General features: G+C 40.0%; 2 protein-coding genes, 2 long non-coding RNA genes and 1 pseudogene across 7 annotated transcripts; 2 read left to right on the top strand and 3 right to left on the bottom strand.

Annotated features, from left to right (window-relative positions):
• The first annotated feature begins 4,276 nt into the window (after window positions 1-4,276).
• LOC146380139 (uncharacterized) lies at window positions 4,277-7,725 on the top strand. Of its 3 annotated transcripts, XM_084940362.1 has the most exons (3): window positions 4,277-4,375; window positions 5,447-6,043; window positions 6,897-7,725. In XM_084940362.1, the coding sequence occupies exons 1-3, from the start codon at window positions 4,358-4,360 to the stop codon at window positions 7,584-7,586; spliced, it is 1,305 nt and encodes a 434-aa protein (XP_084796488.1). In that variant the 5' UTR covers window positions 4,277-4,357; the 3' UTR covers window positions 7,587-7,725. The 3 variants fall into 3 exon arrangements, with proteins under 3 accessions (XP_084796488.1, XP_084796487.1, XP_084796486.1); XM_084940361.1 differs by lacking the exon at window positions 4,277-4,375 and having other exon boundaries at window positions 5,317-6,043; window positions 6,900-7,725; XM_084940360.1 differs by lacking the exon at window positions 4,277-4,375 and having other exon boundaries at window positions 5,317-6,043.
• A 6,074-nt stretch (window positions 7,726-13,799) lies between these two features.
• Window positions 13,800-15,481, bottom strand: LOC146380138 (uncharacterized). Its single transcript, XM_084939933.1, has 5 exons — window positions 15,406-15,481; window positions 14,737-14,850; window positions 14,366-14,434; window positions 14,081-14,283; window positions 13,800-13,998 (listed from the first exon to the last, which is right to left on the bottom strand). The coding sequence occupies exons 1-5, from the start codon at window positions 15,457-15,459 to the stop codon at window positions 13,800-13,802; spliced, it is 639 nt and encodes a 212-aa protein (XP_084796059.1). The 5' UTR covers window positions 15,460-15,481.
• Window positions 15,482-17,863: 2,382 nt separating this feature from the next.
• Window positions 17,864-26,896, bottom strand: LOC146380137 (TRPM8 channel-associated factor homolog; annotated as a pseudogene).
• A 2,712-nt stretch (window positions 26,897-29,608) lies between these two features.
• Window positions 29,609-32,406, top strand: LOC146380136 (uncharacterized). Its single transcript, XR_014801403.1, has 3 exons — window positions 29,609-29,681; window positions 30,752-31,347; window positions 32,211-32,406. It is a non-coding gene; the product is annotated as an uncharacterized LOC146380136 (long non-coding RNA).
• An 8,328-nt stretch (window positions 32,407-40,734) lies between these two features.
• On the bottom strand, window positions 40,735-50,181 carry LOC146380135 (uncharacterized). 2 transcript variants are annotated; one of them, XR_014801393.1, is made up of 4 exons: window positions 49,990-50,177; window positions 49,739-49,893; window positions 49,345-49,482; window positions 40,735-41,489 (listed from the first exon to the last, which is right to left on the bottom strand). It is a non-coding gene; the product is annotated as an uncharacterized LOC146380135 (long non-coding RNA). The 2 variants fall into 2 exon arrangements; XR_014801392.1 differs by lacking the exon at window positions 40,735-41,489 and having other exon boundaries at window positions 46,309-49,482; window positions 49,990-50,181.
• Between the last annotated feature and the right edge of the window lie 12,389 nt (window positions 50,182-62,570).

The raw sequence follows: 62,570 nt of genomic DNA, 5'->3' as shown, positions 1-62,570 counted from the left end.
TGATTGTACTTAATGAAATGTAATGTCAATAATTTAAAAGGAGAAGTTTTCTGTTTTTACTGACAGTCCACCTGTCTGTGATTCAGTTTCAGGGAGCGGTACACTCAGCACCTGGAGATGAACTTAATCAGAAATGGTTCAAATTATCAGGCCCACTATCCTCATGCTGTGGGTAACTTTGCACCTGGACCTCAATGGACGTAAAGAACTCTGTGCTTCACAACACAAGTTTTGAAGGAGCAAGTGGAGAGCCTTACCAAAAGCTAATGTTCATTTAATCATAAATGTTATTATAATTAGTTTTACTGTTCTTGTCTTCGTGTAACTCAAGTTAACAGAGTCTCAGATTTGATCTCTTTCAGTCAATTTAAGGAATGTGGTGAATTTTCGGCCCTTTAGGGTGCGAAGCTGCAATAACGGCCCCCAGGAGCCAGAGGCAGACACAGATGGATCCAGAAGAACCGGGCCATCCAGCACCTCCAAGAGTAACAAAGACCTGAGGCCACACATCTCAGCGACATCCACCCGTCCATCCCAGCAGGAGAAGCTCCAGATGGGGCTCCCACAGATGAAGATGAGAATCCCGCATGAGTTTGTCTGAAAAGTACTTTGTGCAGGGGTCTGGGTCTGTCTGAGAGGTTTCCCTCCTCCTCACTGAGTTTGTTTTGCTGCTCTTTCTGGGAAAAAATAAAAACGTCCCTTTGTCGTCTCTTTTTCTTTATAAACTGGTGGTGTTGCCACAGTAGAGTATCTCTCGGTTTGTGAGCTCATCTAAAGGTAACCACTGAGCAAACTTTAATGTGAGTTCAGTTAATCTTGAGTTTAGCTCCTGAATGAGGTCTTCTGCTGCTCTCCTCGGTGTCTGTTAACAGATTAATTTGAACACGTTGAGAGAAAAGTGAGAGAGTGTTTGGAGAAAAACACCAACTAATCATTAGCTCAACACGCTGGGAGAAGTTGAGTGTTTGCTCGCAGAAAGTTGGACAATAAACTTTATCTTCCAGCTGCTGTGGATGAACACATCAGTGGAATTCAATTGTTAATTAATCAATTGATTATATTCATATCTGTGATTCCCAAAGAGAATAAGGACATAACAGGATGTGGGGAATATAGACCAACGTGAAATTGAAAACTATTGTGCTGATGAAAAGAAGCATAACATTTGGTTAGTTTGGGGTCAAAACAAATGAAAGAAAAAAATATTTTCTCCCAAAAGTTTGTTGGAGAATTCTTATTGTAAAAAGTGACAGTTATACAAACTGTAAAGGAGAATTAATTGGATGAGATTTTTGGAAAGTTCTTATCAAATCAATTAGTTGCCTCCACAAAGCAGGTGCAGACTTATTGTTAAAGAGTTGAATGTGGTTCAAATGGCACCTGACCTAGAAATATGTAAGATCTAATGTTCATAGAGTTTATATAACACCACATGGGCTCGTCCGGGAGTTGAACCCGGGACCTCTCACACCTGAAGCGAGAATTATTCCCGTAGACCAAAATGCAACACGGGAGAAGAATGCATGAAAGATTGTGTTGAAAGCTGACTGAATGTCCTGCAGCTGTATGTGAGGCATTCAGGGAACACTGCTCATTTAGAAATCTGTTTCAAAAGTGTTACAAATGCACACAGTATGATCCACAAGTGCAAACTAAGATTTTAAAAAGTCTTCATCTTCAGTGAATGTTGTGTAACTTTGGAGGACTCACAAGCGTGCGCTTCAATCCGAACACAAAAACAAAACAATGTGACCACACGTAAAACTGTTTGACAAATTCCATAAAACATTCACGCTCCAGTGGATGCATCAGAAAGCAACTTGGAATTAGTATCTTGGCCAAGGATATGTGGCTTGCAGACTGGAGCAGCCAGGGATCAAACCACAAAGCTTCTGATCAGAAGGTGACTTGTGCTAAATCTTGAGCAACAGCCACACTGGGATGAGCCAGTTTAGACATCCAAGATAAAATGTCACATTGGTTAATTACAGAGTTAGGGATTGTTACATGGAAGACAAAAGAAATGTTCCTGTCTCGTGTGTCTTTGTTATTCAGAGATTTCATGGCTTCATGGTGCAGATGAATGACTTTTTGCACCAACCAGGCCGAGTTTATCTGCAAAGCAACACAAGTTATTGTGAGGTTCATCAATCAACCAGTAAAAGATTTAACCTCATTCAGTGGGAACAAGTATCTATCTATACTTCTCCTATGAAAAACCTTCTAAAGCTGTCTATAATTTTACCTCCAAAGTTCATCAGCAAACAGTTTGAATGCCTGTAATTATCAGGTTGTACTCAAACCCATTAATTAAACCTGAAAACTGTGCTGTGGCTCAATACCCAAGTACCCTCCTGGGAAATTATGGCTAATGTCACACTTGGATCTGATGATAGAGAAGTGAGTCAGTGTAACCTTTATTAAATCAGGAAAAACAACACATTCTTATATGCTGTGGCGGCCTGCAGAAAGCAAAACCTCTTAAAGAAATGGAGCTAATGGTAAGCTGAAGACATCTGATGTTTATGTTAATGAATAAAACACACTGAAACATTTTGTCGTAGTTTTTATTGTTTATTAAAATACTTTTAAATCTCTAGTTTTAGCTCACAAAGAGTGAGACTCAATTAGTTTTTTTCTTTCATGAGAAACAGTTTAAGCCATAAAAAAGGAATGATGACATTTAGGATATTAACCATCTAGTCCAGCAGGTGGCGGTAATGCACCTTAAAACTTTAACCGCCAAAGAAAAACCCAAAAGAAGAAGAAGAAGCCACACAGTTCCCGCTTGATTGCGTTTGTGTTTTAGTTTATTGTTCTGGCTCATCTAAAGAGAAGCACTAAGGTAACTTTGATGTGAGTTCAGTCAATCTTGAGTTTAGCTCCTGAGTGGAGTTTTCTGTTGCTCTCCTCGGTCTCTGTTGTCAGTTATTTGTGAACCCTGTGAAAGAAAAAGCCTCTACATCAAGTCAAGCTGCTATAAACTAATTTACAAGAAAATATCAACAAATGCTAATGAAACACAGAGAAGAAAACAGTGGTAATATTAGAAAAAATCTTTAAAATGAGCTAAGCTTCTATTATTTTTTGGTTTGTTACTAAGCGCTAGTTAGCATCTCTGTGGCACCTGCACAGTTTTTGAATGCAGCTAGCTAACCAAGCTAGCTAGCGCCACCCTTCATCCATTTAAGGTAACTTAAATTCCGACATGTTGGCATTAAAAGCGCTATAATAAAATACATTTATGAGAAATATAAAAATAAATGTATTCCAGGCTTAAACACAGCTGTCTTTGTCTTATCAGTGCAAAGTTGTGTCAGCCCACAGGGCATTTGACTGTAAAAACTGGCCTCATTGTGAGAGGCCTGTTATTAGAATCATTTCAAAGATTATTTGATATATACTGATCAGTATTCAGCGAGTGAGTCTGCTTAACTGTTAGCAAAATAATAATGATAGGCCAGAGATACCAGAGATGCATTTTTAAAACAAATACAGCCTCGGCCCCTAAGAGGGGATCTGTGCTCTAATTTTATCACATTTAAAAGTACTGCTGATTTTTTTAAGCTCCATAATTTTTTGGAGGGTGAGATAATTTTCATGTTTGCAAACAAAACTGAAATGGAGGAACAAAGATAAATAGAATAGAATACAATAGAATAGTTTTTTTTATTTTCATTGTACATATTTAACTAAATTCTGGGTGCTCCATACCAACTGTGCTTGGAAAACATTATAAATAGTAAGACAGCTAGAATAAATGACAGAGAGGAGGAGTAAATACAAAGAGGAGGAAGGCACACATTAGAGGACAGGTTTCAGAATGCTTGAAAAGTAGTGCAGTGGACTTGATCCATGTATAGAATCCAACTGTGAGTGGACTGAGTGATGAGGGTTATTCAGATCATGGCTCAGATTTCTACACCCACTCAGACAGGATAATCTTGTACGGCACACCTGATCATTTCTCACGGCACACGTATGTGCCACGGCACAGTGGTTTGGAAACACTGTACTAGTTTTTGCATCTCCATTGATTGTTTTGTGTTTGTTTTTGGCCAGGGCATTCTTTAAACAGGAATTGCTCTCCTGGTACTGGTGTGCCATACTGCTAAATTTGGTATCGGTGCTCAAACCTTTTGTTTTATTTCAACCAAGTTGCCCACCCAGGGAAGCTAGATATTTGTTCTTTGTGTTCTCAAATGAACATATGAGACACTTTGACTCTTCAGTGCAGTGTGGGGTCTAACAAAGATCTGTTTTGTGTCCCAGCTGATCAGCAGGAGGAGAAGAGTCTGACGGAGCAGCAGAGAAACAACAACTACTTGGACTCAGCTCAGCCACTGCAGAGAAAACAATGAGCTCAACACAGAAGGTGGCAGAAACTAGTGTCAAGAAATACTCCATTAAAAGCTGAAGTACCGATATATGTTTTATGCTAAACTAACTGAACCTTGTGCTATATTAATGTAATGTAATAATAATGTAATAATACAATGCAGTAAACAGTAAACTTACCTGCTTATCCTGCACTAACCTGCAGAGGATTTTTACAGCAGTCTTTAAATCACACTGTGAGACAAAATGCACATAAAGAGTTTTGTGTTTGCTGATGTTTGTTGAGCTGATAGAAACGCTGCATTTGACATTACCTGCCACATAAAAAATATTACTCCATTTTTTCTTTGTTGTCTTTGTATTGCTAGATGTTGAAATACCGCGACTGCACCTTATCAGCACCTGCAGTCGTTCAGGTTTTGTGCCAAAAAACATAAACACCGGCCCAATTTAACCCCTGACTAAAGCACACAGTTTTGCCTCTTTCATCTCTCATGATTAGTACATGATCATGATTGGATTTCACATGTTACTGTTTAGGCTCAAATCGATTTGATCTTTGATACCTGCAGTGATGAAATAACTCCCCTCAAATGCCTTAAACCAGAAGTAACAAGCCTGTTTTGAAAATGTAAGGAGTAGAAAAGTAGAGAGTAAAAGTAAAAAAAAAACCCTCAGGTTACAATCAGACTCTGATATCATCCTTCACTGAACCAAGCTAGTAACTGTTACATTTGATTCATTATCATTGAATAAATTAGACAATTACAGAAATATATAATAAGAATCAGTAAAAGGAAATATAAAAAAAGTACGGACCTGGTAAACATTTATTACTATTCTGAGTGTGTTAGCATTAATATTTGTGTACAAGCAGGAGGGATGGGCATGATTTTAGAGTGTTTACAGTCATTAATTATGTTTAACACCAGGTTGGATGTAATGTGTTACTACTACCAGTAGGTGGGGATAAGAGACCTTTAAGGTGTTTGGTGCCACACTCCACCTTCAGGTTTAAAACTAGTGTTAATGGAGGGAGTTTGAAGCTTCAGTTTGTTCAATGAATGCATTTCACTCACTGCCTCTGTTTGTATCTCTGTCACTGCAGGACCAACATGGACTGAGAAGTCAGCGCTCTCAGGAGGCCGACAAACCTCACAGAAGAAAGAGAGAGAAAAAATACACCTGTGACGAGTGTGGGAATGGTTTTACTTTGAAGTCTAAACTAAAACAACATCAGCTCATCCACACTGGAGAGAGACCGTTCCGCTGTGACTTGTGTGGAAAGTCCTTTCCCTGGAAGAAAGCCCTAAAAAGACACCAAGTCATCCACAGTGGAGTTAAAGCGTACAGCTGTGATCAGTGCGGCAGAGCTTTTACTCGAAGTAGCCACTTACAGAGTCATCTAGTTACCCACTCTGGAATTAAGGCATACAGCTGTGACATCTGTGGAAAAACCTTCAGCCAGCTACGGAGCCGAAATATACACCTACGCATTCACACCGGAGAAGATGTGTACTGGTGTGATCAGTGTGGCAAATACTTTACAACAGATGCACACTTACAATGCCACATGTTTACCCACACTGAGGAGAAACCTTATCAATGTGACCTGTGTGAGAAGACTTTTAAAACTCCACAGTACCTGAGACAACACCAACAGATCCACACCAGAAAGAGACTCTACAAGTGCAGTTACTGTGAGGTATGTATTTTTATTTTTATCTTGTAAGTTCAGTCTGACTGTTTGGAACAAGTCTGCTCATTAAATTGTGTTAGCATGTTAGCACTTCTACTGCACCGAAGAGTAGCTCTGAGCCATTATTCAAGTTTTAATTTCAGTTATAATTTTTTTCACACAATCATAAGAAAAACTAAAAGTTCTGAAAACTGATATGATGCTGTTATTGTATCTTCAGGCAGCTTCGTGGTATATCATGGTGTTATTATTTCTGTATAAATGGCCTTTGGTTTACACCAGCGTATTCCTCTGTCAGGTGTACATGGAATAATAATAATAAAACTTAAATTAAGTGCAAAGCCAAACCATTCAGTAATCTTCTCATATGGTTAACAAAGTTGTATCGTTACGTAATGTTTCGTAGTATTGTAGCTGTAGTATCATTGCTTTCATATAGCTTTAGTACTTTTAGTGTTAAAATACCCATTTAATGCTATAATTGCAGTGTCATTGGGGGTAATAGTGTTTTTTGTGTCCCAGTCAGCTGAGTGTTATAACTGCACAACTACAGTGTTATTAATGCAGTATTAAATTAGTATTATTGCAGTGTTACAGTAGTTTAGCACTATGTGGATACCCTAAAAACATCAGTGTTTTAGTACTTAAGTTTAAGTCAGATGTTACTATAATATTAAATAAGTATTACTGTAGTATTATGGTGGTAGTATTGTAGTTATTGTAGCCCAGTAAACTGAGTGTGTTAATTGAAACAATTAAAATATGATTGGACGTCTGCAGAGATGCTCTTTATTTCAGGCCACGTTCAGGATAAAAGTGTTGAAGGACTGACTTACACTGTCTTTGTGTCTTTGTTTAGAAGCAGAGCGACACAGATGGATCCACTTCTCAACCCTGTCATCGCTGTGGTGGTGGGAAAGACTTTCGTTGTGACATCTGTGGAAAAACTTTCAGTCAGCAAGCCGGCCTAAAAATACATCAACGTAAACACACTGGAGACAAACTGAAATACTGCAAAGAATGTGGGAGAAGCTTCCCCACATCAACTGAGTTAAAACAACACGAACTCTGTCACAGTGGTGTCAAAAAGCACCTCTGTGATCAGTGTGGGTCATCCTTCACCACTGCAAGTAACCTTAAAAAACACAAACGAGTCCACACAGGAGAGAAACCATACAAGTGCAGACACTGTGACAAAAGCGTCTCACGTTCAGATAATTGTAACGAGCATGAACGTACACACATGGAAGGAAACTACAGCTGTGAGCAGTGTGACAAGAGCTTCAAAAATCTCAGTTCATACTCTGCACACAAACGATCCCACGTTACTAATAAACTCTTTCACTGTTACCAATGTGCCAAAACATTCACTTCATTATCTGCTCTGTGCAAACATCAGCGTGATCACGCAGGGCTGAAATCGTTCCCATCACAGGATCAGAGTGAATCTGAAGAGAGAGAAACATCCTCTTCTGGTTTCAGGGCCCAACTTAAAACCCTTGAGATCAGGCTCCACAGAGTTCAGATAGACTCTGCTGTAAAGATCTAATGAGGCAGCTATGAATGAAAATGTTCCCGTAGTTCCATTTTAATCTTTGTAAACTGTTCTTCTGTAGTGTTTGTGTTCAGTGGTTACCTTTTTTTTCAGTGATTTCCGTTTTCTTTCTCAAAAGTTCAATGAAAAATCAGTTCCCTGTTCTTAAGTTTTTATTGAATTTATTTTGTTAAATAAAGTTAAATGAAGTTAAAAAATGTTAAATAAAGAAAAAGTTTAATGACAAAGATTTTGAGCCATGATGTCATTTCCTGTATTTCAGAGTAAAGACTGAAGTGACAAATGGAAACATAGTAAATTCTGATCAGGTCAAGAGGTCACACGAAAAGTGGTTATCAGGTTATTAAGTTATTAAGTCAACTCAGGGTTTCCAAATCTACCTATGATGTAGTTAGACTGGGTGTTGGTGTTGCAGCATATGACAAAACAATGAAATACTGTGTGATCGAGAGACCTTTGACCTTATCCTGCCAATACTCCTTGTAGGTGAGGATACTCCTTATTCTTTGTCAGTAAACAAACAAAAAAGGATGTTTGTCTTTTCTTTAGATCAGACACAACCTGCTTAAGTCTAATTACACTCACGTCAAAGTTAATACAAAAGCAATTCTTTGACGTATTAAAAGTCTAAAGCTTACATGTATCAAGTTTAGTCTTTAGAAAAAGTGACCTGTGAACAGCCTAGAGACACCAAATAAATGAGACCCAGTGTTAGATTTTTTTACTCTACACATCATCCCTGTGTTGTGTGACATTAGTACGCCATCTTCTTTACCTTAGCTTCCTCCTGCGTAAGTACAGAAGAACGGCATTTCAGAAGAGAGTCATCTTCAAGCTGTGCAACAATAAATTCCTCTCTAGAAGCGGGCAGTTTTATGTCTGCATTAGGAAGGGAAAACATCTTTCTAGACTCATCATTAAGCATAGCTTCTGGTCTAACACTATCGGGTGCTTCTTTCATAACGAGGAAAGAGTCAGACAAATCAAAGTCATTCTTCTTGGATTGAGATCTAGTTACCACACAAGCAGGAAAAATGTTAGCATATTCTTGCTGTTTAACTTCTAAGCGTGTTTCAGGCTTATCCAGCATCTCAGGCACAGGCATCACTTTTCCACCTGCTAAATCATTCCCGAGGATGAAATCAACCCCTTTTATGGGCAGCGAGGGGAGGACAGCGACCTTACCAACTCCACTAAAAACAGGAAGTGAGCATTGTGCAAAGGTGCAGACACAAAAGTCATTCCGATACCCTGGACCACAACACTTGACTGACAGGATGACTCAACAGACAAAGGCAAAATACCCTCTCGAATGATAGACTGCAAACCACCCGTGTCTCTCAGTATTGTTACAGACTGGTCGTCAACAGTATCACCTGTTAAAGAAACACAACCCTGTGTGATAAAAGGATCTATTTCACTCTGAGATGTTTGGGTTCTGGGAGGCGACACGTTTTTAATCAAACCCACGCCCTTGGGTTGGTGGTGTGTCTTATTTTTTAGTGCAAGGCAATCAGCAATGACATGACCTTTTTTGTGGCAATAGAAGCATTCATGTACCTCACGAGAAAGAAATGGTTGCTTAGCTCTGGCTTTAGGCTGACCACAATCAGTGGTCTGCCTTTTATAACTTAAATCGGATATTATTGTTGTAAACTGCCCTAGAGCTCCCTCTAGTGGCTGCTTTGTAATATGGGTTCGGTTACTTTGGGAAAGAAAAAAATGAGAACGTGAAGAAGAAATAAAAGATGGCGGAAAGTGATACCGTAATGTTATTGTTCTAAGCTGATACGGACCTTAAAATGTTGTTGCCTTGGACAAGATATGTCTGTAAGTATGAGTGTCGATAAAATAATTATTATCTTTTGTTTTGTGTAAAAATGGTACGATAATTTGTACATTTGAAAGTTTTATCTTGTTAGCTTGCAGTAAGAGTGTAACAAGCTAGTTTACAATGTTAGTTAGCTAATACAGTATTTTGTACTTTCAGTTTTACGATGGTCAAAGAGAAGGCAATGGTTAGAGGCCATTCTTCAATAAATCAGCGCAAAAAGGAAAATAAGTCTGGTTTTTGGAGCATCGTTATCTCGCTGTCTAGCTGGTGAAACTAAGAGACTCAGGGCGAGGACAGCATAGTAAAAAGACATTAGCGCAGCGGGCAAAACCACGAGGAGCTATTTTCAGCACATCAGTTATGAGTCTACGGTCAGGAAAGCAATATCAACTGGATCTTCCAGAAGAGGAAGAAACACCAGACCAAAGAGAAACAAAACAAGTGCACAATGCAGAGGATATGGAGAACAAGGATAATGCAAGCAACGCAGACACACAGGCGGAGTCTAGACGCTCGCGTACATCCAAGCGTTCATCCACAAGTTCTGCAGCACTTAAAGCACGAGCAAAAGCAGAGGCTGCACGTGCACAGCTGGCGTATTCAGAAAGAGAAGCAGCTATAATGAAACAAAAAACTGAACTTGAGGCTAATTTACATGTTTTGAGCTGTCAAAAGGCTGTTGCAGTTGCAGAAGCAGAGGTTGCAGTTTATGAAGAAGAGGAGGAGGGACTCTCAAAAAGTGAACTGCGCTATCCATTGGTGGGACCACCCGCCAGTCCAAAACAACGCACAGCAGAGTATGTACAAAAACACTCAGATATTTGCCTTGAAGGATTCAAATTAAAAGTAGATCCACTTGCCTGTCACAAAGCTGCACGTGAACAATGCGAAATGGCTATGAATGCAGATATAGACAATGACGGCTCACACAGTGCTCAAAAGGCTAATGTTAAAGTGGAACTCCAAACACAACAGAGAGAGAGACTGGATTCCCCCAAACCTTATCCGTACAACACTCTTCAAACATCAACAGAGACACAGGGTGTCCAGGATATTACAAGGTACCTGACACGGAGGGAAATGTTAAGTACTGGACTTTTGCAGTTTGATGACCGCCCAGAAAACTTCTGGGCGTGGAAGGCGTCATTTCAAAGTGCTATTAAAGACTTGCATGTTACAGCTCAAGAGGAGCTAGATTTAATGGTCAAATGGCTTGGAGTTGAGTCTGGTCACCAGGCCAAAAGAATCCGATCAGTCCATGTCTTTAATCCAGCTGCAGCTCTCAACCTTGTGTGGCAAAGACTCGAGGAATGTTATGGATCTCCAGAAGTGGTAGAAAATGCACTGTTAAAAAAAGATTGAACAGTTTCCCAAACTAAACAACAGAGACCACAAACAGTTAAGAGAGCTGGGTGACGTTCTGCAGGAAATAGAATGTGCAAAAGATGGAGGATACCTACCAGGCCTCTCATATTTGGACACAGCTCGCGGAGTCAACCCCATTGTGGAAAAGTTACCATATGGACTGCAGGAAAAATGGATTGCAACAGGAGCAAAGTACAAAGAAGAACATAAAGTTGTTTTCCCCCCTTTCAGTGTCAATTCAAAGTTTGTAAGACAACAAGCCAAAATAAGAAACGACCCAAGCTTTGTCATCACACCTCCTGCCGACACAAGCTTCAAGAAGGAGAAAAGCTTCAGAGGCAGTAACAGGCAAGTGATTAGTGTACACAAAACGGACATTCCTACAGACACTAGTTCACCTCAAAATAGTTACAGCAAGCCTATAGAAAGCCCTGATGTATTGGGCATACCTTGCCCAATACATAAGAAGCCTCACCCTCTTAAAAGGTGCAAGAGTTTTAGAGCAAAGCCCATAGATGAGCGCAAGTCATTTTTAAAAGAGAACAGAATCTGTTTTAAATGCTGTGGCTCTACTCAACATTTAGCAAGGGACTGCAGGGCTCAAATAAAATGCATGGACTGTGGTAGCGACAGGCATTTAGCAGTGCTACATCCAGGTCCACCCCCTGCTCCAGCTGAGAGCTCTGGAGCTGATAAAGATGATGGCGGTGGAGACACAGGATAGTGCAAATGCCTCAGTTGTTTCCAAATGCACAGAAGTCTGTGGTGATGCAGATAGCCCACATTCATGCTCAAAAATAAGTCCTGTGTTAGTCTATCCAGAAGGCGAAAAAGAACAGGCTAGAAAGATGTATGCAGTGCTTGATGAACAAAGTAACAAGTCACTAGCTAAGTCTCAGTTTTTTGAGCTCTTTAATATTAAGACACGCTCAGAGACTTACAAGTTCAGAACATGCTCAGGACTGTCAGATAATGTTGGCAGAACAGCAGTAAACTTCATGATTGAGTCAATGGATGGTAAAGTAAAGCTCCCACTCCCAAACCTGATTGAATGTGACATGATTCCAGACGACAGGAGAGAGATTCCCTCTCCACAAGTGGCCATTAAGTTCCCACACTTACAGAAGATAGCTGAAAAAGTACCTCCTGTAGAAGAACAAGTACCTATTCTGTTGCTTTTGGGAAGAGACATTATACAGGTACACAAAGTCAGAGAGAGAATCAATGGGCCACACAATACACCTTATGCGCAGCGTTTGGATTTAGGCTGGGTTATAGTTGGAGAAGCCTGCATGGGGAAGACGCATAAGCCCCCTAGTGTGAGTGTTCTCAAAACACATATTCTTCAGAATGGCCGTGCTTCTTACCTCTGCCCATGTCCTAACACGTTTCAAATCAAAGACCAGTTAAACACCACACCTAACCCCAAAAAGGACAGGGGAAACACAAACACCAATCAACTGGGAAAAACTGTTTTTGACAGGACAAAAGATGATGACAAACCAGCACTGTCAGTAGAGGACAAAGACTTCATTGACATCATGGAGAAGGAGGTGTATCAAAATGAATGTAACAGCTGGGTGGCGCCTTTGCCATTCCGCTCTCCAAGACCAGAGCTTCCGAGTAACAGAGAGCAAGCATTCAAGCGCCTCCAATCTCTCAGAAAGACATTGGACCGGAACCCTGAAATGAAAAGACAATATATCGAATTCATTCGAAACATGCTGGACAATGACCATGCAGAAGTCGCTTCACCTTTGGACTCAAACAAAGAACACTGGTACTTGCCATCCTTCGGTGTGTACCACCCACAAAAACCTAATCAGCTGAGAGTAGTCTTTGACTCAAGTGCAGAATTTGAAGGACAGTCCCTTAACAAAGTCTTATTGAGTGGACCCGACCTAAATAACACACTACTGGGTGTCCTTATGCGTTTTAGGAAAGAGCCTGTAGCATTTTCAGCTGATGTGCAACAAATGTTTTATTGTTTTGAAGTGAGAGAGGATCATAGCACCAAAGCAATATTAGTCCCCAAACTTACCTAGTCCACTTTACTCTCACCACAACCATCAAACAAAAGAAATACAGCAGAGGCGCTTTACACATGTGGCAAACAATTCGAAGGAGGGAAGAGAGCCACGCCCAGCCACAGGTAAGTCTCCTCATCAAGGTGTGCCCTCCGGGTTTGTCCAATCAGGGTCTCTCTCCTCTAATTAGTTGGAGATCCCCAAATTGACATCAGCCTGTAATCGCGTACCTAAGGGAATGGCAAACAAAAGGAGAGGGAAAGAAAACATGCAGCCTGCAGACACGTAACAAACATATTTGGAGAAGAAAGTCAAACTATGATATCTTGTGTTACTTCATCTTATAGTGATATCTTCATCTTAAGAATGGACAGGTGTCCGTTTGTCTGTCTGCAGCAAGAAGCTGAGAAAACCTGGGCAGAAACAAGATTTTGAAAAGACTAGAATGATTCTTCAAAACGTATGTATTTTTCCCCTAACTTCTTCATTTTTTTTGCATCACTTTCAACTTTTCAACAGAAAATACCTGCTGATGTTTTTATGAGATTGACCATAAGCACAGTTTTCATTGACTGCGATAGCCAACTGTGGTAACATTTTGGGAGTAATGTAAAGGCTGGATGCACAGATGAATTGAAAGGTGAGAAGCTTTACGAGAGCTCTTTCTGAGATAAGAAGAGAGAGAGATTGCTTTACTCTGGTTACATTTAGTTTTTTTTAATTTTTTGCAAGAACTTCTAGAAGAGGATGGAGGCTGTAGTAGGAGCAAGAGGAGTTTATCCGAGTGGGCAGACAGTATTACAGTGAATGCAAAGTGTGAAGGTGGAGCTGAGGGGTGGTGCCTCAGCAATTTGTGTCCTGCAGATGATTTTGTCACTAATGAATTCATTTAAAAGTTTTATTTACAGATTATTTAAAGCTTATTTACACAGACTCAGTAACTGTTCTCATTTCTTTCACTGTTTCTCCGAGCTGTTCAGCTCAGCACTCGGGTTCTTTCGTAGTATCCACATTAAATTCAGGAGGACACTCTTCAACTCCGTAACTCACGTCCACGTGAAGGCGGCCGTCTTCATCAGTAGACATAATCATTGTGGGACGGTTCAGTCTCTCCCATAGCTTCTTCTTTATGAGGCGTCCCAGCTCCAAACTGTATGGACGGAGCTGTCCGTTCTCGTCTCTGTGAGGAACGGAAGAAACAGCAAGTTTTAAGCCATTTTTTTTGTCGGGCGGGGGACAAAAGAGGTTTGATCCACACTGACCTCAGCATATCATCGACCACTTCATGGTACACCTGCTGGTACTCTTCTACTGAGCGGTTGTGGATCTGTAGAGGGCTGTCTGGCCGAGGTGCAACAGTAGAGGGTCGAAGATTGTGGGCTGTATTTGAGACCGGAGGCAGCTCAGCATCAGGGATGGTGGCTGATGGTCTTGTGAACGTGTCGTCTGCATCTGAGGTAGAGGCCTGAGGAGTGGAAGACATATAGCTATCATTTATTTGTTATCAATTTAGCACCACTGCAGAAAGTCTAGGACAGACAGACAACCTTGGTTTTCCTCCTTTTCTGGGGAAGGATGACTGCACTTGGAGAGCGCTGGCGTTTCACTTGAGTGTGCTGTAAGTGGAAACAAGCAGTAAGAAACAAGAACATCCTTAAGAACATCCTTTAACAATCCTACAAGAGACAAATTTCCATCAGATACATTGACCACTCTCACAGGAAATGACCCTCAAAAATTGCCAAATCTTAAGATGTAAGAAGAGATTTAAAACATGAGTAGCAACAGAGCACAGCTGCAAATAAAGATTTGATGGAAAGTAAACAAGTGTTGTAAATGAATCAAACAAGCAGAGTAGCATCATTTCTAATATATTCACGTATTTTATCGTTTAACATTTGAGAATCAGATGTGTAACCTGCTCATCCTTGAAACACTGACACGGTCTACAGGCTCCAGGCTTTCTCCTCCTCTCTGATAGCCGTGCAGAGACTCTCTTTGCTGTGAGGCTGTCTTGGACTTCAGCAGCACACTGCAAAATTTCATACACATCAGAAAAAAGCCTTTCTAACACAGCATATGTAATAATGTCAGTTTTAACAAATTTCCTGCAACTAAATTGGATTTTCTGGAAGACTGAACACCACAGTGTTTTCCTGCCACCTACAGTTTACATGCAAACAGCAGTTAAGTGAAACTTTAGCTAAATACATAATATCAAGTTATAGTATCTCAGATTCACTGGGTTGACTTGTTTAAAACAATAAGATCCAACTGATTGGAAAGGTTTAATTACAACAGATGCAGAAAAACATTTATGCATGCATTTGCATTTGTTTTGAATTAGACTAAGTTTAGGCAACTTTGAGTGCTACCGATTGTGCTACCGAATGCACGTCGATTCACACTCTCAGGTAAATTGTAAATAAAGTAAATTGAGTAAATTGACCTTGAAAAGACTTCATTGGTTATATATTTACAATAAATACTGTTTTGTTTTTTAAGATATGAGAAAATCTTAAATCTAAACTTTCAGGCCTACAAAAATCTCAGAGGTGAAACACACCGAAAACAAATCAAATCTCACATTTTCCATGATGGAAGTCGCTTTCTTCTGGCTCTGGGAATTTTTAGTCCTCATCAGGATGAAAATATTCTTCAATAAAACTGATAGTTTGCTAGAAATCGCTGTGTCAAAAGTGTCAAAAAGGATCTTGAGCATCAGAATGTTTGTTTAGGTTTAAATGATGAATAGACAGAAATGAGGCATCTGCAGGGGAACCATGGCAACTGTGGAACCCTGGGTATCCATGTAGTGCACAGCTGTTTTTTGTAAACAACTTGGTGTTTTGACACATCTCACTTGTGTGACTGTCTCTGACACAGTCTGACTGCATCCTCACTCACAGTGCCTGCTTTAACTGTGCTCTCAGTCTTTCTATGAAAAGCTGACTGTATTTGTGCATGCGCTTGTAGAGCCTTAAAACAACCAGCCCAACAGAGTGTGGATTAAATAAGAAGAAAGCAAAAAGATACAGCCATGCAGAAATTAAAGGCTCTTTCTGCACATTAGCACACATTTTGAAAATGGATTAAGTTTTAATAGAGTAGAAATCAACAACAAACACATCTACAAACATCACAAAACTCCTCATCACATCTGTTGCACATCAAAAGCTCCTAATTTAATCTAGTGTCGTAGATTAGGGAGCGTTACCTAGAGGTTCATGTCACTGTACAGCATGTTTACCTTTGACTGCTCCATAATTCAGACTCTTCATTTTGTGCACATGGCACAGCAGCGGTATCTTCATTCATGAGTATATTTAGATCTGGTGACAAAGCTGCATCTTAGTGATAATTTCCCCTAGGGATCAATAAAGTATTCTGATTCTGATGGTAATAACTGGCTGCGGTTTCTTCATATTAGACAGTTTTGCTGTTATACACAGATCAATAAAGAGAAAACATTTGGAGGTCAGCATTTTCAAGATGTGGCCAGCTCCACAAAGCTGATCTCAGCACCTGAGATCAGCTTTTTAAAGCACAACTGTTTTCGGGCCTCTTTATGTTTCAAAAGTGCGAAATGCACAGAGCTCCACCTCTATGTTGACTTTTGACTTACCGTCCAGATGTTTCAAAATCAGCATGTATAGACTTCTGTGTGTCACTTAAAGTTATTTTCTAAAATAGAGGATAAGTATCTAATGAATATGTAATGTGTTCTCTGTTCATGCGATTGCAAATCTAATTGATCAGCTGCAAACATATTTCATAATCAGGCAACCCTGTTGAGCTGCTGGTTCAAAGTACAGATCCATCCATTCTCTTCCATTTATCCTTTTCAGGGTCGCAGGGGGCTTGAGCCTATCCCAGCTGTCTGAGGGCAAGAGTCAGGGTACACCCTGGACAGGTCACCAGTCTGTCACAGGGCAAACACCATTTGCACACACATTCACACCTATGGGCAAGTTACCAATTAACTTAAACCCAATAACTGCATGTCTTTGGACTGTGGGAGGAAGCCACAGTCCCCAGAGAGAACCCATGCAAACACAGGGAGAACATGCAAACGTGCACACAGAAATAGCCTGGCCTGATGATGGAATTGAACTCAGGACCTTCTTGCTATGAGACTGAATTTCAATCATCGCTCCAATCATAGAATTGCTGGCTGGATGGATGGATGGATGGATGGATGATGGATGGATGGATGGATGTGGGTGGGGGCTCTCCTTACATTTAATGACAGAAGCCATTAACATGAGCAGCTGCAGCCAAACAGCAGTGTATGATGTAAAAGCATTACATAGCACTAACAGCACTAAACAGTTCACTGTAAAACAGAAAGCGTAACTTTGAGCTGACTTTATTACCCAGCAGTCCATGTAATGTTCTTAGATTCACTGCACAGAATCTGTGGTTCAGCCAAACGCAATCATTCAACAACAGAACAAATATAGGCATCAATTCTTGTATATTTTTTTAAGTTTAACTGCATTGATTCCATGCTATTAGACAAAACTTTTACTTAATTACGCAAACAATCAAGATTACTAGGATCATTATACTACTGTCATTTAGTCTATGTATCAGTTCTCAGTCAATGGGAAAACAACTAATCCAGTTCTATCTTATCCTGTTGGTATAATACAGACATGAAACTTTGACAGTGAATGGTTTACATATTAAGTGTCATGCATATGATGTAACATACTAAAGTGATACTTACTACAAAAACATGATTACTAGTTCCACTAAAAACCACACAAAAACACCATCATAACCACAAACCACCACCAGTGAGCGTACTAAATAATTACACAGGTTAATTTTGCTCTATGTGTAACAGACCAAAAAAACAAAGGAACCAAGTGGCTGGCGTAGTGTACAGAAACAACTGTACCGAGTATGGCCTGAGGTCAAAATGAGATTCCAAATACGGTTTATTGTTAACTAATGTGGTTAAAAAAAAAGACCAAAAAAGAACAGTTTCACTCATTAAAACTAACATTAATTTTCTGTAGTCTGCAGTGGCACTGGATTCATCTGTACTGAGTCATGGGGTGATCATTCCAGTAAGGCAGCTTGGACAGTTTCATTTTAGTGGCTGCTTCTATTGGCCAGCCCCAGGCCTTGAAGAAGCCAGTCAGGTTCATCTTCACAGTCTGAGAGAAAGTCTCAGCATACAGGTTCATCTTTGTGTTGTTGTCATCAGGGAAGTCACTCATGTGGTGATACACAGCAAACACCTTCTTAAAGGCATCCCAGCCAAACTTTTCCTGGAGCTACAGAGAAGGTAGATATGACAACAAGCCAAACTACTTTTATACAAAATTGTTGCTGTTTGTTATGTTGTTTGTTTGTTGGGAGTATTTGCCTCTTGACATCCACCAGTGACTGGTTTATTATTGTTCTAAGGGTCATGTCTACCCCTTGCTATGTAATTTTCTCCTGTATATGATGCAATTTGACTTGCTAAATTTAAAGTGTGACTGGATGAAATGGAGTTACAGACTTTCAGTCTTATTCATATCATGCATTTTCTTCACTGTGGACCAAGCAAAATTTCTCTATAACTCTCTCACCTGCAGATATGTTTCCAGGGCAACCCACAGCTTCCAGTCACTGAGTTTCCTTCCTCCCTTCATGTATTTCTCTACTCGACTCTTTCGCTTTTCTAAAGGCAACTCGTCATGAGCCTGCATTGAACAACAATTGGAAAAAGTGCTTGTGTTTTATGATCATGTCTGATAAAGTAAATAACAGATTTTCAATCTCAACACCAATTGATTTACTCTACCTGTGCTCTGTTGAGAACCAGCACTTCTTCATGCACATACACTGACCACAGGTTGCATGTACACTCTGTGGTGTGTGGTGGGAACTCCCAGCAGCTTCTCTGTTGGTTGTGTCCCAACTCATGGATGGGACCCCACAGTTCTTTACTTTTTTTTAACACCAACTAATTCAGCAGCTGAAGCATGGTGTGCCATGATAGGATAACCTGCATGCATCCAGCCTTAACCAAAGAATAGAAAGTTGGTCTACAATGGGATACTAGTACTTAAGATTACATAGCTTTGTAAGAGAACAGTGCAACATATCAAATATTACCATTCATCATTCTAAAAGTGTATATATGACAGAAACATTCATTTCCTGTTTAAGTTAGGATGGAAACTACAAATTGTTGTGATCTATAAATGTAAATGGTTGTCTGTATATGTGTCATGGACAGGGTTCATGTCATTGGGACTCTCCATAAGCAAAGAAAATAAGAAACAAGTAAATACAAAAGCTTTCAGCTGCTCTCTTTTTCACAAGGGGTCACCACAGCAGGAGACAGTGGGCAAGTATAAAACATGAAGCAAAATGCACTTACCGACAGAAATCTGCACATCTGTCACAAAGCGCTCCTTGCGGGGAAATTTGTGTGGTTTGGCAGCCAGATCTGCAATGGCCCTCATCATTTCATCCCAGAGAGCGGCCACCTTGTCGGGGCGCTCCAGATCCCGAATAGCATCTGATGGTACGGTGAGGACGATGTTTTCAAACTCCAACTCTACCCACGGTGAAGGAGCTGTGCGCAGCGTTAACCACTCAGCTGCAGTTGTTACACCTGAAAAGAGCAAAAGGGGAACAGACCCATAAAAATGCCTTGGATTATTAAACTTTGTGTACTGGTTTAGAAGAGGGGTAAAGCTGTTAAAAGGTTCTTTGTTTAGCTTTCTTTACTAGAAATATGTTGAGCTCAAGTCACCTGTATTGTCCAATGAAAACACTGTACCTTCGATCAGAATGAAAGTGATCCAATTCAACAAGTATAAGACTTATCAGATATCTTCCATTAAATCAACTGACACAAAGTGCACAAAGTACACAGCACTGTTATAAACCACAGACTCACCAGACTTGTAATATGGAGCAGTTACAGCTTTCTGGACTGTGACCCCCAAACCCTTCACTTGTGTGTTGGGTGGAGCCACCAGATAGATGAGTCCCCCCCCCACAGGTTGGACACAAGCATCATGTCTGATGTAACAGTAAACTGCTCATGAACACATGGTGGTCTCTTCAGCTCATCCTTGTCATGTAGCTCATCAGTTTGACAGCCTATCTGAATCTGTAGATAAAATGGAAAATTGTGTCATTGCCTAATACTTTTTAGCTACACATTACAAGATAAATAAAAGCATAACAGGCTGCAAAATTAGATTTTCAATTCAATTCAAATCAATTTTATTTGTATAGTGCCAAATCACAACAACAGTTGACTCATTGTGCTTTATATTTTAAGGTAAAAAACCTACAATAATACATACAGAGAATACCCCATCAATCAAATTTCCCCTTATGAGCAGCGCTTGGCAACAATGGGAAGGAAGAACTCCCTTTTAACAGGTAGAAACCTCTGCTAGTACCAAGGTCAGGGAGGGGCAGTCAATTATCGCAAACAGTGGGGGCGAGGGAAAGGAAAGGGACGCCTCAGTAAGATGAACTTGGCCCTAAACCTCACTGGAGGTGAGTTATGGTTTCTTATGGTTTCTATCAAAGACCAGACAACATGCAGCATTATCAGAGGGACAAAGAGCTCAAAATAATTTGATTTTGTTTGCAGTACCTTCCAGTTTTTGTTGATAATCTCAGCTGGTAAGACCACGATGGTCTTCATTCCAGGACACAGGTAGAGACCTGTACTGATCCACTCTTCCTTACCTAGCACACACAAAATTAAAAAGAAAATACTATACTAACTATTAACTTTTATTAATTTGTTGAATTATATTAATTCACTATTGTTGTTAATAAGAAAAATTGTGCAGAAAATAAATATAAGGTAGCTAAAGCAGTATGAACAACTGCCATTGAGATGTGGAGTACTAAGTTTGTACACTAACTATAACAAGGCTTAAAGAGAGCACCAAACTGTAGTGACTCAGTAACAAACTGAAGAAACATCTGTGAGTCAAGGTTTAAGGGGCACAATAACAAAAAACCAGGAGGAGCTGCCAGAACCACTTCAACTGGCTCCTTTTAATGTGAAAGAATAGAATCCATCACACACCGAGAATGATTTCAGTTTATTGCTGATAATGCAGACCAAGCTTTTTCTGCAATTATAAATGTGACAGCAGACAAGACACCCCGTACTCCCATGTCATCTTGCACAGGATACTCCAAGGGACACAATTATATGCCTTGTCCAAATCCACAAAACACATGTGCGAACATGGGCAAACTCCCATGCACAATCAAAAATCTTTGAGAGGATAAATAGCTTGTCCAGCTTGTCCAGTCGGCTCTGTAATTGACTGCAAACTAAACACATTCAAAGCTGTGGTGAAGAAGAGATCACTGAACAAACAGTTATACATAATGGATAATCTTGACCACAGTCTGCACTGATTCAGCTCCACTGGCAGAAGGGCAGATACACAAAGTCTTTAATACCACATGCCATCACCCTCTATTATGCAATATACCTGTCTACCAGAGGGCATTTCCTCTTTCATTTCAGCATTTTAAAGCTACTTGTTTTATCATTATTATTATTATTATTATTATTATTATTATTATTAGTAGTAGTAATAGCTCATTGTGAATGATATAATTTTTTTATTTGAAAGAAGCCATACCCCGACATGCAACATTAAAGTTTGTAGTCACTGACAACTGCAAATGCAAAATCTGCGGTTCGCTTATTTTATGGTTTTCAATTAAATTGATATGTTCATGTTATGTAACATCAAGCACAAACATTACTGTAACATATAGAGCGTCATTGTCTAAGTCAGATATATTACTTAAACAATAAGTGCACGTATATGGTGTGTAGGTTGGACTCATCAATAGTTCACATATTTGTCAACAAAAATAAGCTCTGACCTGCTGTGTTAACATCGATCTTGATCTTATGGTTACAGACAACAGGCATTGCTGGATTATCCTTGATGAGGTAGGGCCGGAGGGCATCGGGATTTGGGCAAACCTTATATACAGCTGATCCCACACTGAGGAGTAGGTGGTCTTTTGGAGTCGTTACAGGACAGCTGTCGCTCACTTTGAAAGAAAATTTCAGTGGATGTTGATCTAACACATCTAAGTAGTTGATAGCTGTAGTGTACTATATGAGATACTGCATGATCTTCCACTCACCTGCGGCAGGCCTGACCTCTTTAACACGTCAGTGAGTGCAGCCAAGACTTGTCTGTAGTGGAAGCAGTCATGGGCTTTCATCTGCAAGTAGACATTGCAGTCACTGCCCAGCTTTTTCAAACATCCCTCCTCATGCTTCTTTAGTTTTCCACCTGTAGTCACATGGGCAGCAAAGCGGTACAGAAGGTGGCGGAAATGGTAAGTATCTTTAATAGCCTCGCTGGGAAAAGGGGCTTTGTATGATCCCGTGCTGATTGTTGCTTTCAACAGGCTCAATCCCATTAGGTTGAGGATCTTGTTTCCTGAAAGACATTAAACGATTCTTTATTGATTGTCATTTGGCTCCATCTTAAGTCACCACCATCACTAAGTAGCATATCAAAGACATTGCATTCATGCAATTTAATAGCATGCTATGTGGTCAAATGTTGTGTGTGTTTGTATAAGTACGTCCTCTAATTTACTGTGATCAGTGTTGGTTTTGTTACTCAAAAAAGTAATGAGTTACGAATATTACATAGAACACTTGCAGTATACAGGGAGTGCAGAATTATTAGGCAAATGAGTATTTTGTCCACACCATCCTCTGCATGCATGTTGTCTTACTCCAAGCTGTATAGGCTCGAAAGCCTACTACCAATTAAGCATATTAGGTGATGTGCATCTCTGTAATGAGAAGGGGTGTGGTCTAATGACATCAACACCCTATATCAGGTGTGCATAATTATTAGGCAACGTCCTTTCCTTTGGCAAAATGGGTCAAAAGAAGGACTTGACAGGCTCAGAAAAGTCAAAAATAGTGAGATATCTTGCAGAGGGATGCAGCAATCTCAAAATTGCACAGCTTCTGAAGCGTGATCATCGAACAATCAAGCGTTTCATTCAAAATAGTCAACAGGGTCGCAAGAAGCGTGTGGAAAAACCAAGGCGCAAAATAACTGCCCATGAACTGAGAAAAGTCAAGCGTGCAGTTGCCAAGATGCCACTTGCCACCAGTTTGGCCATATTTCAGAGCTGCAACATCACTGGAGTGCCCAAAAGCACAAGGTGTGCAATACTCAGAGACATGGCCAAGGTAAGAAAGGCTGAAAGACGACCACCACTGAACAAGACACACAAGCTGAAACGTCAAGACTGGGCCAAGAAATATCTCAAGACTGATTTTTCTAAGGTTTTATGGACTGATGAAATGAGAGTGAGTCTTGATGGGCCAGATGGATGGGCCCGTGGCTGGATTGGTAAAGGGCAGAGAGCTCCAGTCCGACTCAGACGCCAGCAAGGTGGAGGTGGAGTACTGGTTTGGGCTGGTATCATCAAAGATGAGCTTGTGGGGCCTTTTCGGGTTGAGGATGGAGTCAAGCTCAACTCCCAGTCCTACTGCCAATTTCTGGAAGACACCTTCTTCAAGCAGTGGTACAGGAAGAAGTCTGCATCCTTCAAGAAAAACATGATTTTCATGCAGGACAATGCTCCATCACACGCGTCCAAGTACTCCACAGCGTGGCTGGCAAGAAAGGGTATAAAAGAAGAAAAACTAATGACATGGCCACCTTGTTCACCTGATCTGAACCCCATTGAGAACCTGTGGTCCATCATCAAATGTGAGATTTACAAGGAGGGAAAACAGTACACCTCTCTGAACAGTGTCTGGGAGGCTGTGGTTGCTGCTGCACGCAATGTTGATGGTGAACAGATCAAAACACTGACAGAATCCATGGATGGCAGGCTTTTGAGTGTCCTTGCAAAGAAAGGTGGCTATATTGGTCGCTGATTTGTTTTTGTTTTGTTTTTGAATGTCAGAAATGTATATTTGTGAATGTGGAGATGTTATATTGGTTTCATAGGTAAAAATAAATCATTGAAATGGGTATATATTTGTTTTTTGTTAAGTTGCCTAATAATTATGCACAGTAATAGTCACCTGCACACACAGATATCCCCCTAAAATAGCTAAAACTAAAAACAAACTAAAAACTACTTCCAAACACATTCAGCTTTGATATTAATGAGTTTTGTGGGTTCATTGAGAACATGGTTGTTGTTCAATAATAAAATTATTCCTCAAAAATACAACTTGCCTAATAATTCTGCACTCCCTGTATTACTTCATTAGACATGAGACATGAAAAGGTAGAAACAGTGGCTGCAGACACAAACTAACAATTCAAAGAAATTGACCTGGTAATCGGTTCTTGGAGACAACAAGTTCTCGATTCCCATCCCTCGTCATCAGTGTATTAGTGGTTGTCTGTTACAGCACTGCATGTATACAATACGTTTTAAAGTATTGCTTTGGTTGATAAGAGGACAAGAGCTCTATATTAATGAGGTGCATTTATGAACAATTAGGTGGAAAATAAGGACAATAAAAGTATTTCTGTTCTTTATATCGAGAAACCCTGGAAGGTAAAATATCATACCTGAGAAATCTGTTAGTACATTTTGCCCAGCGTGTGTCTGTGCCCAGTACCAGGCATGTCCTCCAATCAGCAGGCCTCCTCCCTCTGCCACAAAGTTTTGGATTTCCTCCAAATGCTCAGTGATATACGCTTTACACACAAACACGCTGAGGTCTTTCCTGAAGTTTGTCTTCTCGCACTTCAGTCCAGACTCACTCAGAACTTTGAGTGCAGGATCCACCATGACACCAACAACCCCTTTGAGCCCTTCATCCAACCAGTGAATGGCGTTTCTCCAAAATGGAGCCATGCTCTAAAATCAAAGGAAAGCAGCAACAAAGGCTGTCATGTGTATGTGTGATATACAAAAAAGTCCAATCAGCATACAGTTCATTTTCTCACTTTTTTCCACTCTGAGGTTTATTACATAACCTCATTAAAGTAAGTGATTTTTGGAATTTGAAAGTTGTTTTGCCAGTACTCCATCACACTTAAACCCTCCACCACACTGATTGTGATTGTGACAGACTGCTGGTGGAAACAAATGTAGTGTGACACAAATGCATTTGTAAATGTACAACATGAATAAATTCTTACGTGTTGATTTTGACTTAGAAGGTCTTAAAATTTCAGAGTTATTTTTCAGAGCAACTATACCTCAAATTTCAGATATCCTTCATGTGTAACCACAATGACCCGTCCTCGCCCATAGTAGGCTCCTGCCAGGAATGGTCGTCCATCTTCTGTAGTGCCGATGGGAAAAGCTAGTGGGCTGTGGACTAGAACCTCAGAACACAGATACTCAGAGGGGAGGTTGAATTCCAAACCCCCCTGGAGTAAGAACTCCAAGTCATCCTTAAAATCCCTACTTGTCCTGTATTTAAAAGGTCAAAGAGGAACAGGAAAGACAATACATCAAAGTGAAATCAGAGTCTTTTTACTAAAAATCTGTTGTTGTTGTTGTTGTTATTGTTTTGTTTTTTACCTTATTTGTCATTATGAAATTAAAGTGTAAAATGTTTAATCTCTAAAATCAATGTCCTCAAAAAATATATTAATGTTGTAAAATAACAATTCAATTGAATTTAACTCTAAATTGATTCTACATTTGATCAGTAACTGACAAATAAATAACACTTGCCAAAATTAAACAAAAAAAGCTGTTTATGCAAAATAATAGGAAACTTTAAGCCACATTATTTTTTAATCTCAATTTTTTGAAAACTACACAAAGTGTGTACTAGGACAAAAAAAATGATTTTCTTCAAATAATAGATCAAATGTATTATTTCATTATAATTAAAAAATTCCTGTGATGGATTCATGGAAAAATGTAAGTTGAATTGATGGACAAAACAAGGAGGAAAGAAAAAAAGGAGAAAAAATATATATATTAAATGTATGATGTTGAATTGTAAGTTATAAAAAAAGCAGACTCTGTGCTTCTCTTTAGAGAATCCAAACACAGACACTCGGGGGAGGGACAGCATTTAACAAAAAACATGCACTTTATTGAAGGCAGAGCACGAAGGTACAAAATAAGAAAAACAAAAACCAACAGCTAAACTAAACTGGGAAAAAACTAAACTAGGAGCAAGGGTTAGACAAGCGTCTTAGAAAATTTATTCCCGGATAATACAATAAAAAGCAAAACTAATGGGAAAAAAACTTTATATAAAATTGTAATTTTTATAAAAGCTATTTCTACTTAATAATTAGGTAACGCAAAGGAATAGATTCAATGCCAAATTTCACTTTAATACAATTGTATCAAACAAGAGAGAAAAAATGTTTTCACATTAAAAGTTATTATCTGAAAAGCGGAACTTCTAGAAATCTGCAATAAAACAGAACTCCAGCATATACTCACGCTAACGACATCCAGGAGGACGGGATCTGAGGGTAGACGGGCAGGTTCTCCACTTCACCATAAAGCTCAGTGAAGTAGATTCCTGCCACTCCCGACACTTTATTCCCATCAAACTGATGCAGTGTGTTCTCTTTGGGGTGATCTGCAGCCCAATGCCACGCCTGTCCAGCTATCAGCACCCCTCCTCCAGCTTTCAGAAACTCCACCAGCTCCTTTGGGTCTGAGCCCACGCTGTAGGCATCGGTCACATAAACACCAACTCCCAGTCTGTCACTGAAGGCTCCCACAACTTCTACTTGGAAGTTGGATTTTTTTAGGCTATTAGCAGCTGCACTGACATTTCTGTGCACCCCTACAGAGAGGTTATCAGATCCATCACCTCTCAGCCAGGTCACAGCATTTTCTACCAGTGCAGGAAAGGCTTTCAAGTAGCCCTCATGACCCAGGACCACAATCCTTCCACTGCTGTACAGAGAGGCAGCCATCAGCACCTGACCTCGGCTGTTCATTGCTAAAGGAAAGGCATGGTCTCCGATCAGCACCAGGCCACTGGGAACACAGGGTCCCTGTAGGTCCAGCTCCTTCAGGCCTCTCATCAGGGAGATGTAGGCCTCTTCATGTTTGATTTTGAATGACTGGTTAGATGACATAGTGTAGAGGATTTATACTCTGTAGACTGATGAAGAAGGTGAAGGTTAGGATGCAGGGGAAAAAGGTTGTTAGCACATCAGCTTTAATAGTTTTTCTTACATATATGTATGCCAAGCTAAGTTGATGGATTTAAAAAAGACTCACTTAACATAAAAATAAAAGTATTATTCTTTTAAACATCAAGCCTCACAGCAAATTTTCAAACTGCAGCTGGTGAGAAAATAAAAAGCTGTTCTCCACTGATCTCATTACAACCACACACAACTTTTTTTTTTGTCTTTTTGTTTACCTGAACGTTGCCTTTCTGTAGCACAACAGCTTTAAAGAAAAACACCAGGAGCTCTACCAGACAGGACAGGAGAAGGAATGTAAAAAGAGCAGGGAAAGGTGATGTTTATATCAGAAGATATGACAAGAAGAGGAGGGACTTTAGTGAGGACAAACAAGGAAAGAACTACTGATGAGAAACAGCTCCTTTTATGTAAGTATGTATATAAATGTACTCAATTATATTCGGTCACAGACCTTTGTGTTAGTTTTCTTTGCTATTTGAGTTCAGACTTGTGTTTGTTTTGTTTCTGTAAGACACAGAAAGTTCTTCACTCAGCACAAATACTGTGCAATCTTTAACTCATCATATACACCTTTAACATCAGAAGTTCACATTTACAATCGCAGTCCGCATGCCTCGAAATCAAACACACATGCCAAAGCAAATTAAGACGGATTACCACTGGCTTTTGAGCTACTTGACAAAAAAACAAGTACTCCCCCTTTTGGCTGAGGCTTACTGATCATCACTGTGACCTCAGTGCACAGGCTGGTGGGTTTTTAGTTACTGAAGACAACTTGTCTTGACAAAGCCCCTCTTTGGAAACAAATGAGTTCCTAAACTATTTCCCTGCAAGCACTACATTTATAACATTAACAACATTAACAACAGAGTAAGTTATTTTTGTATTTGAGTCTGTGTGAATGTGTTTTAGAGAGCCTGCCCCTTTCCTCTTGGATGCCCCAAGTGCCCTTTTCTTGATGCGTTTTTATTCATTTATTTATTTAGTAAATGTGTGTGTGCATGTAGAGCAGGGTCCCCAACTCCAGGCCTCGAGGGCCAGTGTCCTGCAGTTTTTAGATGTGTCCTTGATCCAACACAGCTGATTCAAATGGCTAAATTACCTCCTCAACATGTCTTGCAGTTCTCCAGAGGCCTGGTAATGAACTAATCATTTGATTCAGGTGTGTAGACCCAGGGTGAGCTCTAAAACCTGCAGGACACTGGGCCTCAAGGCCAGGAGTTGGAGACCCCTGGTGTAGAGTCCTGCCCGTGTCCCTCAACAATAACTATTAATCACAATTGTGCTAAATAAAACGATCTGACTTGCATCACTCACATGACATCCACTGTCGCTGGCGGGTACAGTAATCACTTTGAACACAAACTATAATGAGGCTTAAAGAGAGACCCAAACTGCACTGACTGAATCAGGGCAAAAACAAACTGAAGACACACCTGTGAGACAAGGTTCAGGGCACAGTAGCAACAATCCACAGGCGTTAGTGTTAGCCTAAATCAGCATCAATTTACTCTAAGAATTAAGCAAGGGGCCTCACATTGTATGACTGAATCAAAACACAGTTAGAGGCTACAGTGAACACCTTACAACAAAAGAAAAGCCCACCTAAATTAGCCTACGTCTTTCCAATTGTCTAATATGCACCACTGATTAACTGTTGCCTTAGAACTGAGTTAAATAGTAATTCAGATTCATTGCAGTCATTTGTTTTGAATTTCCTCAGAATAATGCAGCCTTTTACTGAACTTTATATAGACACACACACACACACACATACACACATATATACATATGATGACAATACTAGGCACAAGTACATAAATAAAGCAGCATTGATGTCAGCTTTTGTTTTTCATTTTAAAATTGTATTGCCGTTTTAAATTCTGCTTTGGTTTGTTGGTTTATTATTATTACACGTGGCTACAACTGTAGCTGTGGCTACAGTTGTGGCTACAGTTGTGGCCACAGCTGCCCTGAATGTATGAATGTGAGAGTGAATGAATAGTGGTATTGTAAAGCACTTTGAGGGGTCCCGAAAAGCGCTATATAAATGCAATCCGTTGTTGTTGTCATATTTTTAACAAATCAAATGTTTAATTTGAAAGACATTATAGTGTATTGTGATACCCCTACATACAACATCAAAAGTCAGTGAAATCTACAAATGTAAAATCTGCATTTCACTAACTTCATTGTTTTCAATAAGCTGTATATATTAATGTAACAATAACTTATGCACACACATAGGTTGTCAAAAATAATGAGCTCTACCCTACTGTGTTAACATTGATCTTGGTCCTGTGGTTTCAGACAACAGGCATTACTGGATTATCCTTGATCAGGTAGGACAGGAGGGCATCAGGATTTGGGGAAACTTTATATGCAGCTGATCCCGCTCTGAGTAGGCAGTCTTTTGGAGTCGATAAAGTACAGCTGTCGCTAACCTTAAAAGTAAATGAAAACGGCATTAAAAGACATTACAGGCCTCCAGCTGCTCAGTGATATATGCTATACACACAAACCCGCTTAGGTCTCAGATGAACATATGAGACACTTTGACTCTTCAGTGCAGTGTGGAGTCTAACAAAGATCTGTTTTTTGTCCCAGCTGATCAGCAGGAGGAGAAGAGTCTGACAGAGCAGCAGAGGAACAACAGCTACTTGGACTCAGCTCAGCCACTGCAGAGAAAACAATGAGCTCAACACAGAAGGTGACAGAAACTAGTGTTAAGAAATACTCCATTAAAAGCTGAAGTACCGATATATGTTTTATGCTAAACTAACTGAACCTTGTGCTATATTAATGTAACGTAATAATAATGTAATAATACAATGCAGTAAACAGTAAACTTACCTGCTTATCCTGCACTAACCTGCAGAGGATTTTTACAGCAGTCTTTAAATCACACTGTGAGACAAAATGCACATAAAGAGTTTTGTGTTTGCTGATGTTTGTTGAGCTGATAGAAACGCTGCATTTGACATTACCTGCCACATAAAAAATATTACTCCATTTTTTCTTTGTTGTCTTTGTATTGCTAGATGTTGAAATACCGCGACTGCACCTTATCAGCACCTGCAGTCGTTCAGGTTTTGTGCCAAAAAACATAAACACCGGCCCAATTTAACCCCTGACTAAAGCACACAGTTTTGCCTCTTTCATCTCTCATGATTAGTACATGATCATGATTGGATTTCACATGTTACTGTTTAGGCTCAAATCGATTTGATCTTTGATACCTGCAGTGATGAAATAACTCCCCTCAAATGCCTTAAACCAGAAGTAACAAGCCTGTTTTGAAAATGTAAGGAGTAGAAAAGTAGAGAGTAAAAGTAAAAAAAAAAACCCTCAGGTTATATCAGACTCTGACATCATCCTTCACTGAACCAAGCTAGTAACTGTTACATTTGATTCATTATCATTGAATAAATTAGACAATTACAGAAATATATAATAAGAATCAGCAACAGGAAATATAAAAAAGTACGGACCTGGTAAACATTTATTACTATTCTGAGTGTGTTAGCATTAATATTTGTGTACAAGCAGGAGGGATGGGCATGATTTTAGAGTGTTTACAGTCATTAATTATGTTTAACACCAGGTTGGATGTAATGTGTTACTACTACCAGTAGGTGGGGATAAGAGACCTTTAAGGTGTTTGGTGCCACACTCCACCTTCAGGTTTAAAACTAGTGTTAATGGAGGGAGTTTGAAGCTTCAGTTTGTTCAATGAATGCATTTCAGTCACTGCCTCTGTTTGTATCTCTGTCACTGCAGGACCAACATGGACCGAGAAGTCAGCGCTCTCAGGAGGCCGACAAACCTCACAGAAGAAAGAGAGAGAAAAAATACACCTGTGACGAGTGTGGGAATGGTTTTACTTTGAAGTCTAAACTAAAACAACATCAGCTCATCCACACTGGAGAGAGACCGTTCAGCTGTGACTTGTGTGGAAAGTCGTTTTCCTGGAAGAAAGCCCTAAAAACACACGAAGTCATCCACAGTGGAGTTAAAGCGTACAGCTGTGATCAGTGTGGCAGAGCTTTTACTCAAAGTAGCCACTTACAGAGTCATCTAGTTACCCACTCTGGAATTAAGGCATACAGCTGTGACATCTGTGAAAAACTTTCAGCCAGCTAGGGTACAGAAATATACACCTACGCATTCACTCCGGAGAAGATGTGTACTGGTGTGATCAGTGTGGCAAATACTTTACAACAGACGCACACTTACAAAGCCACATGTTTACCCACACTGAGGAGAGACCTTATCAATGTGACCTGTGTGAGAAGACTTTTAAAGCTCCGAGTCACCTGAGACAACACCAACAGATCCACACCAGAAAGAGACTCTACAAGTGCAGTTACTGTGAGGTATGTATTTTTATTTTTATCTTGTATCAGTCTGACTGTTTGGAACAAGTCTGCTCATTAAATTGTGTTAGCATGTTAGCACTTCTACTGCACCGAAGAGTAGCTCTGAGCCATTATTCAAGTTTTAATTTCAGTTATGATTTTTGTTTACACAATCATAAGAAAAACTAAAAGTCCTGAAAACTGATATGAAACTAAAAAGTCCTGAAAACTGATACGATGCTGTTATTGAATCTTCAGGCAGCTTCGTGGTATATCATGGTGTTATTATTTCTGTATAAATGGCCTTTGGTTTACAGCAGCTCATTCCTCTGTCAGGTGTAAATGGAATAATATAAAACAAAACAAAACCATTCAGTAATCTTCTCATATGGTTAACAAAGTTGTATCGTTACGTAATGTTTCGTAGTATTGTAGCTGTAGTATCATTGCTTTCATATAGCTTTAGTACTTTTAGTGTTAAAATACCCATTTAATGTTATAATTGCAGTGTCATTGGGGGTAATAGTGTTTTTTTGTGTCCCAGTCAGCTGAGTGTTATAACTGCACAACTACAGTGTTTTTAATGCAGTATTAAATTAGTATTATTGCAGTGTTACAGTAGTTTAGCACTATGTGGATACCCTAAAAACATTAGTGTGGTAGTACTTAAGTGTAAGTCAGATGTTACTATAATATTAAATAAGTATTACTGTAGTATTATGGTGGTAGTATTGTAGTTATTGTAGCCCAGTAAACTGAGTGTGTTAATTGAAACAATTAAAATATGATTGGACGTCTGCAGAGATGCTCTTTATTTCAGGCCACGTTCAGGATAAAAGTGTTGAAGGACTGACTTACACTGTCTTTGTGTCTTTGTTTAGAAGCAGAGCGACACAGATGGATCCACTTCTCAACCCTGTCATCGCTGTGGTGGTGGGAAAGACTTTCGTTGTGACATCTGTGGAAAAACTTTCAGTCAGCAAGCCGGCCTAAAAATACATCAACGTAAACACACTGGAGACAAACTGAAATACTGCAAAGAATGTGGGAGAAGCTTCCCCACATCAGGTGACTTAAAACGACACAAACTGTTTCACAGTGGTGTCAAAAAGCACCTCTGTGATCAGTGTGGGTCATCCTTCACCACTGCAAGTAACCTTAAAAAACACAAACGAGTCCACACAGGAGAGAAACCATACAAGTGCAGACACTGTGACAAAAGCTTCTCACAGTCAGGTAATCTTAACGAGCATGAATGTACACACATGGAAGGAAACTACAGCTGTGAGAAGTGTGACAAGAGCTTCAGTAATCTCAGTTCATACTCTGCACACAAACGATCCCACGTTACTAATAAACTCTTTCACTGTTACCAATGTGCCAAAACATTCACTTCATTATCTGCTCTGTGCAAACATCAGCGTGATCACGCAGGGCTCAAATCGTTCCCATCACAGGATGACGGTGAATCTGAAGAGAGAGAAACATCCTCTTCTGGTTTCAGGGTCCAACTTAAAACCCTTGAGATCAGGCTCCACAGAGTTCAGATAGACTCTGCTGTAAAGATCTAGTGAGGCAGCTATGAATGAAAATGTTCCCGTAGTTCCATTTTAATCTTTGTAAACTGTTCTTCTGTAGTGTTTGTGTTCAGTGGTTACCTTTTTTTTTCAGTGATTTCCGTTTTCTTTCTCAAAAGTTCAATGAAAAATCAGTTCCCTGTTCTTAAGTTTTTATTGAATTTATTTTGTTAAATAAAGTTAAATGAAGTTAAAAAATGTTAAATAAAGAAAAAGTTTAATGACAAAGATTTTGAGCCATGATGTCATTTCCTGTATTTCAGAGTAAAGACTGAAGTGACAAATGGAAACATGTTTACAGTCAGAGTCTGATGATCTGTTTTCAGTGGCACAGATGGAGGTTTATCAGAGGAGGAGACTTGGCTGTTCTCTACTCACACTGAACAGGGTTCCTGCAGCTTATGAAAAATCTGTCCTGAAAGTTATGAAAAATAAGATCTTTAAAATCTTTTTTTTTTTTTTTTTTATCAAACTTGCTGTAGGTATGAAAACTTCTGATTTTCTGTTTAAGCTGTCAAAAAGATTCATTTTGGAGAATAATCTTTTAAAGTTGTGGTTTCACTTGCTCAGTTTATCAGCGTTTCCTGATACAAGGCAGGATGGATCCATGCTTTTGTTGTTTAAGACAAATTCTGGCACTAAAATCTGAGTGTTGCAGAAATTGAGACCCATCAGACCAGGCAGCATTTTTCAATCTTCTATCGTCCACTTTAGTTCAAAAATCATTTCATTTTCTATAAGAATGTCATTAAAAACCTGTGAGAGTGCTGTTTCAGTGGAATGTAAATGTTTAAAACTAGATTAAAAAACCTCCATAATACCATTAGTATCAAAATTGTATTGAATTGGGTAAATACTATGTTCTGGGAGTTTTGAGATCGGTCTGTAATTTGAGCAAGCTGAGGGTTCAAGGAAAGTTTTTTGTAATAAAGGATGTACAATTGCATGTTTAAAACCATCGCGAACCACACTAGAAGTCATACTGTTATTTATAACGGCAAGGACTGAGGTTCCAATCGAGGGAAAAACCTCTTTAAAGAGCCATGCAGGGATAACATCCGCAGGAGAATCAGAGGGTTTCATTTGTCTAACCAGCTCATTAAGAACTGTGAATGAAACAGGCTTGAATGAATGTAAAACAGCTGAGCAGAGAATAAACACTGATGGGTCATCTGTAGGAAGTACTATTGCTGACCTGATAGACTCGACCTTGTTTACAAAGAAATAAAGGAACTGATTACATGTGTCAGCAGAGGCTTTCAGGGTTGTTTAGAGTAGAGCTGATAGTGTTAAAGAGAACACGGGGATTATGACAATTTAACACAATGATCTGAGAAAAATATCTGTTTCTCTCATTCTCACTGTATTCTGATCAAATTTCCAACATTCTTTTAACATTTCAAAAGAAACCTGCAATTTGTCTTTCTTCCACTTTCACTCTGCTCTCCTACACTGACGCCTGACTGCTCGGGTGGATTCATTTAACCAGGGCTGAGGAACACATTTTGGGCGCCTGGTTTTTAACGGGTTCACAGTGTTTAGGGTCTGAGTACAGGTTTCCTGGAACTGCAAAAGCAGCTCATCTGGGGTGGGCCCAATAAGTAATCTCAGGGTGGTAAAGATTTTCTTTATAAAAGTGGAGGAGAAGAGAGCAGCTTTAAACTCATGCACAAGAGAAATGTCAAATAAAACAGGTTTGTGATGAGAGAACACTGAATCCCACATTTCCAAATATAAAACAGATAAACCATATGATAACACCAGGTCAAGAGTGTGCTCCTGCTGATTTGTAGGGCCTTCTACAAACTGTACAAGGTCAAAACACTGAATAAGATTTAAACACTCCTGAGCAAGCAGTCCATCAGGGCAACAGACATGAATATTAAAATCACCAACTATTATAATCAGATCCTGTTTCGGCACAATTTCAGCCAAAAACATGAAAAGTCATTTAAAAAATCTTTGTTAAAGTTAGGCGCTGATAGATTACTGCACACACAACCGGTTGAGAGTGTCAAAGGTCAAATATGAGAAGTTCAACGCTGGAGGGGAAACCAGTACATGGAGTTGTTTGTAGTGAAAGTTCTTTTCTTAAAAACAGCCAATGTTCCTCCTTCTCTACCTGATCTCCTTGGAGCATTAAGAAATGAGCAGTCGGAGGGTAACAGTTCAGAATTAAAGCTAGGCTTACCCACTCTCATCTGTGTCTCAGTCACAAACAGGAGATCCAATCCACTGGAAGAAAAAAAATTGTTTATAATGAACGTTCTATTTGCTAAAACCTCACATTTATCAGAGCCGCCCTTGTTGGAGCTGGAGCCTGGGTAGAAGTTGTCTGTGTAGCCCACGTTAATGCGTACAAATTCAAAAAGTTTATTCCACGACTCCCAAGACAAAAAAAAAAACAGTGGCAAGCAGGGTTATGGACACCTCAGCCCACAACAGGAACCAGACAGGAGAAAACAGGATCCGGGAGACGCCTTTGGATGTGACAGAACTAGGGATGGGTATCGAAAACTGGTTCTTGTTGAGAACCGGTTCCCACTGTTTCAATTCCTTGGAATTGTTTGCCATTTTTGCAAACGATTCTCTTATCGATTCCAGTCGCCCCGAATGACGTCACCACGTTGCGGAGTGTCATTTACCTGGCAGGAAACATGGCGGCTCAAACGCTAAAAAGTTTGATTATACTTTACGAGAACGGATGACAACAGGGCAACTTGCAATACTTGCCAAGTAGATATTTCATTTAAGGGAGGAAACACTACGAATATGCAAAAGCATTTGCTCACAAAACACGCGATAACCTTAAATGAATGTCGTGTTTTTAATTCCGCTCCGGACTCGTGAATCTCATCCCAGTAGCAGCAGTAACGTTTGTACGTCCTCTCCCGTTAATGCGGCAGGTAAATCATCAACTAACAGTGCACATTATGTTAGCGCGATCTGCCTTATTACAAAACCTGCCAATCCTGTGCATTTAGGTGACCATGATGAGAGAGACAGACAGAGTCTGGCTGGCTCAGATGCTGGCAGTTCTCACTGCAGTCTACCGGTAGCGTCTCCTTTCAGGCCAGGATAGACGAATGTCACCGAGCAGTGACTAAGTTTGTGGTCAAAGCCTTGCACCTATTTGCTACAGCAGATGCCCTCGATTTTCGGTAAGTCAATGTGTTTAATTGTAGGCAGGGACATTACTAGATATTCTTGTGTAATTGCTACAGAATAATTTATGTTATACTTTGTTATTGCTACAGAAGAATATTTATTTCATTATTTTACATTTACAATTTTTTTCCCGGGGACCCTGTGACGCCCCATTGAAGAGCCGTAGGCTGTGGATCTCTTAAGATCTCACTGTTGGGTTTGTAAGGCCATGTTACTCCTAAATTTGTTAAAGATGTAAATGTAGATGTAAAACAAAGTTCTAAGCTAATCGACCTTAGTGTTCTCCTTTTAAAAAAAAAAAAGAATCGATAAGAGAATCAATAAAGAATTGAATCGTTAAACAGAATCGAAAATGGAATCGGAATTGTGAAAATCTTATCAATACTCATCCCATAGACAGAACGGACCATAACCAGCTGGCCGGCCATTGAAGAAAAGGTAAGGCAGCTTTAAGCTTCATGTTTGTGTTTATGTCTGTGTCTTTCAGAGGAGGCTGGAGGCACTGAAAGGCTTTTCTATCAGTTCCTGTTGAATCAAAGAAGAACCATAAAGGCTGCTGGACTGCATGATGGCCTTACCCCCGAGAAGCCTTCCTGTTAAAGGAGGAACCAATTAGAAGCTATTTTCAAAGTAGCTGAGCTGATTTCATCTCAAGTAAGTGAGGAACTGTTTGTTCATTTGTTCTGCCACTTAAAGCACATTTAAGGACGTATTTTGTCTTGTGTGTCTAGTTGAATTTATTCTAGTGACTCTCAAGAAGATTTGCAATGATGGACATGTTTTTCATGTTCATCCAGCTATTTATTAATTTCAATATCTGAAATTATAAACATAATAAAAATATAAAAATCACCTGCTGTTTACATTTTAATGACATAAAACCAAATGTCTGTCATCATATTAGATAAGTATTCCTCACATGTCAGCCATATGCTGTACAGTAAAGTCATACTGACACAGGAGAGGGATAACTATGGCTATAACAACATTACCAGACACGTTCAAGCTGCATGATGCAAATAAAGTGACTAAATTGTCTTTTTTATTGTCTTCAAACCAGCAGACAAAGCCGATGGAAGAAGTCGGGGAAGAAATTTAAGCCGTGTACTGAAAATATATTTTTTCTTGTTATCTGAAGACATTTGGAGTGATGCTTCTACAACTCAGTTTTTGGTTGCGCTGAAGTAAAGTTTACACTCTGAAAGTCACAGTGTTGATATTCAACACAAAGAGAAAGCTCACATGTTTGAATTTGTTTACGATTACAGTTTTTATAAATTCTGACTGTTACAGCTTGTACAGCTTTGATATTCTTTGACACCAGATATGAGGTGATGGGATTGAATATATGTCCCAATGAGCCATTTATACTAACCAGTGACAGTATAACTGTAACACGTTTGTAATTCAGATCCAACATTTCTGAGAGAATTAACTGAATTTAAAAAATGGCAGACCTCAAGCCAGATTTAATTGATAGAGATATTTGCATGCATCATTAAATGTATGTATCCCAGATAATTGGTTTTCATCTTGTCCTGGGAGACCCACCCCTTCCTCCCAAGTTAACTGCAAGTTAACTAACTAGTGGGGGCATTTACACACTCACAACCAGTGGGGTAAAAACAGCAACCAAGAAACTGGCAGCCTGCAGGGCCACTGATGTGCTAGAAGAGCTAGAAGCTCTGGTCATGGAGAAACTAAGAGGGGACAGGAAGTTAAATGACTACAAAGATCAAATCATAAAAGCCACCAGTACCCACACTGGGTTCCCTGACACAAGAGCTCAATGACCATTAATGTGTATGTCCTCATCACTGAAAGAGTGGCCAGTGACCTGTACGTGTTTCTGTAAACGTTTGTTGTACTGAAAATGCTACGTTTAGATGAACAGAATTGACTTTTTGGGATGTCCTTACCTGGATGATTGAGCACACATGAAGGTATTTCCAGAAGCCACAGATTCTATTGAATTCTAATATTTCTCAAATCAACAGGTTTTAAGATAAAGGGCCTAATATCAGTGATGGGAATGACGACGTTACAAGTAACGGCGTTACTTTTTTCAGTAACGAGTAATCTAACTAACTACTATTCCTATCGTTACAATGCCGTTACAGCTACTAACAAGAAAATGCGGTCCGTTACTATTTTTCATCAAACAGACGGATGAAGCTGTGTTCAGCTTACCGCAGCTTATATCAGTTGCACGGAAGTAGCCTAATCTGGACGCTACAGCTTTAAGCAGCTGCGCGCTCCCGCGGACGGCAATCACGATCACTGTCTAGCACAACACCTGGAGCTAAGGGGGCAAAACAATCGCATGAGTGCTGCTGTTTGACTGAGGAAGAATAAAGTAGTCGTGGTAAGTCAATCACATGACCACTTAAAAACAAAGGAAAAAGGTGATATATAGCAGTTTTAAATTGTGTTGATAGGCCACGTAAAACCAGAGTCATGATAAACAATATATACGCGGCGTTTTTTTTTCAATAGTTTCGTCATGTTAGCGCTAGCAAGCACTCTCTGCTTATGAGCAAAAACCAGGGGAAGTTTTATGAGTGATGGCGAGAGAGAGAGAGAGAGAGAGAGACAGCAGAAAAAGAGAGAGCGCGAGTTTTGAGATGTGAGAGATTTGTGACGTTTAGCGTGTTTGGAGTGTGTAGTTAATGTGTTGTCTTGTGTAGTTAGTGGTCGTGTCCAAATTCATGGGCTGCATCCTCCTGAGGCCGCATTTGTAGACCGATTACGTCACAGCGACGCGCCGAAGGCTGACCAAATTCGTAGACTCCTCCGAATGCAGCCGACAAATGCGTACTCCTTTTCCCCGAATTTGAAGGATGGGTCGGGTGTGTCCTTCGTGGCCCACCATATCCCAGAATTCATAGCGCGGCCCAGCCAAACTCCAGTTTTCAACAATGGCGGCCGCTACTAAGTTTTAAAATTACTCTTACTAATCTTTCTGGGTCACAAAATAAACTTTTAACATATTCTCAGGCGAGAAAGTACCTGTGTAAACATCAAATATCTGCTCGGTTTATCAAGATATCGCATATTTGCAAAAGTGCTTCGACGTTTTCGGAGACGTCTGCTACCCACCAGCTCGATAGCTAGCCAGGAGCTCGAGGGTCACTGAAGCCGCCGAGAACGGCACAACTCCCGGCACATCATTTTCAGATCACCGCGGAGTTTCGCTACTCAGGTTAAACGTAATATATAAGTCACTTAGACAACCTAAAAATGTTATTGTTGGGCTTTTTTCAGTGTTTTATTTGTTCGTGAGTCAATCGGTTTGGCTGAGATTAAAGTAAATTAAATTAGATAAAATAAAACTTTATTAATCCCCCGGGTGGGTTCCTCCTTGGTTTTTACACAGCTGAATAAATGTCAAACAGAAAACTGATTAAACAGAAGTATGAGACGGTCGAGAATTTCTGCCAGTGTCCGGTTATATTTTAGATAGCAAGGAGCAGACGGCTGAGTTTATTAAACTCCACCGAGATAGCGGTGACGCTAATCAGAAGGCTAGACCGTCCAATTTCCCCAGCCGTTTACTTCCGGCCTACCCGACCTTCTGAGGACCCGGCCCACGTAGACCGCGTCCTCAGGAGGATGCAGCCCATGAATTTGGACACGACCAGTGTGTAGTGTTGTGGATAGTTTTGTGTTGTGTGTCAGAACAATGAGGCGACTGCTGTCTCCAGGTGGAAAAAGGAGTGATACACCTGCTGCTGTCAGACCTGCAGGTATCAGGCTGTGATGTTCTCCTTTATGTGGACAGAAATTATATTTTGGAGTGGCACAAATAATTTATGTGGCATCTTATTGAAGGCAGAACAACTGATTGTTCTGTAAATAGTTTGAAATGGTTATTTTAAAAAAGGGTAAAAGGTAAATGGATGCAAATAACTTTGTTGTTTGCAAAACTTGTTCATAGGATTTTAAAATTGACAATTAATATTTGCATTTAAAGTTATGAAATATGATTCATTAAAGATGTTTGTGGTTGTTACAGTAAAAAATATAACTTTTCTACTCTATTATGTTTTTTGTCTGATTTTGGATCAATACTGTTAATACAGTATGTCAAAATGAAAACATGACTGTAAATTCAGGCACGTGAGGTTGTGCTGAAAAGAATGATACCAAACAAGGCAAAGTAAATAGTTTTTAAATGGCCAATTATACCCTGGACCCCAGAGGGTTAAACATTTTTTTTTTTTAAGTAACGCAATAGTTACTTTTCAAGTAATTAATTACTTTTAGAATATTGTAACTCAGTTACTAACTCAATTACTTTTTTGAAGTAGTAACTAGTAACTATAATTGAATTACTTTTTCAAAGTAACTTGCCCAACACTGCCTAATATTCAACCCATGCCCATCATTTACTAAAAGTACAGAAAACAGAACAGATCAGAATCCTGATATCCTGTCAGCTCAGTCATTGATACTAGCTGCTATTTACAATATCTGTGATATTGAACATTAACTGTTGTAAGGCTCTCCACCTTGGCTGATGTGTGAAGGATAAAGCACACACCCACCTGTGATGAGAAACCAAACACAAGATTTTATTACACTTTTTAACAAAAATATGTTTGAGACTCAATAAAAATGACACATGGAGAAAGTATTTCATTTTAGCAAAGTCCTCGTTTATTGGAAGAAAAATCATTACAGATTCATGTTTACTTTACAACAGTTACACCATATAAAAAGTGGACTTTATCAATCACTCACACAAGCCTTAATCTACCCCACCAACTATGACCAAGCTAATTTTTCCTTGTTTTGTAAAAGTGTAAATGACGAAGAAGTTCACTGAGTTTTATCAAACCTGCCTCTGTGTTAACTTTTAAATAACTTTACATTAAAATGAAACCATAAAAAATAAAATTAGCATCCAGTATATCAGAAATGCCCATCTTAAGGCTTCAGAATGATAGTTGAGAAATGAAAGAGAGATGTAACAGTAGCTACAGCCATCTTTAGCTGTTAGCAAGGCTCTCTACTTTCTCTGTAAAAACTGTGAAGTCCGGGGTTGTTCACATTCTATGCAGTGCTGAAGACACTGGTGTTGCAATCATAATGTCAGTTGCCTGGTGGGATCGACCAGCCAAACATCTGGGGTGAGGTGGGGAAGGTCCATTGACGTGCAGCTGCAAAATTGCCCACAGAATGATGATAGGGGGCGTGATAATTTGGACCATTTGTGATCATCTCTAGGTGCTGGGTATACGACTCCCTGTGTGGGGGCTGTCCCTCAGCCTGAAACTGAACCGCAGATGAAAACAGCCTCAGAGATATCAGTAGTTTTGTTGATCATCTCCCTTTGTAGAGCAGTCTCTGCCCATGTAGCGAGTTCTTCCAAGGAAAGACTCCCTTCAGGTCCGCTGCCTGAACTCCACGAGTCTGTGAGGGTAAAGAGACAGAGGCAAAGTAAGAATCAGAATCAGAATACTTTATTGATCCCTGGGGAAATTATTTTAAGAACAAGAACAATTAAGAACAAGTCTATATGGTCCACATGAGTCAGTTGCTGATATGTTTTGGCACGACTGACTTTGTAACAGAGTCACATCGAGCAGTTTTGCAAATGCATCCTCACACTAATTTGACCTGCAGGTGTTCAGTTGCGCCTCTGTGTAAACCCCCACAGCAGCTTTTAGAGGCCAAACCAAGGTTTTCACTCTCGGACAAACTATTAAAAAATATGACACTGAATATCACAATGATATTAGTTTCACCTTCTTTGAAATGCACCTCTACATTGTAAAAGTCTCTGAAATTAAAACACCCACATAAATGGCCTGTATTTGTATAGCGCTTTACTTAGTTCCTAAGGACCCCAAAGCACTTTATACATCCAGTCATCCACCCGTTCACACACACACATTCACACACTGGTGATAGCAAGCTACATTGTAGCCACAGCTGCCCTGGGGCGCACTGACAGAGGCGAGGCTGCCGGACACTGGCGCCACTGACCACCATCAGTAGGCAACGGGTGAAGTGTCTTGCCAAGGACACAACGACCGAGTCTTTCGGAGCCATAAGTCAACGTCAACAATAGCAAGGCTAACGATCTACACCAACGCCCGTCATAAACCCACAGACACATGCATCTGGCCCCCTCTGGCTCATTCAGAGTTAGAGACGCACCCAGTTCAGCCAGTGACCACCAAACATACGCTAATGTGTCTTTTAGAGTTCCTGTATCACACCCTGCTACCTCTGATTAATTATCAAGTCAATGCAGACAGATGGCACCAGGGCCATGAGAGAAAAATGGGTAAGGTTTTAATTTTTTAAATGTGTTTGTGTTAACATGTCTTAATTTGAAGTAATTTCAAAGACACAGAAGTGATATTGTTTGCAGATGATACAAAGTTATTGTGGAAGTAACTTGGAACAACTTCTGAATGAACTGAAAAAAGGGTTTAAAAAAATTGAAGACTTGTTTTTTCTATAATCAATTAACACTCAATCTGAGCAAAACAAAACTCCTGATGACAAATAACAGAATTAAAATAAAGTATCTGAAATAAAACTTAGTGGGGTGATAATACATCACAAACTATTGTGGATACTCCACATTATGAATATATCAGTCACCTATAATACACACACCCATGTTTTGAGCAAAAAAAGAGTAATAAGGATCCTAAATAAAACCACTTCAAAGGAACCACCAAACCAAAGATTTTAAATTGACACTTGAGTATTCAACACTGGAATAAGTGCAGGCTTAGAAATTCCCATGGAACATGCAGAGGTTGTTTAGATATCTCTGCTATCACTGATGCAACTTCTATTTAGGAAGAGACGTAGTAAAACCAAACGGCAGCAGGATATAACAATGTTGAAGGGAAAAGTTTCCAAACGGATGAAAAGAACAAACAAAAAACAAATAGACTTAAAACACGATGTTAGGACCAACCTAATGAACAACAGCAGGAGGAAGACAAAGGGTGCTGCTTTATTTGCACATTGTGATACATCTGGAGTTTGCTCTTCATCTTTTGGAACTAAAACCTCTCCTCCTCTCTAAACAGGAGAGGTGTATCAACATGCCAGCATACTGTCAGGATCCAGCAAAATGGTTCCAAGAACCAGCAGCACAGAGAAGGTTAAGAAGTGATTATGGTGCAGAGAACAGCAGCAGGGTTAGAGTGGAGAAAGGCAGCAATTTTAAACAACAAACAAACTCGCTGATGGGATTATGTATCAGACCTCTGTAACATTATGATTCTGGTGCATGTTTTGAAAATAAGCTTTCTTGAACGCCACTGAGAATTTTTTCAAATTTGGCAAAAACATGTGCAGGGCCTCAAAGAACAACTGACTAGATTTTGGAAGTTAGAGTCAATGGTTAAGATCTCTGTGACCTCAAGTAGGTCACTTTCTTCAGAATTTAAATAAAAGTAAAAACAATAAAAATGTCAAAATAATTAAGCAAGAGCAGTTTTTATGCTAGATGTCAAAGATTGATTCTGGGCGTGATGCTGCACCCTTTCTACTGATGAATCACAGCGATTCTTGGTTTAAGGCTCTCAGTGTGCTGGGGGTCTTTAGAGTTTGCATGTTCCACCAGATTCCTCCCAAGTCAAAGAAAAGAATGATAAATTTAAAGGTTATTCAAAATGTGCCAGAGCTCCTAATTTAAGTTGAATAAAACTCTTAAATTTATGAACGTGCTGAATGAATATATATGAAAAAGTGTCATGAGTTATCAGCAAAACTAGAAAAGTGCTACATAAATGCAATTTCACTGCACTCAGGAAAAATCACAATCTGTAAAACACTTTTCTGGCCATTATCCAATGTCACATCTCAGGACTAGAATGGAGCCTGTGGCACAACTTGTGACACTGGAGGAGAAGAGAGCAGCGGCGGGGTGGAGCACCAGCTTTAAACTCATGCACAAGAGAAATGTCAAATAAAACAGGTTTGTGATGAGAGAACACTGAGACAACACCCAGCCACAAAGTGAACTCACTTAGTTAAAGATAACAGGGGAGCACATGCACCTAACCAGCAGGACATTTCTTCCTCCTAAGTTAAATGAACAGATGGATGGAAGTTAAAAGTTCAGTTTAGTTTTCTATTTTGATGAGCACCTACACCCCAAAATACTGTTTTTAAAAAAGTGTTGTTTTCATATTCTTTCTTTGAAAATCTATAAAGTTCCTGTTCATTTTCATTAAAATGACTTTTACATAATTGTTACTGTTTTATTTAAGATCTTCTAATGCTTACACTACACTGTACACGTCAACAAAAAGCTTAACATTGAAGGTCATTTTCTTCCCACTACTTACTATTTATGACGGCTTGGACCAATAATGTATTTCAATATGTCGCACACTGATCTCTTGCACAAAATCACTAACACACACCACAAATCCCACCAGTGATTCACTTCCTTATAAACCATTGAGTCAAGGACTGAAGCAGTGACGTACTGAATGAAACTTCAGACATACCAAGCCCCGACACAGTGCTTCTGCAGCACAGTGATGCGGTCTTCAGCTTCAAACGGACCATCATTAACTGCTGTTGCTCACAGCTCACACAATTGTAGTTTCTGAGACAATTACATCAACGTCCAATCAAAATTACAGTTCTGCACTTTTAACACTGTCGTCTTTGCACTGATATTACAGGAAAACTCTTAGAAGTGATGCAAATATTAGTTGAACAGGAACCAAAATGTAATAGAATTGCATTCTGGGGTTTTTTGGGTGAAAAAAAAAAAAAAAAAAAAAAAAAAAAAAAATTGCATCTTTAAGCTCCTGTATAACTTAATTCCAGCAGGTAATGGTTTGGGATGAGATTCACTTTTATTAGCTGAATCAATTTTGGTTCCTATATCATCATTATTTAATAATAAATAAAAACAGTTCAAGGGATTAAAGAAAAATATTTTTCCATTGTAAACATACACGGCAGACCCAGTGGCATTTCGGTACTTTTTATTAATACTTAGCCGGTTGCTGTTTACAACGCACACAGAGCTGCAGCTCTCCCGCTGCCCGCTCAACATTACCACAACAACCCAACCACAGGACCCAGTACAATATTTAATTCGACGGGGCATGATTGCGGATGCCGTGCAGGTGCGTCCGCCTCCTCTGCACGGCACCGCAGGCTACGCCCCGCCACATACCCCCATCGCCCGACTGAGGCCGGGGAACCATCCGGCCGAACCTACTCCCTCCAGCGCGAGCGGGAGAGGGGATCAGCCCGGACCGTTGGCGCTCCCGGGCCCTGGCCAAGCGACGGGGAGTTGTGAGTTCAGGTGGCCGCCCGCGAAACCAGCAGCGTCGGCGAAGCTGGTCCGGAAGTCGGCTGCGTGGCAGGTGGACGCGGCGCGGTCGGCACGGTCGTGCGCCCCGGCTCGCAGGCGGCTGGGCAGATGTCCGGCAGGCACCGGCCTCTGGTGGAGGTGAGGCCGCTCTGCTCACCCCGCTAACCTCGAGCTTCGGTGGCGCGGACTCCCCTAGCACGGGCACCTCCGACTTAACCCGCGGCTTCTCCGCCCCTCCCGGTGGGAGCAGCTCCCCACGCTGCGCCTCCGGCACTGCCTCTCCCGGCTGGAGCGGCTCCGCCGCCTCCGGCGCTGCCTCTCCCGGCTGGAGCGGCTCCGCCGCCTTCTTCCGGGACACAGGAACGGGCACCGGGCCCTGCCGAGCCCCAGCGGCTCCCACGCGAGGTGTGGGAACAGGCGCTGTGGCAGGCTGCGTGCTAGCTGGTCGCAACCTGGGGGCCGGCGCGGGCACCTGCACAGACTGGATCTCCTCCACTCCAGCGCCATTGGGGAGCGCCGGTGGGGGTGGCGGTGGTGTCGGACAGGACCGGATCAGGACGGGGCATGATTGCGGATGCCGTGCAAGTGCGTCCGCCTCCTCTGCACGGCACCGCAGGCCACGCCCCGCCACATCCATGTTATTTATCATCAGTTTACTAGCGATTGAATTTTACAAAGGCCCAAATATTGTATGTTTATTATATTCAATTGTAGTTAAACCAAGTCTTCAGAGATTACTCTCACAGCAGAGCACTTTATGGTTTGTTGATAAATCCAAACAACAGAAGACGTCTAAGTGGAGACAAATTCTTGTATGTTTTTGGTCTGTTATGTTTACAAATGTTAAATCACAAGTAAAGGGAGACCACACCATTGTTCATGTTTAAACAAATTTATTCATCAAACCGATAAAATTTTGTCACACAGAACAAATACAGGTTCAAAGCACCACAACGTTAGCCTGATATCAGACAGAATTATCACATGATGTTAAACCGAAGCTGTGACTGGGCAATGATAATGAAGAAGTTCATTTCAAGTTGTAGATTCAAGCTGCTCTTCATACTTTTGGCCAATACAAGCTTCAACACTTCAGAAAGCTTCATTTGGCCATCACTAACAGCAGTACTTGTAGTCTGGAGTATAAGCAGACTAGACTAGAGTGCAATCAAATACACCTGCCTTCAGTGAACCCAGCCCAATCACAGCCACTGGCTCACAGCAGTTGTGAAACAAACCCACTCACACATCAGTGGCCATTTCCCACAGTAAATGTGGAGGTGATTTAATATGCAGGTGATACCAGTCTATCATCTCACACAGCTGATTGCAAATTTATAAACGACCTCTTGCAGCCTCACTTTGATATCACTGGTATAAAGAAACTGAAATCCTGCCGCCCAATACTACAAACAGGTCATTATCTGTGAGATTACACTTTCTTTTCTTCAGACATCAGTGGTTAAAATGATAAATTGCAAAGATGAATATTCAGAAAGATAAGGTGGAAAGTTTTAGTAGAGCTCATTTACTTGATTACTTTCTAAATGTTTTTTTTTTTTTTTTTTTCAGTTTTCTAAACGATGAATCAATGAATGTGGATCAATGAGGGGAAAATGATTCTTTCAGTCCTGTGCATTCTTGCCTACACCAACTCTAGGCCTTAAAATCCACTCAGCAGTTTACCCTGGTATAATTGGCTTTTCTAAAGTCACTCATGGCACCACAGATGAGCAGAGTCATGTGGACCATATAGACTTGTGGAGTTCTGGCAGCAGCCTTGAAGGAAGTCTCCCCATGGCAGAGCTCACTGAATGGATTTAGAGTGCTCTTAATAAGGAGACGAGGAACAACATCTTTGAGGCTGCTGAAGCTTTTTCCAGCTCTATCACAGAGGAACCGAGTTTTGCTGTCCCACAAAACCAGAATATCAAAAGCACTGTGTGAGAATGAAGAAAAGACCAAGGTGGTCAAAGGAAGGACCCGGGGGCTGTTCTCAGACAGCCAGATAAAAACTCTTGTCCATCACTTTAATCAAAAACGTTACCATGACCCACGGGAGATGACAGAGCTGACAGGACTGACCTACAAACAGGTGAGTGTTTTCCAAGGTTACTAGAACATAAGAAACTGAAATCATTTTGAGTTTTGGGTCTATTGTACTCATTAAATATTTTTCTTCCATCTTTAGGTGAAAACTTGGTTTCAAAATCGAAGAAGAAAGTTTAGGAGGAGTCCAGATTCTCAGCATCTCAATCAGGGCGTCCCACTTCACGTAAGTATCTCCAATTATTAAACAGAACTGTTTGTAATTCAGTCATTATCTTGGGAATTAATTGCATTTGGTGAAATGTATTGACTATAATTACACAAAAGAACTGACTCTGCATCTTTCAGTGATTCAGTTTCAGGGAGTACACCCAGCACCTGGAGATGAACTTAATCACAAATGGTGCAAATTATCAGGGCCCCTATCATCATCCTGTGGGCAATGTTGTGCCTGGACCTCAATCGACCCTCCACAAAAAAACATACCAGATGTTTGGCTGGTCGATGCCACTGGACAACAGATATGAATTCAACCCTGTTGTTTTAAACACTGGTATGAATGTAAACAAATTCGGGCTTCACAATACAAGTTTTGAAGGAGCAAGTTGAGAGCCTTGCCAGCTGCTAATGCTCCTTTAATTACAGACATTGTAATGTATATCAGCTTTTTTTGTATTAAATTTTACCATTTCTGCTTTTATGTAGCTCAACATAACAGAGTCTCAGATTTGATCTCTTTCAGTAAATAAAAGTCAGGGTAAGTTTTAGGTCCTTTATTTTTAATCCATTGGATTTTAGAAATATTTGAATTCAGTCGACTCTGTCTGTTGTAAACGCATTTTAGTCTATCCAAAACATCCTGGAAAATCAGAGAGCGCACCATCAGAGATTTGTATATAACATTAAGAGATTAAAATGTGTTTTGTTTCATCTTCCAATAATTGTAGAAATAATGTAGATGATGATTGCAACACCAGTGTCTTCAGCACCGCATTGAATGTAAACAACCCCGGACTTCACAGTGCAAGTTTCTACACAGAAAGTAGAGAGCCTTGCTAACAGCATAGAGATGGCTGTAGCTGCTGTTACTGCCCCTTTTATTTGTGAATTCTCATTCTGGAGCCTCAAGATGAGGATTTTTGCCATACTGGTCTCAAAAACAACATGGCAGAAATATGATGCGTGGAGGTGTGATTGTGAAACCACATGCTGGTGGTTTTCAGAGAAATTTAAAGCACTTCCACATCTGTATTTTTCCAACATGGAAGCTAGCTGGCCCTGGCAGCATATCAGGTTTGCTGTGAATTTATCTGACAGCCATTTTAAATGTTCTGTTCATGTTTCTTGACATGACAGAGGCTATATTTGAAAGACTTTGTGCACACATGTCTTAATTACACCTGTTAATATTTTTATGCTAAACATGTTTAAGGCTGGAGGTTAGTCCAGGGTTTTAAATAAATATTTAAAGTCCAGTGATCTAGACCTGCATCTTTTCTGCGCCAAATATTGACTTTGTTAAATGAAGCACTGCCTGTTTCTTGACTGCCACCTTTTCTAGTCCCAAATATTATTGAAATGCACGAATTTGTTAAAACTCAGAAATCTGGTGCAGTGTCTACATTTGCCAACTACAAAGAAGCATGAAGCCTGTCATGAAGTCAAGCTTCTTGTTCAAAGCCTTTACGTGCTTCCTCCAGGACACTGATATGGTTAGCAGATGTAGTTCAGAGGAAAGAAAAGAATTCCTACAAGGTCAGTAGATCTGTAACATAGTCTGGATTTCTTTAGAATGGAAACGTTACTTTTCAGAGACACAGAGCTCAGAGAAAACTACAAAAGTGGGTTATCCATACCAAAAGATATTTAACTTCAAAGAAGGAAGTGGCCTTTCTTTACTCCCCCCACCTTCTTTAACTCCATCACTGACAAAGGTGTTCAGGTAAGGCAGGACCTGCTCCTGTCGAGCCACAGTGCTGAAAATTCTCTACATCATGTGCTGGTTTTCCTAAACTTCCTCCTTCAGTTCTGAAAACAAGTCTTCACCTGAAAGAAGATGAGAGAAAAAAAAGGAATGATTATAACTATATGGTCCACATGTGTCAGCGTATTTACTGTTATGCTTTGGCACAAGTCACTTTAGAACAGAAAACGATACCAAAAAATATAATGGCTCAATTGCTCACCCCTTTACAGAATAGCATCCCACACACAAAAACTCTGCATTTTGGCTGCATTCCTAAAATTTGCCACCAGATTTCACTTGAACATTGCTCACTGGGCAACAATGCTGAGTACATACCTGTCAAATACAGAGATTCAGATTGATGAAATCCATCAGAGTCTTCCAGTCCGCCATTTTTGCAGCTTCACAGACTAAAAAGACAACTGGTTTAAGCATCTCTGCTGGAGCAGGTGGTTTGTTGCTGAGGCTTCGAAGCATCTGTTTAAACCATCCTGTTTTGCAGCATCAACAACCACACTGATGTCAGCTCAGTGAGAGTTGAAGACATGATAACCACTCATGTGTTCATAAACTGCATTAGGATGTACCTGTTCAACTTCACCCACTGAACCCAGGAGAGTAGGCACTGGAAAATCTCTTCTCCTGACCAGAGTCTGTGGCTGTAGAGCAGGAGTAGGGAACGTTAGTCATCTAGAGCCGGTGTCCTGCAGGTTTTAGATCTCACCCTGGTTCACCACACCTGAATCAAATGATTAGGTCATTACCAGCCTCTGGAGAACTTCAAGACATGTTGAGCAGCTAATTTAGCCATTTATTTCAGCTGTGTTGGACACATCTGAAATCTGCAGGACACCGGCTCTCAAGGCCTGGAGTTCCCTACCCCTACTGTAGAGCATCTCTTCTTTGTGAGGTGCTGTGGAGAGAAACAAAGAAATTGACAACGAGTAGTAGATTTTAAGAAAACAAACCTCCCCGCCAAAAAACCCAAAAACAATGTGCATATACATCCCCACTCAACATGCAGATGTGGCACAGCATACCCCCACACATGATCATTCCACACGTTGGCAAAAGGACACTTGTATCCACTGCACAGTGATTCAAATAAATGTGCACTGAACACCAGCTTCCACTAAAGGAGTGTCTGCCAGGGGAGCCCACACCAGAAAATTCTTACAATGAACTTCATTCATCTGCTCATCACTTATGTTAGTTATAAGAACGCAATAGCCGACTAATTAACGACATGAACAGGTGCCTAAAATAAGCAATCAATACCGCCCAAATCACGTGACCCACCTTAAACTATCACAAAATACTTTCAATACAAACCACTTAAACATAACCATCAGAAATCACACAGTTAACAACAGCATGAAATCTGTATTTTAAGTTCAGACAGGCCTCTTACAATCATAATCTACAAGATTTGGTGGGATTGTTAAAAAGTGAGTGAATCTTTCAGTAATCTTGCTGCCATGTTCTTCTTCTTTGGGTTTGGCAGGCTAGATGCATCAGTGGTGTGTTACTGCCATCTACTGTTTATTATTTCCCAAGTCAGTCTTCTTCTAATTAAACAGGCTGGACTCAAGCTAGAAGCACAAAGTCAGCCTCAGATCCCTACATTGTCTTATATAGACTAGCACTGTGTAGATATTGTAACTGTCTTTGTTTTAGTGCAGCAGTGCAGGTTCAGAAGTGTGTGCATGTTGAACACAGTTTCTCCAGCTGATCCAAGCTCTCTGAACAACTTTCTTCATTAATGGAAATACTTCTTGCACTCAGGATGTTTCTGACTGTATTGGTGCTGCCACAGTCACATTTGCCATCTGGGTGTTTTCCTGTGAGAGCCAGCCCACTCATGAATCCACGGCAGCCAGCTCTCAGTCTGATAAATATAAGTGAGTCTCTTCTTTTGCCAATAAACAACATTCAAAGTGTGATCTTGAGAGAACATTTAGGGCCTTCAGATTCTCTGAAGGAGAATGATAAACTGCTTTGAATTGAAAGAAGACAACAGAAACTACAATTACTACTTATACAACTGAGGTGTGCAGAAGAGCATCTTTGAATGCACATCAACAAGATGCAGCAGAAGACCACACCAAGTACCACTCCTGTCAGCTAAATACAGGAAACTCGAGCTAAAGGTCAAAAAAACTTGGAAAGTTGGACAACAGAAGATTGGAGAAATGTTTTCTGGTGTGATGAGTTTCAATTTCTGATGTGACATTTGAAAGGTCAGAACTGACTGTGTACCATCTTCTGATGAATGCTTCAAGAAGGAAAAGTCATGTCACAAAGCTTTGACCATCTGGAGCTGGTTTCTTCAACATCACAATGACTTCTATGGGCTCAAATTGTGGTCATAAATATTTTGTACTTGTAAATCAGTTTTGTACTTGGCAAATTAATAAATAAAATAATAAATTAATAATAAATTAATAAATACTTACAGAAATTCATTTTAAACATACAAAATTGATTTACAAGTACAAAATATTTATGACCACAATTTGAGCCCATAGACTTCACTGAACTCAAATACAATGGTGCAGCTTTAGGATGTGGTGTAACAGAAGTTTCACATGATTGATGTGCAGCCATCTAATTTGCAGCAACTGTGCCATGTTGTCATGTCAACAAGGACGAAAATGTCTGAGGAGTGTTTTCAGCTTGTTGTTGAATGTAAATCATGACTCAAAGAAGATCTGAAGGCAAAAGAAGATCCAACCTGGTGCTACCAAAGTGTGACTAATAAAGTTGCCATGTTCTGTATAACATTTCTTAAAAATGTGACATCATCAGCAGGAATTCTGGCTGTAATTTCTTCAGAGGTTGACGGCACTGTAATCGAACACACCAAGTTTGTTTGTAACATTTAGATGATAAACTCAAAGTATTTGAGCAGGCATGAATGACTTTCTGCCTGTCATAGTTTCAGATATTGTCAGGGTTTCTGGGTCGTTGCCAGGTACTTTCAGTTCACGTTCACTGTTTATCCACTGCCTGTTCCACTTCCTGTTTTATTGTGTTAGCCTTGGTCTGTGTGCATTATGTTCAGTCCTCTTCCCATTTATCATTGGTTCATTATGTTCAGCTGTTCACTCACCTGTCTCCAATCGTTGTCATTGTTAGTCATGTATTTAAGCCCTCTCTTCCCTTCAACGCTTGTCGTGTCATTGATGTTATGTTGTCGTTTCCGCCTGCGTTCAGTCAGCTAGTCAGTCAGTCAGTCAGTCAGTCGTCCAGCCAGCCAGCCAGCCAGCCCTTTCCTACTCCTGTTCTGTTTGTTCACTCCGTCGACATTAAACACCAACCTTCACCTACCTACCTGTGAGTCCAGCATTTGGGTCCTCCTTCTCTCATCCACGACACTAATCCTGACAGATATACAGTGTTAGATTGGGTTGGGCACCTCTGGTGTTATCATCGTCTAAAAGCTGAATGTACAATATCAATCCACGTTCATTCAGTTAATGATTTATTCATTAATCTGTAATCACTTTGAATTTCTTTGCTCACATTCAGGAGATTGAAAAACACCTCATGGCATAATGCTTTTCAGAAACTCTCAAAGGCAACATTACATGGATTATTAGACTCAGTGCTGCTCATTTACTGACTTGATGTTTCATTCCTGCAGCTCCTCTGTTCTGACAGCTCCACTCAGGCTCTGCTGGACACCACCGTGCTCCTGCTGCAAGGCGCCTGGTTGCTGGTACGCTTCCCAGTCATGATCATCAGTGGGATTGTGAGCAAGAACCTTGCAACCTCCAGCCACCATGCCCCATCCGTAACATCCCCTGACAGATCCCAACACATCCCTGATACAAACATACATGTCCATCAGGAGCATCCTACACTTTAAATGAGCTGACTTCAGGTGTTCAGTAAGGGGAAGCTTTAATAACATTGCACGTTTCATTTCAAGACTTCGGTTTCATAGGGCAGAGAGTAGAAAAGGTGACAATAAAATGCTTTTTGGGGGCTTTACTCCAAACATCAGACTTCTGAATAATTAAAAGCAAACCCAACATTTAGAGTCTTACGAAGATAATCACAGAGGCAGAAACTTTTCAACGTATCATCTCGGGTTTTTTAAGATGAAGTATTCAAAGCCCTAGCTTTGAATACTTCATCTTATTTATAAGCTAGGGATGTTATTTGAGGTATTCCTGGGAAAATCTTTGATCCAGGTCCAGATTCTTTAGATGAACTTTAGTGTTTAGTCATACTTCCAGCCTCCTTTATTGACGTTGCCTGGTGGCATTGACCAGCCAAACATCTGGGGCGAGGTGGGGAAGGTCCATTGAGGTCCAGCTGCAAAACTGTCCACAGGATGATGATAGGGGCCCTGATAATTTGCACCATTTGTGATTGAGTTTACCTCCAGGTGCTGAGTATACGACTCCCCGAGTGGGGGCTGTCCCTCTCCCTGAAACTGAATCACAGATACACTGTCAGTAAAACCAGAATACTTCTTTTAAATTATTGACGTTACATTTCATTAAATACAATCAATTCCCCAGATAATGACAGAATCAGAAACAGGGCTTTTTAATAATAGAAGATACTTACATGAAGTGGGACGCCCTGATTCACATGCTGAGGATGTAAACTCCTCCTAAACTTACTCCGTCTGTTTTGAAACCAAGTTTTTACCTAAAGATGGAAGAAAACAGAAAACATTTCATGAGTACAATGGACCCAAAGTTCAATTTCTTATGTTGTAGTAAGTTGAAAAACACTCACCTCTTTGTAGGTCAGTCCTGTTATCTCTGCCAGCTGTTTCATCTCTCTTGGGTCTTAGTAATGTTTCGCATTAAAGTGATGGACAAGAATATTCAACTGTCTCTCTGTGAACACCACCCGGGCCTTTCCTTTAGGTTTCTCTGGAGCAGTGCTGGGATGGTGCAGAGTGGCAGTGATGTTGCCATCCTGGCTTCCTGGGACAGCAAAATCTTGTTTCTGCTCTGAGACAGAGATGGAAACAGCCTCAGAGGTATCAGTAGTTTTGTTGGTCATCTCCATTTGTAGAGCAGTCTCTGCCCATGTAGCGAGTTCTTCCAAGGAAAGACTCCCTTCAGGGCCGCTGACATATCTCCACAAGTCTGTGAGGGTAAAGACACAAGAGGACAAGAAAGCACAAGTCTATATGGTCCACATGGATCAGTTACTGATATGTTTTGGCACGACTGACTTTCTAATAGAAATAATAAACAAAGGTTAAATTGATAAGTCTTAAATCCCAAAAAGGTCTCAGACTGAAGAAGTCACTCGAATGAGTGACAAAACATTTCTTCCGTTGAAAACATTACATCCAGGTGAACTGAATCAACCTTTAGGGATTTATTTACCTGATGACTGAGCATCAACACAATGCTGAAGCTGTTTCCAGCTCTGTCACGGCTGGTCGATCACACCAGGCAACGGACATTATGATTGCAACACTGGTGTCTTAAGCACTGCATGGAATATGAACAACCCCGGACTTCACAGTGCAAGTTTTTACAGAGAAAGCAGAGAGCCTTGCTAACAGCTAAAGATGGCTGTAGCTACTGTTACATCTCTCTTTCATTTCTCAACTATCATTCTGAAGCCTTAAGATGGGCATTTCTGATATACTGGACGCTAATTTTATTTTTTCATGATTTCATTTTAATGTAAAGTTATTTAAAAGTTAACACAGAGGCAGGTTTGATAAAACTCAGTGAACTTCTTCGTCATTTACACTTTTACAAAACAAGGAAAAGTTAGCTTGGTCATAGTTGGTGGGGTAGATTAAGGCTTGTGTGAGTGATTGATAAAGTCCACTTTTTATATGGTGTAACTGTTGTAAAGTCAACATGAATCTGTAATGATTTTTCTTCCAATAAATGAGGACTTTGCTAAAACAAAATACTTTCTCCATGCGTCATTTTTATTGAGTCTCAAACATATTTGATGTTAAAAAGTGTAATGAAATCTCGTGTTTGGTTTCTCATCACAGGTGGGTGTGTGCTTTCTCCTACACACATGAGCCAAGGTGGAGAGCCTTACAACAGTTAATGTTCAATATCACAGATATTGTAAATAGTAGCTAGTATCAATGACTGAGCTGACAGGATATCAGGATTCTGATCTGTTCTGTTTTCTGTACTTTTAGTAAATGGTAGGCATGGGGTGAACATTAGGCCCTTTATCTTAAAACCCATTGATTTTAGAAATATTAGAATTCAATAGAATCTGTTTCTTCTGTAAATACCTTGATGCGTGCTCAATCATCCAGATAAGGAAATCCCACAAAGTTGATTCTGTTCATCTGGACCTAACGCTTTCAGTAGGACAAAGGTTTTCAGTAGGACAAACTGGTGCATATCATGATTTTTATGGATATTTCTCACTGGTGAGTTGAGAACAGTTTTGCTTGTTCTGCTTTCATGTCAACTAGATCTGAGTTAGATGATTTTGATTTAACTTCCTGCTCTGGTTGTTTCAGACAAGCAACCAAGTTGATCTTTGCACCGATGATTAATTTACTTTCTATTATCAGAAAATTTGTACACATAGTTTCTAATTTCAAATGTATCAGAGCAAATCCAGCTCAGTTTTAAATATGTTTTGCATGAAATCTGCATTATTTCAGTGAGTATTGAAACCTGATATGTATAAAAATGTTTTAAGATAAGCCAAATTAAACCAATATTACAAACAAACAATGACTTACACCTCTAATTTAGATCTTTGTGATCATGTAGAGAACATTACTGAGTTTATAAGGTAGCAAATGGTAGTTTCACCTCTACATTGTAAAACAATAGCAAGGCTAATGAGCCACACCAACGCCCATCATAAACCCCATAGACACATGCATCTGGCCCCCTCTGGCTTATTCAGAATTAGAGACACACCTAGTTCACCCAGTGACCACTAAACATACGCTAATGTGTCTTTTAGAGTTCCTGTATCACACCCTGCTACCTCTGATTAATTATCAAGTCAATGCAGACAGTTGGCACCAGGGCCATGAGAGATAAGTGAGGGTAAAGGTGTTTGTGTTGACATGTCTTAATTTGAAGTAACTGCAAAGACACAGAAGTCATATTGTTTGCAGATGATACAAAGTTATTGTGGAAGTAACTTGGAACAACTTCTGAATGAACTAGAAAATCAATTTAAGAAATTGAAGAGTTTTTCTGTAATCATATAACACTGGATATGAGCAAAACAAAACTCATACTATTTTGGAGTCGTGCAAATTCTATCATTAATAAACTGATGATGAATAACAGACTTAGGATCATAAATAAAACCGCTTCAAAAGAACCACCAAACCCACTTTTTAGCCTTTTCATTAAATACTCTTAAATTTAAAGACTTGGTTGACCTCAGACCTCTACACACAATTTATAAAGCAACAAACAAATCTTTTTCCCACAACATTTAGAACTTGATCAGGATAAAAAAAAGAGAAAGAAAGAAATGACATGTAATGTACGTCTGTTTTTGCTTTTCTCCTCAGAGTTGGTGCAGTAGATCAAGGCTCATGCAGGAGACTGATAAAGTCAACTTTATATATGTTGTAAATGTTTCAGTCAGTGTCATTCATTTTCTTCCAACAAATGACGACATTTCTAGGATTAAATACTGGCTGCATATTTTGTTTTGTTTTCATCGAGTGTCTAACATCATAATCTACAATATTTGATAGGATGTTAAAAAGTGCATGCATGTTGCACTTTGCAAGTCATAAAATCTTGTGCTTAGCCTCTGACCCAGAATGTCACAGCAGCAATGGAGACTCGTCAGACCAGGAAACATTTCTCCAATCTCTTATTGTCTAATATTTGTGAGTCTGTTTCCTCAGTTTGCTGTTCTTAACTGACAATAGTGGTAGCCAGTGTGGTCTTCTGCTGCTTCTAGCCCATGTGCTCCATGTTCTGACATGTTGTGCTCTCAGAGATGGTCTTCGGTATAGTTTGCTTTAGATGAGTGGTTATTTTTAGTCACTGCTGCCTTCCTATCAGCATGAAGCATGAAGTTTGTTTAATTTCTTTGCTTTCGTTCATCACTCACTCTTTCAAGATGTTTTCTATCTCAGTGAATCACTGAGATTTAAAGAAGGTTCCACACAAGTATGCAGGCCCAGTCTCAGCTTCTCAGAGACATTTAGTTTGTTCTTGAAGTCGCTCCAATTTGCTAACGAAAACCCATTTGAGGAAGCATCTCTACGTAGAGCATCACATCAAGGCTGGAGAGGATAAAGTGAGCAAATATGGATCCAGATACAGGGATAGGCCCATGCTCTCATCACAAGCTGGCATCTTTGTTACTTCTTTTAAACTTACTACTTCTTCTTTAAGTTTTCACCAATAAATAGAGGAGGGGAAAAGCCTCAAGTAACCATTATGGCAACAACACTGTCACTCTGCATACTCCACAGATGACAAGCACTACGTTTGAGGATAAAGGAAAGGCAAAGGGGATTTTCTCAGATAATCATGCCCTCTATCTGTACACTGTGGGCAACATTGTGTCCGAATCACAGTCAACCTTCTCGAACTCGCCCAGATGTTTGGCTGGTCCATGTCACCAGGCCTAGGCCATCATGAATTAAGCCCGAGCCTCTTCACAGCAGCTTATCAATGTGAACAAGACTGGGCTTCACAGTGCAAGTTTGGAAATAGAAAGTGGAGAGTGTTGCCCACAGCTAATGCTCCTTTTATAACGACTAATGTAAATGATGCCAGGTAGAAACAACGATTGAACTGACAGCATATCAGGTTTCTGTGAGTTTTTAGTAAAAAAGAAAAAAATCGTTCTTCTCTTCATGTAGCTCAATCTAGTCCTATAGAATTAACCCAAAACTGATTCAGCCAATAAAAGTCCCATACCGTTACCTGCTGGAACTAACTTACATAGGAGTATAAAAATGTAAATGATGCCAGTTGGTAGAAACTGCCTGACTGCTTTGTAAAGCAACTCACAAAAGAAGAAGCTCAACCCCCCACATTCCTGCCCACACCCACAAACCTCCTTAAAAGCTCAGAATTGCTCTTAAGTCAGTCTTAGGACAAATAGCACCTTCCTGCCTGGTTTGGAGCTCTTTCAGCAGAGATACTTTCTCCAGCTTTCCTGTTTTAATCACTGGGATTTCAAAGATGGAAGATTATGGGATGCAATTTTCTCCAGGTATGTACTCAGCATTGTTGTCTAGTGAGCTAATGTGAACAGAGTTGGCTAACCTCGAAGACATCTTTGAGCAAAAATACCCTTTCACTCTGTGTTGTAAGTCCTGATGGCAGAAGTCACCATTTCTCCCTCCACAGCTGAACAGAGAGTCCACCTCAGGACCATCTGGGCTTTGAGTCACTTTTTAAACTTTCTAATTGGCGACATCCAGTGGCACATTTTAATAATTCAGCAAGTAAAATCAAGTGACATTGTGTGTGGGAAATTGATTAAGGCTCATCAGTTGATCCCTTTTGTATTCTTTTCTGTTAAAAAACTCAACTGTGCCAAAACATATCAGTAGCCACGGTGACCCATGTGGACCATATATATTTGTGCTTACTTAGCCTCTGTCTTTCTATCCTCACAGACTTGTGGATTTCTGGCAGCAGCCTGCAAGGGAGTCTTCCCTTGGAAGAACTTGCAGCATGGGCTGAGGCAGCTCTCGCTAAGGAGATGAGCAACAACATGTCTGAGACTGCTGAAGCTGTTTCCAGCTCCGTCACGGAGGAGGAACTGGTTTTTGCTGCCCCAAGAAACCAGGAGGGCAGCAACACTGTCACAAGTACTACGTGTGTGAAGGAAGAGAAGGCCAAGGTGCTCAAAGGAAGGACCCGGGGGCTGTTCTCAGACAGCCAGTTAAAAACTCTGGTCCAGCACTTTAATCAGAAAATTTACCCTGACCCACAAGAGATGACAGAGTTGGCAGAGCTGACAGGACTGACCTACAAACAGGTGAGTGTTTTTCAAGGTTACTAGAACATAAGGAACTGAATTCGTTTTGAATTTTGGGTCTATTGTACTCATTAAATTTCTTCTGTTTCCCTCCATCTTTAGGTGAAAACTTGGTTTCAAAACCGAAGAAGAAAGTTTAGGAGGAGTCCAGATTCTCAGCATCTCAATCAGGGCGTCCCGCTTCATGTAAGTATCTCCAATTATTAAACAGAACTGTTTTTAATTCAGTCACTATCTGGGGAATTCATTTAATTAGATGAAGCGTATTGATTATAATTTCAAACAAGAACTCTGTATTGTGGTTTTACTGACTGTGCATCTGTCTGTGATTCAGTTTCAGGGAGCGTCCTCACTCAGCGAACAACTGGACATCAGCTTCATGAGAAAGGGTGCAAATAATCAGGCCCACTATCCTGATGCTGTGGGCAATGTTGTCTCTGGACCTCAATGGACCCTCCACAACTCACCCCAGATGTTTGGCTGGTCGATGCCACCAGGCAACGGACATTATGATTGCAACACTGGTGTCTTAAGCACTGCATGGAATATGAACAACCCCGGCCTTCACAGTGCAAGTTTTTACAGAGAAAGCGGAGAGCCTTGCTAACAGCTAAAGATGGCTGTAGCTACTGTTACATCTCTCTTTCATTTCTCAACTATCATTCTGAAGCCTTAAGATGGGCATTTCTGATATACTGGACGCTATTTTATTTTTTCATGATTTCATTTTAATGTAAAGTTATTTAAAAGTTAACACAGAGGCAGGTTTGATAAAACTCAGTGAACTTCTTCGTCATTTACACTTTTACAAAACAAGGAAAAGTTAGCTTGGTCATAGTTGGTGGGGTAGATTAAGGCTTGTGTGAGTGATTGATAAAATCCACTTTTTATATGGTGTAACTGTTGTAAAGTCAACATGAATCTGTAATGATTTTTCTTCCAATAAATGAGGACTTTGCTAAAACAAAATACTTTCTCCATGCGCCATTTTTATTGAGTCTCAAACATATTTGATGTTAAAAAGTGTAATGAAATCTCGTGTTTGGTTTCTCATCACAGGTGGGTGTGTGCTTTCTCCTTCACACATCAGCCAAGGTGGAGAGCCTTACAACAGTTAATGTTCAATATCACAGATATTGTAAATAGTAGCTAGTATCAATGACTGAGCTGACAGGATATCAGGATTCTGATCTGTTCTGTTTTCTGTACTTTTAGTAAATGGTAGGCATGGGGTGAACATTAGGCCCTTTATCTTAAAACCCATTGATTTTAGAAATATTAGAATTCAATAGAATCTGTTTCTTCTGTAAATACCTTGATGCGTGCTCAATCATCCAGATAAGGAAATCCCACAAAGTTGATTCTGTTCATCTGGACCTAACGCTTTCAGTAGGACAAAGGTTTTCAGTAGGACAAACTGGTGCATATCATGATTTTTATGGATATTTCTCACTGGTGAGTTGAGAACAGTTTTGCTTGTTCTGCTTTCATGTCAACTAGATCTGAGTTAGATGATTTTGATTTAACTTCCTGCTCTGGTTGTTTCAGACAAGCAACCAAGTTGATCTTTGCACCGATGATTAATTTACTTTCTATTATCAGAAAATTTGTACACATAGTTTCTAATTTCAAATGTATCAGAGCAAATCCAGCTCAGTTTTAAATATGTTTTGCATGAAATCTGCATTATTTCAGTGAGTATTGAAACCTGATATGTATAAAAATGTTTTAAGATAAGCCAAATTAAACCAATATTACAAACAAACAATGACTTACACCTCTAATTTAGATCTTTGTGATCATGTAGAGAACATTACTGAGTTTATAAGGTAGCAAATGGTAGTTTCACCTCTACATTGTAAAACAATAGCAAGGCTAATGAGCCACACCAACGCCCATCATAAACCCCATAGACACATGCATCTGGCCCCCTCTGGCTTATTCAGAATTAGAGACACACCTAGTTCACCCAGTGACCACTAAACATACGCTAATGTGTCTTTTAGAGTTCCTGTATCACACCCTGCTTCCTCTGATTAATTATCAAGTCAATGCAGACAGTTGGCACCAGGGCCATGAGAGATAAGTGAGGGTAAAGGTGTTTGTGTTGACATGTCTTAATTTGAAGTAACTGCAAAGACACAGAAGTCATATTGTTTGCAGATGATACAAAGTTATTGTGGAAGTAACTTGGAACAACTTCTGAATGAACTAGAAAATCAATTTAAGAAATTGAAGAGTTTTTCTGTAATCATATAACACTGGATATGAGCAAAACAAAACTCATACTATTTTGGAGTCGTGCAAATTCTATCATTAATAAACTGATGATGAATAACAGACTTAGGATCATAAATAAAACCGCTTCAAAAGAACCACCAAACCCACTTTTTAGCCTTTTCATTAAATACTCTTAAATTTAAAGACTTGGTTGACCTCAGACCTCTACACACAATTTATAAAGCAACAAACAAATCTTTTTCCCACAACATTTAGAACTTGATCAGGATAAAAAAAAAGAGAAAGAAAGAAATGACATGTAATGTACGTCTGTTTTTGCTTTTCTCCTCAGAGTTGGTGCAGTAGATCAAGGCTCATGCAGGAGACTGATAAAGTCAACTTTATATATGTTGTAAATGTTTCAGTCAGTGTCATTCATTTTCTTCCAACAAATGACGACATTTCTAGGATTAAATACTGGCTGCATATTTTGTTTTGTTTTCATCGAGTGTCTAACATCATAATCTACAATATTTGATAGGATGTTAAAAAGTGCATGCATGTTGCACTTTGCAAGTCATAAAATCTTGTGCTTAGCCTCTGACCCAGAATGTCACAGCAGCAATGGAGACTCGTCAGACCAGGAAACATTTCTCCAATCTCTTATTGTCTAATATTTGTGAGTCTGTTTCCTCAGTTTGCTGTTCTTAACTGACAATAGTGGTAGCCAGTGTGGTCTTCTGCTGCTTCTAGCCCATGTGCTCCATGTTCTGACATGTTGTGCTCTCAGAGATGGTCTTCGGTATAGTTTGCTTTAGATGAGTGGTTATTTTTAGTCACTGCTGCCTTCCTATCAGCATGAAGCATGAAGTTTGTTTAATTTCTTTGCTTTCGTTCATCACTCACTCTTTCAAGATGTTTTCTATCTCAGTGAATCACTGAGATTTAAAGAAGGTTCCACACAAGTATGCAGGCCCAGTCTCAGCTTCTCAGAGACATT

The sequence above is a fragment of the Perissodus microlepis genome, chromosome 9, assembly GCF_051167445.1.
Source record: "Perissodus microlepis isolate ML-2025 ecotype Zambia chromosome 9, ASM5116744v1, whole genome shotgun sequence".
Classification (NCBI taxonomy): domain Eukaryota; kingdom Metazoa; phylum Chordata; class Actinopteri; order Cichliformes; family Cichlidae; genus Perissodus; species Perissodus microlepis.
Note: the sequence above shows the minus strand (reverse complement) of the source record. Positions and strands in the feature narration are given on the sequence as shown.

Bases quoted from the DNA above. Each gene is read 5' to 3' on its own strand.
- LOC146380139 (XM_084940360.1), top strand. From the start codon at position 5,399: ATGAATGCATTTCACTCACTGCCTCTGTTTGTATCTCTGTCACTGCAG. The intron at 6,044-6,896 runs GTATGTATTTTT...GTCTTTGTTTAG, and splicing joins ACAAGTGCAGTTACTGTGAG to AAGCAGAGCGACACAGATGG.
- LOC146380138 (XM_084939933.1), bottom strand. From the start codon at position 15,459: ATGAGGACTAAAAATTCCCAGAGCCAGAAGAAAGCGACTTCCATCATG. The intron at 14,851-15,405 runs GTGAGATTTGAT...GAAATTTTGCAG, and splicing joins CGACTTCCATCATGGAAAAT to TGTGCTGCTGAAGTCCAAGA. The intron at 14,284-14,365 runs GTTGTCTGTCTG...TCCACTCCTCAG, and splicing joins AGAAAAGGAGGAAAACCAAG to GCCTCTACCTCAGATGCAGA.